The sequence below is a fragment of the Nicotiana tabacum genome, chromosome 10, assembly GCF_000715075.1.
Source record: "Nicotiana tabacum cultivar K326 chromosome 10, ASM71507v2, whole genome shotgun sequence".
NCBI lineage: Eukaryota > Viridiplantae > Streptophyta > Magnoliopsida > Solanales > Solanaceae > Nicotiana > Nicotiana tabacum.
In genome coordinates this window covers 134,523,513-134,595,601 of record NC_134089.1, presented here as the reverse complement: position 1 = coordinate 134,595,601, position 72,089 = coordinate 134,523,513, and the positions used below count along the sequence as shown (strand labels likewise).

General features: G+C 39.3%; 1 protein-coding gene and 1 non-coding gene across 3 annotated transcripts; both read left to right on the top strand.

Moving 5' to 3' along the window:
- Positions 1 to 46,217: 46,217 nt before the first annotated feature.
- On the top strand, positions 46,218 to 56,469 carry LOC107766145 (callose synthase 12-like). Of its 2 annotated transcripts, XR_012695762.1 has the most exons (3): positions 46,218 to 51,705; positions 54,373 to 54,444; positions 56,194 to 56,469. XR_012695762.1 is itself a non-coding variant. In XM_075223337.1 (2 exons), exon 1 carries the CDS (start codon positions 46,393 to 46,395, stop codon positions 51,697 to 51,699), a length of 5,307 nt encoding a protein of 1,768 aa, XP_075079438.1. In that variant the 5' UTR covers positions 46,237 to 46,392; the 3' UTR covers positions 51,700 to 51,705; positions 56,194 to 56,469. The 2 variants fall into 2 exon arrangements, 1 of the variants encoding a protein (XP_075079438.1); XM_075223337.1 differs by lacking the exon at positions 54,373 to 54,444 and having other exon boundaries at positions 46,237 to 51,705.
- On the top strand, positions 49,337 to 49,415 carry LOC142165553 (small nucleolar RNA J33). The gene has a single exon (XR_012696214.1). It is a non-coding gene; the product is annotated as a small nucleolar RNA J33 (small nucleolar RNA).
- Positions 56,470 to 72,089: the final 15,620 nt, after the last annotated feature.

Genomic DNA, 72,089 nt, shown 5'->3' with positions numbered 1-72,089 from the left:
AAAAGATTTAAACAAAAGAGTTATTGAATTCTAAGTTCATAGCTTGCCTAACTTCTACGAGTAGGTGTCATCACGACTCCCGAGGGTGGGAAATTCGGGTCGTGACAAGTTGGTATCAGAGCCCTAGGTTACATAGGTCTCACAATTCGTGGACAAGCTTAGTAGAGTCTGAGGGATCGGTACGGAGACGTCTATATTTATCCCCTAGAGGTTACTAAGTTAGAAAAACTTCATATTTGTCCTTTATTATCGTGTGGTTTTGCTTTTCAATACTAATTCCCTTTCTACTCTATTCTTTCGCAGATGGCGAGAACACGCGTTTCCTCATCTTCCACTCAGTAGCCCGAGCCCCCAGCAGCAGCTCCCACGAGGGTCAGAGGGAGAGGTCGAGGTTGTGCCAGAGGCTGAGGTAGGGGTAGAGCTCAGCCCGAGCAGCAGCACCAGTGGCAGAGCCTCAGGTTGACCTTGATGAGGAGGTTCCGGCCCCAGCAGTTCCGGTGGGCCCAACTCAGGTCCCAGAGGGGTTTATTGCTACCCTAGTTCTTCAGGATGTGTTAGTCCGACTAGTGGGCCTCATGGAGAGTGTCACCCGGGCAGGCTTGCATCCTGTAGCATCAGCTGTCTCTCAGGCTGGAGGAGGGGCCCAGACTCCTGCTACTCACACTCTGGAGCAGGTAGCTCCTCAGATTCAGACTCTAGCGGTTCAGCCAATTGGAGCAGTATAGCCGGGTGTGGTAGCTCAGACCGGTGATAGAGCAGTTATGTCGCCGATGCTTTATGGAGGCTGGATAGGTTCACCAAGCTCTTCACATCTACTTTCAGCGGTGCAACTACTGAGGATCCCCAGGATTATCTAGATAGTTGCCACGAGGTTCTCAGGAACATGGGTATTGTTGAGACCAATGGGGTCGATTTTGCTACATTTTGCTTGTTTGGATCTGCTAAGACTTGGTGGAGGGATTATTGCTAAGCTAGACCAGCCGGATCGCCAGCCTTGACCTAGGAGCAGTTCACACAGCTATTTCTGGAGAGGTTTTCTCCCCATTACTCAGAGAGAGGCCTATCGGAGGCAGTTTGAGCGCCTCTAGTAGGGTTCCATGACGGTTACCCAGTATGAGATCAGGTTCATCAGCTTAGCTCGCCATTCTCTTGTCATACTTCCTACCGAGAGAGAGCGGGTGAGGAGGTTTATCGATGGTCTTATTCAGCCGATTCGTCTTCAGATGGCTAGGAAGACTGGGAGTGAGATATCTTTCCAAGAGGCGGCCAATGTGGCCAGGAGAGTGGAGATGGTTCTATCACAAGGAGGTGGTCATGGGTCGGATAAGAGGCCCCGTCATTCAGGTAGATTCAGTGGTAGCTCGTCTGGAGGTAGAGATTCATATGGTAGAGGCCATCCTCCTAGGCCCTTTCAGTCAGCTTTTCAGGTTTCTCACGGCGCTTCAGGTAGTCGTGGTCTTCAAATATAGTATTCTGATCAGCAGTCCTTCAGTGCATCACCTGCGCCTATCAATGTACCACCGCTTCAGAGTTTCCAGAGTCGTCAACCCCAGCAGCCGAGGGCTTGTTTTACTTGTGGTGACACGAGGCACATTGCAAGGTATTTCCCTCGTGCACTAGGTAGCTCTCAGCATCAGAGTTCTCGTGCTATAGTTCAGGCACCAGGTGCCCCACAGGCCGCCCAGCCAGCTAGAGGTGGGGGTAAATGTGCTAGAGGTGGAGGTAGAGGTTCTAGAGGTGGAGCTCAGGCTGCAAGAGGTGGAGGCCAGCCAGCAGCAGGCCGTCCCAGAAAGGTAGTTCAAGGTGGTGGGGCCCAACCCCGATGTTATGCCCTTCCAGTCAGGCTCGAGGCTGAGGCTTCAGATGCAATCATTTAAGGTACGATTCTGGTTTGTGATAGAGATGCTTCAGTGTTATTTGATCCAGTGTCTACGTACTCATATGTGTCCTCTTATTTTGCACCATATCTGGTTATGCCTAGTGATTCTTTGAGTGATCTTGTTTATGTGTCTACGCCGGTGGGTGATTTTATTATGGTAGATCGAGTCCATCGTTCATGTATAGTTGTGATTGGGGGTCTTGAGACTCATGTAGATTTGTTGCTTCTGGACATGGTAGATTTCGATGTTATATTGGGAATGGACTGGCTATCACCTTACCACGCTATCTTGGACTGTCATGCCAAGACTATGACCTTAGCTTTACCGGGTTTGCCTCGTTTAGAGTGGAGAGGGACTCCTAGTCATTCTACCCGCAGTGTTGTCTCATATGTGAAGGCTCGACGTATGGTCAAGAAGGGGTGTTTGGGCTATTTGGCATATGATCGTGATTCTAGTGCAGAGGTCCCTTCCATTGATTCTGTACTCGTTGTTCGAGAGTTTCCTGATGTTTTTCCTTCAGACCTGCCAAGTATGCCACCCGATAGGGATATTGATTTTTGCATTGATTTGGCTCCAAACACTCAGCCCATTTCTATTTTGTCGTATCGTATGGCCCCGCCGGAGTTGAAAGAGTTGAAGGAGCAGTTGCAAAACTTGCTTTTTCATTAGACCTAGTGTTTCACCTTGGGGTGCGCTAGTGTTGTTTGTTAAGAAGAATGATGGGTCGATGAGAATGTGTATTGATTACCGGCAGTTGAACAAGGTTACAATCAAAAATAAGTATCCATTGTCAAGGATTGATGATTTGTTTGATCAGCTTCAAGGTGCCAAGGTATTTTCAAAGATTGACTTGACATATGGCTACCATTAGTTGAGGATTAGGGCATCTAATGTTCCTAAGATAGATTTCCGCACTCGGTACGGGCATTATGAGTTCTTGGTTATGTCATTCGGGTTGACAAATGCCCCAGCAGCTTTTATGGATTTGATTAATCAAGTGTTCAGGCCTTATTTGGATTTGTTCATGATAGTCTTTATTGATGATATTTGATATATTCCCGCAGTCGGTAGGAGCACGAGCAGCTTCTTAGAGTGGTTCTTCAGACCTTGAGGGAGAGTCAGTTATATGCTAAGTTCTCGAAGTGTGAGTTCTGGTTGAGTTCAGTTGCATTCCTGGGTCATGTTGTATCAGCACCAGGTATTCAGGTGGATCCGAAGAAGATTGAGGCAGTCAAGAACTGGCCCAGACCAGCATCAGCTATAGAGATTCAGAATTTCTTGGGATTGGCAGGCTACTACCGGCGGTTCGTAGAGGGGTTCTCATCTATCGCAGCCCCAATGACCAGGTTGACCCAGAAGGATGCCCAGTTCAGATGGTCGGACGAGTGTGAGGCAAGCTTGAAGCTCAAGAAAGCTCTAACTAAGGCACCGGTGTTGGTTTTACCCACAGGTTCAGGGCCTTATACAGTTTATTGTGATGCATCTCGTATTGGGCTTGGTGCAGTGTTGATGCAGGATGGTAAGGTCATAGCCTATGCTACGCGGTAGTTGAAGATTCTTGAGAAGAACTATCCGGTTCATGACCTATAGTTGGCAGCCATTGTTCACGCATTGAAGATTTGGAGGCATAATCCGTATAGCGTGGCATGTGAGGTGTTCACGAATCACAAGAGTCTTCAGTATTTGTTCCAGCAAAAAGAGTTGAATTTTAGGCAAAGCATGTGGCTGGAGTTGTTGAAAGATTATGATATCACTATCTTGTATCATTGTATCATCTGGGAAAGGCCAATGTGGTGGCCGATGCGTTGAGTAGGAAGTCAGCCAGTATGGGTAGTCTTGCTTATATTCCGGTCGGTGAGAGACCACTTGCTTTGGACGTTCAGGCCTTGGCCAATCAGTTTGTGAGGTTGGATATTTTTGAGCCTAGTCGTGTATTGTCCTGCACGGTCACTCGTTTTTCTTTATTGGAGCGTATCCGTGATCGGCAGTATGATGATCCCCATTTGTGTGTCCTTAGGGAGTGCAGCGCGGAGTGCCAAGCAGGTTACTTTAAATGATGATGGAGTTTTGAGATTACAGGGTCGAATGTGTGTGCCAAATGTGGATGGGCTTCGGGAGTTGATTTTAGAGGAGGCTCATAGCTCCTGGTACTCTATCCATCCGGGCGTCGCAAAGATGTATCAGGACTTGCGGCAGCATTGTTTGTGGCGTAGAATGAAGAAGGATATTGTTGCATATGTGGCTTGGTGTTTAAATTGTCAGCAGGTTAAGTATGAGTATCAGAGGCCTGGTGGTTTATTTCAGAGGATTGAGCTTTCCGAGTGGAAATGGTGGTTTATTTCATGGAATTTAATTATGACAGAGTATTGGTATTAATTAAACTGAGTAGAAGTTGAGTTAAGATTGGTTATAGCTGATTCTCCCTTGTCGGGATGTTTGTTTCAATATTGTTGTTCCCTTGCCGGGAAGTTATTATATTGCTTTGTTCCCCTGCGAGGATTTCTTTGTGATTTTGTATTGGCTTGAAATTGGAGCGAGTGGTACGCCTACCACAAGATATATTAAAATGGAAGTGGGTGGTACGCCTACCACAAGATATATTGAAATGAGAGCGGATGGTACACCTCCTACAAGATATATTGAAATGGGAGTGGGTGGTACGCCTACCACAAGATATAATGAAATGGGAGCGGGTGGTACGCCTACCACGAGAGTTAATGAAATGGGAGCGGGTGGTACGCCTACCACAAGATCTGAGAAAATGTGATCGGGTTGCACACCTGCAACAAGATGTAAATTGAAAATGAAAGTTGCCTTTACTTTCCTTATCCGAGTTAGAAGTTAAATTGTTGGTTTCCGTATTATTCTTCTGATATTCTGTTTTATCTGCTTTCCCCGAAGCATGTTTTCCCCTCCCCAGCTTTAATTGTTTATTTCCTTCTATTTTTCCGCCGTATATGTATAACTGCACAGGTTTATCAGGAGTCTGGTCCTAGCCTCGTCACTACCTCGTCGGGGTTAGGCCAAGCACTTACCAGCACATGAGGTCGGTTGTGCTGATACTATACTCTGCACTCTACGCAGATACAGGAGCAGCGCTTGATCAGCAACAGTAGAGGAGCCAGCCTTCAGTCCAGCGAGACACCGAGGTAGCCTTGCTGGCGTCCGCAAGCCCGGCGTCTCCTCTATCTTTTACTATGTTCTGCTATCTCTTGTATCCGAGAAAGACAGTATTTCCTTTCTTCAAACAGTTGTATGTAGTAAATCTTAGTAGTCCGTGGATGATGTGACACCAGTTTCTGGGTAGAGGCATGTGTAAGTTTTCGAGATATTTTGGTTTTATAATTGTTTAAGACTTCCTCTTAATTTTATATTCCGTTGTTATTTAAACGTTGATCATTTGTTAATTTGCAAGTTGTTAAAAAGATTTAAACAAAAGAGTTAATGAATTCTAAGTTCATGGCTTGCCTAGCTTCTATGAGTAGGCACCATTACGACTCCCGAGGGTGAGAAATTTGGGTCGTGACAAACGGTTTGAATACCTTACGTATCCGTCCAAAAGCCATTGGAATTTGGGATCTATCAATTTTATAAAAACACAAATCCCGTCATCAAATGGGGGAAACGACAATCACATCCTCTCCTTTTAAAGTGTGAATCTCTTAATTAGTTTTAAAGCAGAGTTACGAGTTAAGAGCGCCTTAAAACAAGGATTAAGACCTCTACTTTAATCATTTCAAATCACTTTTCGGAGGATCTTTTTTAATACCTTAAAACTCGTCTAAACTGTATACTCCCTTCGGTTCACAATAAGTGACCAATTTACTTTTTTATTTTGGTTCAAAATACGTGTTCAGTTATGTAATCAAGAAAGAATTAAATTTATTTTTACAAAATAACCCCTATGTACATATTTCTAAGAAGTTTTCTTACTCCTCACATTAAATGTTTAACTAGGGGTAGTTTAGTATAGTAGGTATTTTTGTATAGAATTTCGTATTTTCTTAATGGGCGTACTAAAAGCAAATTGGACACTTATTGTGAACTGGAGGGAGTAATTTTTGTCAGTTGCCTACTTAAGCTATCGCATGTCCTCGAAACCCCCCCCCCTGAATTATATTACCTTCATAATAAAACCTCCTCATCGCTTATGTGACATAATGTGTGTAATAAATTACCCAAGAGCATCTGAAGGCTAAAAACGTCATTGAAATGGCGTGTCTAACATCTAATTAGCCCTTCTTTTTTAAAGTTTACATTTCTTTTATTTTCTCCTCTTTTTATTTATATTTCACCTTCCTTCCTCATTCTTTTTTACCTTTATTCTGTATTTTGTTTTACCTTTTTTCTCCATTTCTTCATTTGAATCCATCTGAAGTTTCTTATGATTTTATTTCTTATCTTTCTCGTGTTATCCATCCTTCATTTCTTATCTAAATTTATTTGAAAGAAAAAACACCCTTTCAAGTATTTATAGAGCATGGGGTTTAATGTCTTTCAAGAAATTTGGGAATAAAGAAAATAGGACCTGTGTGTAGCTATATTCTTTAACAATTTAGGTATCTCCTTCCAACAATCTTCATAGTTTAAGTCTATCAAAACCCTAATTTTTTATACCGATTTAGGAGCAGAAACCCTAGTTTTTATCCCCATTTTTCTAATGGAAGCAAGAATAGACAAAGCAATCGAGGTTAGAACCAAGATTAATGGAGAAAATTGCTACCGAGAGATTAGTGTAGCAATTCACCGATGAGAGCAAACTCTCCGATGAGAGCAAGGACAAAATGAGTTTTTTACAATTGACCCACTAGTTTTAACCCTAGCCCCCTTTTTTGTTTACCATGTAATTTTTTATAATGATATAATAAAGAGTATTAAAATCTTAATTAACTCTATTTTTTAGATTAAAATAAATAAATATTCACGTAGATAGCCACGTGGTAGATTTAAAAAATAATTTAGAGATTGTATTATGCGCACTAGTAAGAATGCGACAAGGGAGTTTTATTAGGAAGGGGAACATAGTTCAAGGATTTTTCAGGAATAGATGATAGTTTAGGTATGTAACTTACAAAGATTGTATAGTCCACCCTAATTTTAGGGTATTAACTCTTTTTATAAAGTAGTAGTCGTAATATTCTTTCACCTCCTAATAAATCTTAGAAGATTATGGTATATTGATTATGATTTGTGAAGCATTATTATTCTTTTATATAAAAAGAAACAGTGAGGTGTCTGTCTCATGGTCATACATGTCTGGCATTTCATGTTAATTCTTGTAAAGAAAGAGCTTCTCATTTTAGCCGCAGTTCTCAGAAAATATGGGCCCACTCAAATTTTCCTTTCTCTCGAGAGAATCATAGCCCAATCCAAAATTTTCACACATAGCTCTTCAACTACATTTGCAGCCTTTTACCAATGCATTATAGTTATGTTTTTTCCTTCAATTTTATCGTGGCTATTGGCTTTAATAGCTTCTACCAAGTTTTTGACTTTGGTAGCAACGGGTGTTGCAATTTTGTTAGTATTAATTAATTTTTTTACTTGATTGATTAGTTATTATTATTCATGAATAACAAATTCACGAGATCCCATATTTATTATCCGTCAATAACAAATTCAAGAGACCACAATAATCTGACTATGTCAAAACACAATATCATTGTCTTCTTCCAAATAATTCTCATTTAATACATGAACTGAAATTGATTTGTATCTATACCTCTTTAATTTTTAGCAGGAAAAAAGATGTTTAGCCAACTTAAAATAAACGATGTACCAAATAGTTGGGGTCCAACATAGATCTTAGTTAATATTGCGAAAGATAAGTTATTTTAATTATATTCGAAGATTTTTAAAAATTTATAAAACAAAACTAACTTCTTTGAATCGCAGAGAAACTACCTTACCAATAAAATTAATTTGATTGAAAAGAGATTGTTTTCATATTTTCATATGAATGTATTCAAGTTGGTATAATCGAAGGGTATGTGACTGTATGTAAGTCGAACCCATTGTTTGGAAGGTGGATTTGTCCGGTGAATATAGAGTATAGTCCCTTCAATCAATAAATGCAACAGTAATATACAATCAGACATCTCTAAAACAACATCATCATGTAATAGTCATCCATTATAAATTCTTCTCCAATAAAATTAATTTGATTGAAAATGGATTAGGGAGAATATTACATGTAGAACTGCGATTCCACAATTTTACGTAAAACAACATATCGCAATTGAAGATAAAGGAATACAAAGGAAAATATCTGACCGTCAACTTCAAAAATAATATTTATGGGTCCTACATAAATACAGGCTATACAAACTACAAATGTAAAATAAATTTTTTGCAAGCCTTAAACGCTAATTTCTAAACCTCACATCCTAACTTGAAATATTTTAATATTACATCATAATTTTAGACGTAAATCTTTATGAACTATATAAGGCCAAATTTCAGAAACTATTTTTGGCACTATATGTAAGTTAAATTGATTGGATAATCATACAAGTATTATGAATTTTTAGGTCAAAAGTGGCCTTTGGCATGCACTTATATAATTCTACATCACAAGTACGCTAATTTACTTTAGTTAAATGATAAACTAAAGCAAAAATATGTATTAATAAACTACATGTTGATAATAGTAATAATAATAGTGTACATTGAAACATGTTTTACATATTCATTGAATTGATACAAAAAACTTATGCCATAAATTTGTTAAAAATACAATCAAGGTGTTAAGGCCAAAGGATCTGAGCAGTTATGCTACCAGTTGCTATAGTTAGTTATCCTAAAGATATTGATCGCAAATGCACATTCAATATTAAGTTATTAACGAACATAAAGTATCCCCACACTCATTATCTGTCATTTTTTCCTTTTTGCAAATAGGTGCGCACTTAATGTAAATATATAATTTTGAAAAATTTTCAATCATGCAATACTCCTTTAGTTTCATTTTTATAACGATTTGATTAGACATGAAGTTTAAACTTTCAACTTAACTTGTATATTTATGGAGTATTATAGAATATGGAAGAGACTATTATAAATTATAGCTGAAAAGCTTTTTTAATAGAATACATAACATAATCGTTTAAAATTCAGTATATATTAAGATATGATATTCTTAAAGTTGCGAAAGTAATATAAGATAAAATAATATAAATTATTTTAATTAAAAATCTTTGAAAATAATATCATATAAACTGAAACGAATAGAGTAGTTTAATCAAAGGGTATGTGACTGTATGTAAGTCGAACCCATTGTTTGGGAGGTGGATTTGTCCGGTGAATATAGAGTATGCCCCATCAATGAATAAATGCAACAGTAATTTACAATCAGACCTCTCTAAAACAACATCATCATATAACAGTCATTCATTATAAGTTCTTCTCCAATAAAATTAATTTGATTGAAAATGGATTGATGAGAATATTACATGTAAAATTGTGATGTGTCAAAGGAATTTGCATATAAGTTAGGGGAGCAAAGTATGTATTAGGCAAAAATTATGTTACCTTCTAATCTATATTTAAGTTAAATAAAATGAGGCAAAAATACAAACTAAATATTAGCAACATTTATGAGTTTGTGATAAGGTTTGATTATATTATTGAGAGCTTTCATTCTTAATGTTGTGTATAGAGAATGATCATTAATTAATGGGAATTCCATATATGCAACATATTAAATATGAATAAATATTATTTGAAGTTTCGGTCAGTTATCCGCTCGAATCTGAAGTAGTTTAATCTCTTTAATGCAACTTCAGAAATCAAATATGAAGTTCTTCTATCTTTCAAATACAACTTCAGAAATTCGATTCTAAAGTAGCTCAATCTATTGAATGCAACTTCATATTTCATTTTCGATTTTCAACAATCCAATACATAATTCAATGCCCAAATCTACCTTAAATGAGCTCAAATTTGAAACACAACTTTCAAAAATAACAAATCTCGATCATCAAATTGTCGAAGCAACAATAAATTTAACAAACCCGTTTTGCAGCTAAAAAAAAAAGAAGAAGAAGCTAAGTATAAAGAAGAAGAAAACAACATTAAAGAAGAAGAGAAAAAGGTATGTATCTGAAGTTATCTAAAACTTGGGTATCAATTAAACTTTTTCTAAAAAGTGGATATAAATTTAACGGGGGACGCAAAATTGAGCGCCACATAAAAAATTTGTGTTTGACTATGGTTGTTGGGCCCGGGCTAATCGTAACTAGTAATGTTAAAAGAAGAACTGAAGGATAAAGTTCAGCCATTAATTCTAGTAGATTAATTAGGCAGAATATTAATTATTTTATACTTTTATCTAGAATCAGGGGCGGCCCTTCCATAAACCAAGTAAAGCCATTGTTTTAGGCCTCATATTTGTGGGGGTCCCATTTTTTGTTACAGTTAATAGGCTATGTATAAGTTTAAAAGAAGGTTCTGTAAATTTCTTTCTTTAACAAATATAGAGAAGAAGGATTTGCAATTGCTATGATTTCTGCCAAGAAAATTGCACTTGAAATGAATATTGAACCCAAATTACGTAAGAAACGTGTGATATATAGGAAGTAATAATTTGATGAGAATGTCGATAATAAAATCTCAAAATCTTTCGAAGAATCCTTCGGAGTTGATTACTTTATACATAGTAGACAAGGCTATTTTTTCACTTCAAAATAGATTTGAACAATTCAAAGCACATGAAAATATTTTTGGTTTTTTATTTAGCAGTAAAAATTAAGATCATTAAATGATAAAAATTTGAAAAAATATTGCCTTAATCTTGAATGTTCCTTAAAGCATAATAATCAATTCGATATTGATGTGTCACGACCCGGATTTCCCTCGGGAGTCGTGATGGTGCCTACTCGTAGAAGCTAGGCAAGCCACAAAATTTAGAATATTCTTTACTTCTTTGTTTTAATCCTTTTAACATTTTGCTGTTAACAGGTGATAAACATTTAAATAATAGCGGAATATGAGATTAAGCGGAAGACTTAAACGAAATAAACCAAAATAATACGGAAATCAACATTTGCCTCTACCCAGAAACTGGTGTCACAACATTCACGGACTATCTATGATTACTACATACAAACGTTTGAAAGAAGGAACACTGTCTATCTCGGATACAATGATAACAAAACAAAATAGCTGATAGAAGAGACGCCGGGCCTACGAACGCATGCAGGACTACCTCGGAAACTCGGTGGAATAAAGGCTAGCTCCGAAGCTATTGCTGCTGACCCGATGTTGCTCTGGTATCTGCACATAAGTGCAGAGTGTAGCATCAATACAACCGACCCTATGTGTTGGTAAGTGCCTCGCCTAACCCCGGTGAGGTAGTGACGAGGCTAGGACCAGACTCCAGATAAACCTGTGCAATTATATGAGATACAGCGGAAAGTAAAATAGAAATAAACAAGTATGGATGGGAGGGGGAAACATGCTTCGGGGAATAGCAGGTAAAACAAAATATCAAGAGAACTATAAAGGAATCAAAATTCAACCGCTAACAAGAATAAGGAAAACAAAGGCAGATTTCACTTTTTTTTCACGTCTTGTTGTAGGCGTGCAACCCGATCCCATGTCCTGTATCTCGTGGCAGGCGTGCCACCTGCTCCCATTTCATTTATCTCGTGGTAGGAATACCACCCACTCCCATTTTATTTTATCTTGTGGTAGGCGTACTACCCGCTCCCATTTCATTATATCTTGTGGTAAGCGTATCACCCGCTCCCATTTCATTATATCTTGTGGTAGGCGTACCACCCGCTCCCATTTCATTATATCTTGTGGTAGGAAAGCTTCACATATGTTCGTTCTTGTGTGCGGTTTGTTCTCAATGCTAATTGAATTTCTACTTCGTTCTTTCGTAGATGGCGAGAACACGCACTTCCTCATCCACCACTCAGCAGCCCGAGCCCCTAGCAGCAGCTTCCACGAGAGGCAGAGGCCGAGGCCGTGCTAGAGGCCGAGATAGGGGCGAAGCTCAGCCCCGAGCAGCAGCACCAGTGACGGAGCCTCAGGTTGATTTTGATGAGGAGGTTCCGGCTCTAGCAGTTCCGGTGGGCCCAGCTCAGGTCCCAGAGGAGTTTATTGCTACCTCAGTTTTTCAAGATGCTCTGGTCCGATTAGTGGGCCTCATGGAGAGGGTCACCCGGGCAGGCTTGCTTCCTATTGCACCAGGCGTCTCTCAAGATGGACTAGGGGCCTAGACTCCTACTACTCGTACTCTAGAGCAGGTAGCTCCGTAGATTCAGAATCTAGCGGTTCATCCAGTTGGAGCAGTACAACCGGGTGTGGTCAGACCGATGATGAAGAAGCTATGTCTACTGATACTTTGTGGAGGCTGGATAGGTTCACCAAGCTCTTGACTTCTACTTTCAGCGGTGCATCTACTGAGGATCCCCTGGATTATATAGATAGCAACCACGAGGTTCTCAGGAACATGGGCATTGTTGAGACCAATGGGGTCGATTTTGCTACATTTCGCTTGTCTGGATCCGCCAAGACTTGGTGAAGGGATTATTGCTTAGCGAGACCAGCCGGATCGCCAGCCTTGACTAGGGAGCAATTTACAATGTTATTCCTAGAGAAGTTTCTCTCCGTTACTCATAGAGAGGCCTATCGGAGGCAGTTTGAGCACCTCCAGCAGGGTTCCATGACGGTTACCCAGTATGAGACCAGGTTTATCGATTTGGCTCGCCATTCTCTCATCATACTCTCCACCGAGAGAGAGAGAGGGTGAGGAGGTTTATTGACGATCTTATTCAGCTGATTCGTCTTCAGATAGCTAAAGAGGCTGGGAGTGACATTACTTTTCAGGAGGCGGCCAATGTGGCCTGTAGAGTTGAGATAGTTCTATCATAGGGAGGTGGTCATAGGTCAGATAAGAGGCCCCGTCATTCAGGCCGATTTAGTGGTACCTCATCCGGAGGTCAAGATTCGTAGAGGCCATCCTCCTAGGCCTTTTCAGTCAACGCTCTAGGTTTCTCATGGTACTTTAGGTAGTCGTGGTCTCCAGATACAATATCCCGATCAGCAGTCCGACAGTGCACCACCTGCTCCTATCAGTGCACCACCGCTTCAGATTTTCTAGGGTCGTCAGCCCCAGCAGGCGAGGGCTTGTTTTACTTGTGGCGACACGAGACACATTGCTAGGTATTGCCTTCGAGCTTCGAGCAGTTCTCCGCATCAGGGTTCCCGTGCTATGGTTCAGGCACCAGGTGTCCCACAGGCCGCCTAGCCAGCTAGAGGTAGGGGTAGAGGTGCTAGAGGTAGAGCTCAGGCCGCTAGAGGTGGAGGCCAGCCAGCTGCAGGCCATCCTAGAGATGTAGTTCAGGGTGGTAGGGCCAGCCCGGTGTTATGCTCTCCCGGCCAGGCCCGAGGCTGAGGCTTCAGATGTAGTTATTACAGGTATGGTTCTTGTTTGTGATAGAGATGCTTCAGTGTTTTTTGATCCAGGGTCTACATACTCGTATGTGTCATCTTATTTTGCACCGTATCTGATCATGCCTAGTGATTCATTGAGTGTTCCTATTTATGTGTCTACACCGGTGGGTGATTCTATTATAGTTGATCAAGTCCATCATTCTTGTATTATGGTGATTGGGGGTCTTAAGACTCGTGTAGATTTATTGCTTTTAGACATGGTCGATTTCGTTATTATATTGGGGATGGACTGGTTATCACCTTACCATGCTATCTTGGACTATCATGCCAAGACTGTGACCTTAGCCTTACCAGTTTTGCCTCGTTTTGAGTGGAAAAGGGCTCCTGGTCATTCTACCCGTAGTGTTATCTCTTATGTGAAGTCTCGGCGTATGGTCGAGAAGGGGTGTTTGGCCTATTTGGCATATGTTCGTGATTCTAGTGTTGAGGTTCCCTCTATTTATTCTGTGCCTGTTGTTCATAATTTTCTGTAGGTATTCCCTTCAGACTTGCCGGGTATGCCACCCGCCGTATCGTATGGCCCCGCCTAAGTTGAAAGAGTTGAAGAAGCAGTTGCAAGGCTTGCTTGAGAAGGATTTCATTAGACCCAGTGTTTGGCCTAAGGGTGCGCCAGTGTTGTTTGTTAAGAAGAAGGATGGGTAGATGAGAATATGTATTGATTACAGGCAGTTGAACAAGGTTACAATCAAGAATAAGTATCCATTGCCAAGGATCGATGATTTGTTTGATCAGCTTCATGGTGCCAAGGTGTTTTCAAATATTGATTTGAGATTTGGCTACCATCAGTTAAGGATTAGGGCATCCGATGTCCCTAAGACATCTTTCCGCACTCGGTACGGGCATTATGAGTTCCTGGTCATGTCATTTGGGTTGACCAATGCCCCAGCAGCTTTTATGGACTTGATGAACCGAGTGTTTAGGCCTTATTTGGACTCATTCGTGATAGTCTTCATTGATGATATTTTGATAAATTCCCGCAGCCGGGAGGAGCATGAGCAGCATCTTAGGGTGGTTCTTCAGACCTTGAGGGATAGTCAGTTATATGCTAAGTTCTCGAAGTGTGAGTTCTGGTTGAGTTCAGTTGCATTTCTGGGTCATATTGTATCAGTATAGGGTATTCAGGTTGATCCGAAGAAGATTGAGGCAGTCAAGAACCAGCCTAGACCAGCATCAGCTACAGAGATTCGGAGTTTCTTGGGATTGGCAGGCTACTATTGTCGGTTCGTGGAGGGGTTTTCATCTATCGCAACCCTGATGACCAGGTTGACCCAGAAGGGTGCCCAAATCAGATGGTCAGACGAGTGTGAGGCGAGCTTTTAGAAGCTCAAGACAGCTCTGACTACGGCACCGGTGTTGGTTTTGCCCATAGGTTCAAGGCCTTATACAATTTATTGTGATGCATCTCGTATTGGGCTTGGTGTAGTGTTGATGCAGGATGGCAAGGTCATTGCCTATGCTTCGCGATAGTTGAAAATTTATGAGAAGAACTATCCAGTTCATGATTTAGAGTTGACAGTCATTGTTTACGCATTGAAGATTTGGAGGCATTATCTGTATGGTGTGGCATGTGAGGTGTTCACGAATCACAAGAGTCTTCAGTATTTGTTCAAGCAAAAGGAGTTGAATTTGAGGCAGAGGAGGTGGTTGGAGTTGTTGAAGGATTATGATATCACTATCTTATATCATCCGGGAAAGGCTAATGTGGTGGCCCATGCTTTGAGTAGAAAGTCAGTCAGTATGGGAAGTCTCGCTTATATTCCGGTCGGTGAGAGACCATTTGCTTTGGATATTCAGGCTTTGGCCAATCGGTTTGTGAGGTTGGATATCTTTGAGCCTAGTCAAGTATTAGCTTGTACGGTCACTCGTTCTTCCTTATTGGAGCGTATCCGTGATCGGCAGTATGATAATCCCCATTTGTGTGTCCTTAGGGAGTGCAGCACGGAGTGCCAAGCAGGTTACTTTAAATGATGATGGAGTTTTGAGATTGCAGGGTCGAGTGTGTGTGCCAAATGTGGATGGGCTCAGAGAGTTGATTTTAGAGGAGGCCCATAGCTCCCGGTACTCTATTCATCCTGGCGCCGCGAAGATGTATCAGGATTTGCGGCAGCATTATTGGTGGTGGAGAATGAAGAAGGATATCGTTGCATATTTAGCTCGGTGTTTGAATTGTCAGCAGGTTAAGTATGAGCATCAGAGGCCTGGTGGTTTATTTCAGTGGATTGAGCTTTCCCAGTGGAAGTGGGAGCAGATCACTATGGATTTCGTTGTTGGATTCCCGCAGACTCAGAGGAAGTTCGACGTAGTATGGGTCATTGTTGATAGGTTGACCAAGTCAGCGTATTTCATTCCTCTGGCAGTCTCCTATTCATCGAGAGGTTAGCTGAGATCTACATTCGGGGGATTGTTCGTCTTCATGGTGTGCCTGTGTCTATCATTTCGGACCGAGGTACGCAATTTACCTCGCGTTTTTGGAGAGCAGTTCAGCGAGAGTTGGGCACTCAGGTTAAGTTGAGTACAATATTTCATCCTCAAATGGACGGGCAGTCAGAGCGAACTATTCAGATTTTGGAGGATATGCTCCGAGCTTGTGTCATTGACTTTGGAGGCTCATGGGATCAGTTTTTGCCTTTAGCAGAGTTTTCTTACAATAACAGTTACCAGTCGAGTATCCAAATTGCTCCTTATGAGGCTTTATATGATAGGCGGTGTCGATCTCCAGTTGGATGGTTTGAGCTGGGAGAGGCTCGATTATTAGGTACGGATCTGGTCCAGGAGGCTTTGGACAAGGTCAGGATTATTCATGATAGGCTTCGTACAGCTCAGTCCAGGCAGAAGAGTTATGCAGACCGCAAGGTTCGAGATGTGGCTTTTATGGTTGGAGAGCGGGTATTGCTCCAAGTGTCGCCTATGAAGGGCGTGATGAGATTTGGGAAGAAGGCCAAGCTTAGCCCTAGGTTCATCGGTCCGTTTGAGATTCTTGTTCGAGTGAGAGAGGTGGCTTATAGACTTGCATTGCCACCGAGCTTATCAGCCGTGCATCCAGTGTTTCATGTGTCCATGCTCCGGAAATATCATGGCGATCCATCCCACGTGTTAGATTTCAGCACTATCCAGTTGAACAAGGACTTGTCTTATGAGGAGGAGCCGGTAGTAATTCTAGAGCGGCAGGTTCGTCAGTTGAGGTCGAAGAGTTTTCTTTTTGTTCGTGTTCTGTGGAGACGTCAGCCTCCTAAGGCATCGACCTGGGAGTCTGAGTCCGATATGCGGAGCAGTTATCCCATTTTTTCCCCGACTCAGGTACTTCCTTCTTCTGTCCGTTCGAGGACGAACGGTTGTTTTAGAGGTTGGGTCATCACTTGTTTTAAAACGAAACTTTCGTGTTCTGAGGCCTTGAAAACCTCATTTAGAGTCACCTCGATTTGTGTGTGCAGTCCGGCGCGTAGCCGGAAAGCTTAAATATGATAATCTGTGAAAAATGATAAGTTTTGATTATAAAATGAGCTAATTTGACTTCGGTCAACGTTTTGGGTAAATAGACCCGAACCCGTGATTTGACGGTCCCGGAGGGTCCGTAGGAAAATATGGGACTTGGGCGTATGCCCGGAATCGAATTCCGAGGTCCCAAGCCCGAGGAATGAATTTTTAAAGGAAATTGTTTTCTGGAATTATTTAAAGAAATTTGAAATGAAATTTGATTAGAACATGATGGTATCGGGCCCGTATTTTGGTTCCAGTGCCCGGTACAGGTCTTATATATGATTTAAGACAGTGTTCCTTCTTTCAAACGTTTGTATGTAGTAATCATAGATAGCCCGTGAATGTTGTGACACCAGTTTCTGGGTAGAGGCATATGTTGATTTCCGTATTATTTTGGTTTATTTCGTTTAAGTCTTCCGCTTAATCTCATATTCCGCTATTATTTAAATGTTTATCACATGTTAACAGCAAGATGTTAAAAGGATTAAAACAAAGAAGTAAAGAATTTTCTAAATTTCGTGGTTTGCCTAGCTTCTACGAGTAGGCGCCATCACGACTCCCGAGGGTGGGAAATCCGGATCGTGACATGATGGTTTAGATTTATTTTCGGAATTAAAAGTATTAAGAAAAATAGTACAATTAGAAGATAACAGTTTAATTGATACACTCGATCAAATAAAAAGATTTGATTTTTTTTTCCAATGCCTATATTGCTTATGGAATAATGTTAATAACTCTTGTTACCATCGCTTCAACGAAAAAAAATTCAAAATTAAAATTGATAAAATCTTTCCTAAGATCAATAATGTCTCAAGAAAGGCTAAATGAATTAGCTATATTGTCAATTAAGAAAGACTTATTAGGAGTTATTGTTTATAAAAGAAATTATTAATAACTTTGTATATAATAAACGCTAGAAAAATAGACTTCAAATAAATAAAAAGAAATTTTTTTAAAAAAGAAAAAAGGTAAGGCCCCTCATAAAATTTGGTTTTAAGCCACAAAACTCGTTGGGCCGCCCCTTCTAGAACGATATTTAGCAGTTCCTATGTTTTATATATAGTACATGGCAGCTTAAAACAAAACAAAAATTACATATTTTAATAACCTGCAACTGTAACTACTGCTTCCATAGCGATTTTGCCCAAAGGAAAACCTTATTTAAATATCACTTGTGATTTGCCAGTGAAATGCCCCTGACTTCCGGCTTAATCCGTAACTTCGTTCTCGTCAATTGTCTTTTTGTCAACTAAAAAATAATATAACTCTAATAACTAGTAGTCCAAATGCATTTTCCTTTAAATTAATTAGTCATTTATTAGTGGAAAAGTGTATATGATAGAAATTGAGGCTACCCGATTTCGTAGGCTCGAGGGTTACTTCAAGAGCGATATCGAAATAGATCAGGAGTGAGCCCGATGGAAGGCTTCGAAGATCGAAGTGTCCGATGATCATCGACGCCGAATGTGACCGGCCTCGAGATAATGCCATTATGAGTTTGTTACAGAAGGACAAGACTCCCACCATGTCCCCATGATCATGACATAAATTCCGAAATTTATTCGTACGACCTAGTACGAATCCGTACTAGGTGGTTAGACAGTTGTCCTAATTAGATTCCTTACTGTAAATAGAAATGTATTTTATTTAGGGTTTCCCTATTATATAAAGGGGGCCCAATCATTTGTGCAGATCATCCAATCATTGGCAAAGAATATACTATCTTACTTTTTCACTCATTGTTCTTGAGAATTGTCCTTTAGTTTTATTCTTGTTTTACTGTTCTTGCCTCATTGTTCTTAACCCATCTCGAGGTTACTGGGCTCGAGGTCGATACTGCTTGAGCAACACTGGTTTGATCCATTTATTTCTTTTATTTATACTCTATACTCCTTAAATATTAATTGGTATTGAATTAAATTATGTATCTTTAAAACCACAAACCAAGTTTAATTGTTACTCGTATTTTCGAGGTAAACAAAAAATAAAAATATATACATAATGAATCTGATTGTGCACACTTTGTCATTGTGATACACAAATTAGTTTTAAAACACTGATTATTAAATCGTAACATAAATCTTGTTGTTAGAGTTGGCCTAGTGGTTGAAGAGAAGTAATTACTAAAGGCGTACGTAGGTGGAGTTAGTTCGAATTTATAATTAACAAATCAAATCAACAAATCAAATCAGTTGTATCAGATTTTTAAATCTATAAACCAAACCAATAATGTCCGGGTTTTCAATTTCGGTTTTTCTCGGATTTTTCGGGTTTTCGGGTTTTTTTCCCAGTAAAGCCTTCATAGCACAAAATATGCAACTTGTGCTCCAAATATTTCTTTAATCCTAGTAAGATACAATTATAATGTATTTATCAAGAAAATAATACAATGATATGAGAGAATTCATAGCATTATACTAAAATATTCAATCACAAAGATAATAAAATTGCATAAATCAAATATTTCTAATTAATAATCCACATTAAAAATTAACATAATCTAAAAATACTATATATAGGCCATGATAAAATAAATATAGCTAATAAGTACTATCAGTTACATAACTAAGCACTAAAGAAAAAGATAAACTAAGTGATGCATTTTCGTTATAAACTAATGCAAAATTAAAATATAGATATCCAACGCTATCGTCATTCCTAGTGTTGAATTAAATTTCTTTTGTTAGCATTAGTATTTATTTGAACTTTATTTGGGCTACTATATTTATGGGTTATAAAATTTATTTACCATTCAAGAATGTTAAGTCCAAACTTGAAATAATACGTTAAAAGATAAAGTTGTGAAAAAATTAAAAAATATTTATAAATTACATTACAATAAATATTTATATGTATAAAATATTTTTAAAAATTATATAAATGTACTATCGGGGTGGTTTATTTTGGTTTGACTTTTTTTAGTTAAAATCAAACCAAATCAATTGTGGTCGGGTTTTTTCCAATACTAAACCAAATCTAACGAAACCACAATCAGATTATTTTTCCGGTTTGACTCGAATTATCGATTTGGTGCGATTTATCGGTTTTCTCTGTACACCCCTAATAATTACAGTTTTGAGAATCAGGTTTTGATCATGTTTAATTATAGAAGACACCATGTGAAGTCTTTTAATTTGATGAACAAAACTACTTGATAAGCCTGTTGAGATTAGGTTGTTTACCCGTAAATCGATATAATTGATTTTTTTGCGTGATTTATGCACAAGCGAACTAAATTGATCCAAAATAATAAATAAATTAAATTAAAAACAAGACTTAGCGTTAAAATCAAAGGAAATGACAAGCCTGGCTCCGGGAGCTATGCTTCCGAGGACAACAGTAAGAGCAACATCAGACAAAAAGTAAAGTTGTACTCATTATTTATCTTGAGAATAAAGTATAACATAAGTTTTGCCAGAGATTTCGTGTGTTACAATGATTGTTGAAGCCACTATTTATAGCTATACCTAGAGAATAAGATTGTAGGATCAAACCCCTCTTAAATGGCAATAAAGGGGGTCATTGATGAAGGTGTAACGGCAGGCTATGAATGTCAAAATTCTCTGCAACAACTGCCTATTTAACGTTAAGGAATATTCATCATTAAATGTCATCTGGTGACAAACATTCATTTTGCTCCCGTTGATTACACTCCCTTCGGGATCTATCCGACACCAATTACAGCTGATAGTTCTTACCTCTTGTCACGACCTCAAAATCGACCCGGTCGTGATGGCGTCTATCGTGAAATTAGGCCAGTCGACATATTTCTAAAATAGTTCAATATTTCATTTAAAGCTTAAATAATACCATTTTCAACTGAAATTCCATGAAGATGTAAAGTCAAAGCCAAAATAAAAGCGAAAAATAAAACGCTCAAACTCGGGTGTCACTAAGTCATGAGCAATACTACATCTGTTTCGAAACATAACTAGACCAAAATAGTCTAAAAATATTCAAAATATACTAGAGGGTAGATAAAGAAGGAGAAAGGCGGGACTGCGAACGTCAGGCAGCTACCTCGCTATCTCCGATGAAATCCGCGTCTGCAATAGTCAACAACCGCTATCGTGGCCTGAGATATCTGGATCTGTACACAAGGTGTAGGGGGTAACGTGAGTACACCAACTCAGTAAGTAACAAGTCCAAACTATGGACTGACAGGTAGTGACGAACTAAACCTCAACAGGTAACACAATTAAACTGCAAAGTAAAGTAGGCATGCTTGCAGTTCAAGTATTGAGCTCAACAGTAAGTAAGTACAAATCTGAACAGTGTGAAGTATAAAGCTCAGCAAATCTCTACGTACCAATGCATAGAAAGCATGAAAATGTACCATATACCTCCACTCTCAAGTGCCCAACCACTCAGTATTGTATATGTCCATCCATCCCGGAATATATACACATCACTGACAACAGTTACCCCACTGACAACAATCACCCAGTACCGAGGAAGGCCATTCCATCCCTATGGAGAAAATTCATATCTAGGTATAAGTACTTCGGACAAGATCCATGTCCAGAGAAGATTCATTCCTCAATAATATCAACTGCGCTCACTAGGGTGTGTAGACTCTGGAGGGGCTCCTTTTAGCCCAAGCGCATATAACAAGCCAACGAAGGCATAATTAATATTCCGCTGCGGCTTGTAGCCCGATCCCATATTGTCACTCATAATTAGGCTCTCGGCCTCACTCAGTCATCACTCTCCAGTCTTACACACAGAGGCTCACAATGCCATAATACTAGCCCAAAACAATGATATGATGTGCCAAATGATAACAACCGAGACTGAGACATAATAGGATATGCATGAACAAGACTGACTACAGAGTATCAATGAAACTAATGTTATGACAGCAAGAAACGACCACTCGGGTCTCAACAGTATCTGCATGAAGCCCTAATATGGTGATTAGCATGATTTACAGCTCACTAACTTAATCACATAATCACAACACATATATCACCAAGTAAGAGTCACTAAGCGGTGCCATGGAATGATCCAGGTGTCACACCTCCTTTGTCCGGCACCCGCAAGGGCGCAGAGGGAGTTTTTCCAATTAAAGGACAATCGAAACGAGATTTATTTATTTATTTCAGAGTCGCCACTTGGGAGATTTAGGGTGTCCCAAGTCACCAATTTAATCTCGAATCGAGGAAAAGAATGACTCTGTTAACAATCCGCGAACCAGAAATCCGGATAAGGAATTCTGTTAACCTGGGAGAAGGTGTTAGGCATTCCCAAGTTCCGTGGTTCTAGCACGGTCGCTCCACTATCATATTTGGCTTAAATATCTGGTTTTATACGATTATAAACTTATGTGCAAATTTTAACTTTTAGCCACTTTTATTATTATTAATTTTTTTTTTAAAGAATGTGAACATCGTTTAAAACATGTCTTTGGATTGCGTCACATGAAATGCACCCGCAATCCGGAACACATTTTATTCAATGTTTTGGGATTTGGATTTGGGTCGCATGAAATGCACACCCGAGTTTAAGAAGGTAAGATTATTAAAATGCGTGCCTAAAACGAGTAGCGCGTTGTTATTTTGGAAAAAAACCGTGAATTTCACTAAGCGGCCGATCCCGAGTTCTAAGTAATTAATACATACATTTGTGAGGGCCCCACAATCTATACATTTTACTAGGCGAGGCTCATCGCATTTTTTTTAATGGACAATCCTAAAATGACTACATTTTTCTATTAAAATTAGTCTCTAAAATAAAGAAAGAAAATCCTAATTAATTAGGAGCTTTCAAAAAATTAAGAAAACGTAACATACTAATTGCTAGATTAAGACAAATATTAATGGAAAGGAATTTTACTAAAAAAAAAATTCGAAATTATAAATAAAATAAGAAATTCTACAACTAATATTCAAAAGAAATCAAATATAGCTAGATTGAAGCTCGTATTGTTATATAAAAAAAACTATTGGAATTAATTATTCACAACCATTTGAAACTAGATTTAACCATAATTACTAAAGCTTATTAGAAAGTTTATTAAACTTAAACATTATCTAGTCTTGTTTGAACTCAAATCACGCCTTAAATAAATTTGGCTACCCGTTCACGATTAACCTACTGTTGACAATATTAAAACCTTCATAGCTAGTGAATTAACACGTTTTGCCAAGCCGATTCACTAAAGACCAACTTATGTAATTTTCCTCTTATTCCAATTATTAAACAGTAATACATGAAATAGCCTAAATACAATCAGTAAAAGAAACGAAGAAAAAGCGAAATTAAAATTTCAAAGTTCCATTCTTCATATGTATTCATGCTTTCACATTTTTCAGCTTACAATATCGACAAGGTTACAGCCATGTACCTGGTATTGAATACAAGAGAAGAGGAAAATGAGAATCAGCAGCAGTAGTAACAATACAGTACAACATCAACAGTCCAGCAACACAGGAATAGACCAGTAACAGAGTTTGCAAACCGGTGGAGTAGTAACCCAAGAAAGAAGCTTCAAGCTTCGATGAAACAATAACAATTAATGTTGATTTCAAACAATGAAGGAAAGTAGAAGATTTTTTTTCCAGTTTTGTTCTCTCTCTCCCTCCGTTCTTCTTCCTTATCCTCAAGATTAAAAGTCTGTTCTTATCTCCTCTTTAGTTCTGAAATTTTTATCTCCCCGTAATTCTTCCTCCCCTAATTGTCAAATGAGTCCTCTTTTATATCCAAAGCAAGACTCCTCCCTCCTTCTTTTTACCTAATTCCTTTTTACTTTTTAAACTATTATTACTACCCCTTTTACCTCTTTTACTTTTTAACCCAATATTCTTTTACTATGTGCACCTTTTAACTTTTATTATTACCTACACTATTTCTAATTTTTACTTTAGTAAAAGTAGTCAGCATGGGCCCCCCATGTTCCCTCTTTTTGAATGGTCAAAAGAAGACGTCATTATTAACCTTTTTCTTTTTGCTTTTATCATTATGTCTTGTCCCCCACCATAATTAAATAATATGCAATTGGTTAATTCCCGTTTTACCCCTAAAACTACTGTTACTGCCCTGATTCAAAATCTGTTCAAACTTCAAAATTATCTAAGAACTTAAAATTAAATTACCAGCTATAACCAATCCTTAATCCAGTTCAATCAACAAATTCAAACTTAAACGATGAACAACAAAGCAACAATCGGAATTATTTTGACTGAATGATATTTTTAACAACACATATATTTTCAGATTCAACAACAATAACAAACAAATATATTCAAATCATTGAGCTCAAATTCAAATTAAACTTAAACAAAATAAATAAACAGATTCAAATCACTAAACTCAAATGATCAATTGATCTTCAAATTAAATCCAACAAAATTACAACAAAGATACATGATTCAAACTAAATCAAAAAATTAGAAAAACAAAACATAATCTCACATTAAATCACTGGATTAACATGAACTTCAAACAAAAATGAACATGAATTATCATGTCTCAATTAAACAACAAACATGTCAGATTCAAACGATTTAAACTAATACGCTTCTATATTAAAACTAAATCCTTTTAAATTAATAAAACAAACTAAAGAAATAATTAATTGAACTCAACTTAAATCTAACAATATTATAATTAAACTAACAATTTCTACCTAAAAATAAACAAGAAAAATGAATGAAATAAATTGAAGAAAGATAAAAAAAATGATAAACACGAAATTAATATCAAACATATCTGATTTCAAATCTGAAAAATATCAAACAAATTACGGACAGAAACGTAACTTAAACCAACTAACCAGATCGGAACGACGATGAACTTGAACGAAAACAAATCTGCCCGAAAACAATTATCGCACCAAAATAATTCGACGATGAAGACGACCATGAACGGACCATCGAAGAAGATGGTCATTTGTGTCGTTTGAAAAACGAAGTAGAAGGCAGCATCAGGTGAAGAAACAAGAACGCAGCAGCAGCAATCCACAACTGGAAAAAGCAGCCATGGCAGCAGCGACGCGAAGGAGAAGAAGAAGAAACGAGCAGCAGTGAAGGAGGAGAAGCAGCAATGGCCAGTAGTGAAGGAGGAGAAGTAGCAGCGGCCAGCAGTGAAGGAGGAGAAGCAGCAGCGGCCAGCAGTGAAGAAGGAGAAGCAGCAGCGGCCAGTAGTGAAGGAGGAGAAGCAGCAGCCGAGCAGACATGAAGGAGAAGAAGCAGCAACGGGCAGCAGCCATGGATGTCGTTGGTTGTTTGGATGGTTACGACGTGAGGATGAGGGGGAAAGCAGCCATGGCTGCTCGTGTTGGGGTCGATGGGACGATGGAGAATGACGTGCGTATGTGTGTGTGTGTGTGTTGAGGGTGAGGCGTCATTGGACTGGGTGATGGTGGTTGTGTTGAAGGTGGTGGAGGCATGAGGGGGGCAGCCATGGTAGCTGGGGCTTGGAGGGGTGTGGTCTTGGAGAAGAAGAGAAAGAGAGGGGGGGCGGGTAGTGTAGGTTTAGTTTTAGGGTTTGTCTTTTTTTTTCAAGAATGAAAAATAGAAAGGGTGGGGTGAGGTTTTGGGTTAAGGACTGGGTCGACCCGGTTTGAAATGGACCGGGTCGTAGGGGAAGGTTGGGTATATTTGGGCTTGGGGTTCAAAATTGAAGAAGAGGCCCAATTCCGATTTTCTTTGTATTTTTTTTTCTTTTCTTTTACTTCCTAATTAATAAAACTAAAATTCTAAACTAAGTTATAAAGTAAATTAACTTATCAAAAATACTAATTAACTTCAGATAGCAATTATCGCACATTTAAATAGCAATTAACGATAAAATCGCAAAATTTAGACGTTAAATGCTAAAAATGCAACGTACATTATTTTTACGATTTTTTCTTTCTTGTAAAAAGCCTTAATTACTTCTAATTGTGGAATTAAATCCTAAGTGGAAATGCGACATATTTTGTATTTTTTTTATTAATTTAACAAATAAACATGCACAGACAAAAATACAAATAATTATCCAAAAATGCCACGAAAATTCAAAAAGTGCACACAAAGGAAAATTATTTTATTTTGAATTTTTTGGGAGTAAATCTCATATAGGGCAAAAATCATGTGCTCACACCAGGCCGCAATTCTCACGGTGCATGCTCACACGCCCGTCACTTGGCATTTGTGTCACCTCAATATTAATCATAGAACACATAGTTCGGGGTTTCGAACCCTCAGAACCAAGTTTGGAAGCGTTACTTAATGAGTTGGTATACTCACGTTACCCCCTGCACCTTGTATGTAGATCCAGGTATCTCAGGCGACGGTAGTGGCTGTAGATTGTTCCAAACACGAATTTCATCGGAGATAGCGAGGTAGCTGCCTGACGTTCACAATCCCGCATTTCTCCTTCTTTATCTACCCTCTAGTATATTTTGGATATTTTCAGACTATTTTGGTCTAGTTATGTTTCAAAATAGATGTAGTATTGCTCATGACTTAGTGACACTCGAGGTCGGGTGTTTTATTTTTCGCTTTTATTTTGGTTTTGACTTTACATCTTTTATGGAATTTCAGTTGAAAATGTTATTATTTAAGCTTTAAATGAAATGTTGAACTATTTTGGAAATGTGTCGGCTGACCTAGTTTCACGATAGGCGCCATCACGACCGGGTTGATTTTGGGGTTGTGACAAGTTGGTATCAAAGCCTAGGTTAAATAGGTCTCACGGGTCATAAGCAGGTTTAGTAGAGTCTCGCAGATCGGTACAGAGACGTCTGTACTTATCTTCGGGAGGCTGTAGAACCTTTAGGAAAAACTTCACATTCTTAAATTCTTGTCGTGTGAATCTGTTGATTCTGGTAACTAAGCTTCTGTTATTTTATTCTCTCACAGATGGTAAGGACACGTGCTACTAGTCAGGACAGACGACTACCAGTACCATCAGTTGGGCCATTAGAGGCCGAGGTCGCGGTCGAGGCCATGGTAGGGGCAGGGGTGTAGCCCGCACAACAACTAGGGCAGCACCTGCAGATCCACCAGCCACCTCGATTCATGATCAGATTCTAGTGGGGGATGCTCCAGTAGGACCAGCTCAGGCACCGACTGTGCCTATTGTTATTTTGGGTCTTCAGGAGACCTTGGCTCAGATCTTGACTATGTACACTAGTCTTTCTCAGGCGGTCGCAGTTTCTACTACATCAGTAACTTCTTAGGCCAGGTAGGTGTTCAGACTCCCGCCGATCGTACACCCGAACAGGTTGTTCAGGGACTGCAGACATCGGAGGTACTACCAGCCCAGTCGGTTGTACCTTCTAAGGATTATGTAGTACTAGTTATGCCTGATGATGAGCAACGTCGATTGGAGAGATTTGGTAGACTTCAGCCTCTAACTTTTAGTGGTGCAGAGGGCGATGATGCCTAGGGTTTCTTGGATAAGTGTCAGAGGATGCTACGTACAACGGGTATTCTGGAGACTATTGGGGTCTCATTTAATACCTTTTAATTTTCTGGAGCTGCCTTCACTTGGTGGGAGGCTTATGAGAGGCGTAAGGCTGTTGGTGCAGTGCCCCTTACCTGTCATCAGTTCTCCATTCTCTTCCTAGAGAAGTATGTACCGCATTCCTGCAGAGAGGAGATGCGCAGGCAGTTCGAGCAGTTGCATCAGAAGGATATGACTGTGACATAGTATGATATGAGATTCTATGAGTTGGCCTGTCATGCTATCTGGCTAGTTCCCACAGATAGGGAAAGGATTAGGAGGTTCGTTGATGGCCTCACTTATCAGCTACGGATTTTTCTGACCAGATAGAGGGTATCTGGAGCTTCTTTTGAGGAGGTGGTTGACATTGCCAGAGAGATAGAGTCAGTTCGCCGCTAGGAGCGAGTTGAGAGGGAGGCCAAGATCCCTTGGGGATCTAGTAGTTTTGGTGGTGTTCCTTATGGAGGTCAGTTTCAGCACGGTAGAGGCCATCCATTCAGACATACTCAGTCTGCTCGTTCGGGCCACTGTGGTGAATCATCTGGCCATAGTTCTCACAGTTCACATCAGGGTCACTTATCTCTCAGTGCCCTCCCAGCTTAGAGTTTGACTCATGCACTATCAGTTTAGAGTTCATCTATGCCTAGTTCTTCGAGTGGGTATCCTAGTGCTCGGGGCTCCCTTCAGTCCCCACCGCCATTTGCTAGGAGAAGTTGCTTCGAGTGTGGAGATCTGAGTCATATCAAGAGATTCTGTCCCTGTCTTACGAGAGGTTCATCCCAGCAGGGGAGTCAGCCTTCGGCTTCAGCACCAGTTACTTCCCCACCCGCTCAGCCAGCTCGAGGTGGAGGTCAGTCAGCTAGGGCTCGCCCTAGAGGGGGAGACCGGTCAGGTGGTGGTCAGGCCCATTTTTATGCACTCCCAGCCAGACCAGATGCTATTTCTTCAGATGTTGTGATTACAGGTATTGTCTCAGTCTTCCATAGAGATGCCTCTGTATTATTTGTCCCAGGTTCCACTTTTTCATATGTGTCATTATATTTTGCTCATTATTTGGATACGCCCTGTGAGTCTCTTGTTTCACCTGTTCGTGTATCTACTCTGGTGGGCGATACTGTTATTGTGGACCACGTATATTGGTCTTGTGTGGTGACTATTGGGGGTTTGGATACTCGAATGGACCTTCTATTACTTTGTATGGTAGATTTTGATGTGATATTGGACATGGATTGGTTATCTCTATGTCGTGCTATTTTAACTATCATGGTAAGACAGTGACGTTGTCCATGCCGGGTGTGCCACGGATTGAGTGGCGAGGTTCGACGGATTATGTTCCCAGTAGGGTGATTTCATTTTTGAAGGCCTAGTGGATGGTTGGGAAGTGTTGTCTTTCTTACTTGGCCTTTGTGAGGGATGTCAGTACAGAGACTCCTAGTATCGATTCAGTTCTAGTAGTGATGGACTTTTCGGATGTGTTTCATGCAGACTTGCCGGGCATGCTATCGGACAGGGATATTAACATTAGTATTGATTTGGTGTCGGGCACTCAGCCCATTTCCATTCCACTATATTGTATGGCAGCGGCGAAGTTGAAGGAGTTAAAAGAGCAGCTTCAGGAACTCCTTGATAAGGGGTTTATTCAGCCGAGTGTGTCATTGTGGGGTGCGCCTATCCTATTTGTGAAGAATAATGATGGTATTATGAGGATGTGCATTGATTACATGCAGTTGAACAAAGTCACCATCAAGAACAAGTATCATTTTCCTCGTATTGATGATTTATTTAACCAATTTTAGGAAGCGAGAATGTTCTCCAAGATTGATCTCCGGTCAAGGTATCACTAGTTGAAGATCAGGGACTCGGATATTCTTAAGACAGCTTTCAGGACCCGATATGTTCATTATGAGTTCCTTGTGATGTCTTTTGGGCTGACCAATACCCCAACAACGTTCATGCATTTGATGAACAACGTGTTTCGGCCTTATCTTGACTCGTTTGTTATTGTATTCATTGATGATATTCTGGTATACTCGTGTAGTCAGGATGAGCACGCTGAGCATTTGAGAGTTGTATTGCAGCGGTTGAGGGTGGATAAGCTTTATGCAAAGTTCTCTAAGTGTGAGTTTTGGCTTAGTTTAGTGGCTTTCTTGGGGCACGTGGTCTCCAGTTGGGGTATTCAAGTTGATCCAAAAAAGATAGAGGCGGTTCAGAGTTGGCCCAGACTGTCCTCAGCCATAGAGATTCACAGCTTTCTTGGCTTGGCGGGTTATTACCGTTGGTTCGTTTAGGGATTTTCATATATAGCATCACCCTTGACCAAATTGACTCAAAAGGGTGCTCCTTTTATATTGTCGGATGAGTGTGAGGTGAGCTTTCAGAAGCTCAAAATTGCCCTGACCACAAACCAGTGTTAGTTTTGCCATCAGCTTCAGGTTCTTATACAGTATATTGTGATGCTTCTCAAGTTAGTATTGGGTGTGTGTTGATGTAGGATGGTAGAGTGATTGCTTATGCTTCTCGGCAGTTGAAGCCTCATGAGAAGAACTACCTTGTTCATGATTTGGAGTTGGCTGCCATTATTCACGCATTGAAGAGTTGGAGGTATTATCTCTATAGCGTGTCTTGTGAGGTGTTTACTAATCATCGTAGCCTCCAACACTTGTTCAAACAGAAAGATCTCAATTTGAGGTAGCGGAGATGGTTGGAGCTGCTAAAGGACTATAATATTACTATCTTGTACCATCCGGGAAATGCCAATGTAGTGGTCGATGCTTTGAGTTGGAAGGCAGTGATATGGGTAGTTTGACATATATTCCTGTTGGGAAGAGGCCTCTTACGGTTGATGTTCAGGCTTTGGCCAATCAGTTTGTGAGGTTAGATATTTCGGAGACCAGTCAGATCTTAACTTATGTGGTTTCTCGGTCTTCCTTGTATGATCATATCAGAGAGCGCCAGTATAATGATCCTTATTTGCTTGTCCTCAAGGACAAGGTTCAGTACGACGATGCCAGAGATATGACTATTGGTGATGACAGAGTATTGAGGATGCGGGGTCGGATATATGTGCCCAATGTGGATGGGCTTCGAGAGTTGATTCTGGAGGAGGTCCACAGCTCGCGGTATTCCATCCATCCGAGTGCCGCAAAGTGTATCATGATCTGAGACAACATTACTGGTGGAGAAGAATGAAGAAAGATATAATGGGATTTGTAGCTCGGTGCCTCAGTTGTCAGCAGGTGAAATATGAGCATCAGAGACCAGGTGGCTTACTTCAGCAGATAAATATTCCAGAGTGGAAGTGGGAGCAAATCGCCATTGATTTTGTAGTTGGACTCCCACGGACTTTGAGGAAGTTCGATGCTATTTGGATGATTGTGGATTGGCTGATCAAGTCCGCGCACTTCATTCATGTATGTACTATCTATTCGTCAGAGCGATTAGCTGAGATTTATATCTGAGAGATTGTTCGCTTGCATGGTGTCCCAGTTTCCATCATTTTAGATAGAGGTACTCAGTTCACATCGCAGTTTAAAGAGCCGTACAACGAGAGTTGGGTACTCAGGTTGAGTTGGCATAACTTTTCACTCTCAAATAGACGGCCAGCCCAAGAACACTATTCAGATATTGGAGGACATGTTGTGCGCTTGTGTCATTGATTTTGGGGGTTCATGGGACCAGTTTCTACTGCTCGCGGAGTTTTCTTACAACAACAGTTATCAATCGAGTATTCAGATGGCTCCATATGAGGCTTTATATGGGAGACGGTGTAGATCTCCAGTAGGTTGGTTTGAGCCGGACGAGGCTAGACTTTTGGGTACAGACTTGGTACAGGATGCTTTGGACAAGGTAAAAGTGATTCAGGAGCGGCTTCATATGGCGCAGTCAAGACAAAAGAGTTATGCTGACAAGAAGGTTCGAGATGTGTCTTATATAGTTGGGGAGAAGGTTCTAGTGAATGTTTCACCGATGAATGGTGTTATGAGATTTGGGAAGAAGGGAAAATTGAGCCCTAAGTTCATTGGGCCTTTTGAGGTGCTTCGAAGGATTGGGGAGGTGGCTTATGAGCTTGCCTTTCCACCTCTTGTCGAGCGTGCATCCGATATTTCATATTTCTATGCTCCGGAGGTATATTGGCAACCCGTCTCATGTTTTGGATTTTAGCATGGTTTAGTTAGACGGTGATTTGACTTATGATGTGGAGTCATTGGCTATTTTGGAGTAACAGGTCCGAAAGTTGAGGTCAAAGTATATAGCATCAGTGAAAGTGCAATGGAGAGGTCGGCACGTGAAAGAGGCTACTTGGGAGACCAAGCGTGAGATGTGGAGCAGATATCCATACATGTTTGAGGCTTCAGGTATGTTTCTAGACTCGTTCGAGGATGAACGTTTATTTAAAAGGGGGAGGATGTAACGACTCGTTCGCCTGTTTCATGAGTTACAGCCGCATTTCCCCCATTTCTGCTTCCTTATGTGTTGTTCAGTTGTATTTCAGCGTATCGTGTTGGTTGGTTCGGGTTCGGAGTGGTTTTGAAGTGACATGAGACACTTAGTCTCTAATTTAGGAGCTTAAGTTGAAAAAGTCAATCGGATATTGACTTATGTGTAGAAGGTCTCGAATGTGAATTCTGATGGGCCGAATAACTCTGTTAGATGATTTTGGACTTAGGAGCGTGTTCAGAAAGTAATTTAGAGGTCCGTGGTAGAATTAGGCTTGAATTGGTGAAATTAAAAATTTGGAGTTTTTGGTCGGCAGTGGAAATCTTGATATCGAGGTCGAAATGGAATTTCAGAAATTGGAGTAGGTCTGTAGTGTCATTTGTGATGTGTGTGCAAAATTTCAGGCCATTCAGAGGTGATTTGGTATGTTTCGGTGTTGTTTGCAGAATTTGGAAGTTTAGAGGTTCTTAGGCTTGAATCCGAGGGTATTTTGGTGTTTTGATGTCGTTTTGGGTGTTCCGAAGGGTCGACTAAGTTTGAATGATGATATGTGACTTATTGGTATCCTTGGTGGAGGTCCTGAGGCCTCGGATGTGATTCGGATGGTTGACGGATTGGTTTTTCAAATTTGAGAGTTAATGAAATTGCTGGTGTGTTTCAACTGTCATAACCGCACCTGCGGGGTGGGGACCACGGGAGAGGGAACGCAGAAGCATAGGAGAAGCCTCAGAAGCGGCCATAGCTGAGAGGACAAGAGTAGCAGATGCGAATAGGGTACCGCACCTACGAGACTGCATGTGCAAGAGGTTGACCACAGAAGCGGATTCTGGGATTCAAGTGAGAACCGCACTTGCAGGTGCGGCGTCGCAGATGTGACAAGAGGACTGCAGATGCAGAAGTTGATAGATTTTAAATATTCTTGCCTTATGTTTTGATGATCTAACAAACTTAATATTAAGAACGAGATAGGGAACCTGACCTACTTAGACTACTGCAAGCTTTAACGGATTCCAGCTAAAGGTGAACTACTACAGCTTCAGGAGCTAAGAACCCATACAAGGACCTGATACTCTTGTGATTTTCTCATAGCAGTACAAAGTCAATTGGACACAGCTGGAAATGAAGTACCTGATGGCACTGTTTCTGCCGCACTGCACTGTCTCCAGCGCCTACTCATTTTCTAACCAAATAAAGTACTCACATTATTTCAAGTGATGTGATCAAGATATACCTACAATGAGTTTTATACAAAACATCACTTGAAGGTTTCTGTTTTTTATTCAAGCTTCTTGCAAAAATAGAGAAATCAATCCTTACAAGCTTGAAGAACAAGGTTGAACGCAACTACGGACCAGTTCCTAAAAGATAGCTTGTTGTTGTCCTAGTTGAATTGTAACCTTGTTGTTGTACTTATTGTATCTCCTAAACTGCTTACCTAGAAGCGTTTGATTAGGAATCCTCTTGTAAATCCGTAAACTCATTGAGTTTATGTTGTGACTAGGGATAGTCATAAGTTCAATCTTTGTAATTGTAGAGTTACAAAGTGGCTTGTGGTGAGAGCATCACAAGTTAGAAAAAGCCTTTGTAACTAGGAAGTCACAAATTGGCTTGTGGTAAGAGTACCATAAGTTAGTTGAGTAAATCCTTTGCAATAGGATTCATTGCAAAATGGCTTGTAATAGGTTCTTTACAAGTTAGTGAAGTTAAAAGCCTAAAGGTGTAGGTCGTGGTTTTTTGATCCGCTTGTGTGGGATTTTTCCACGTAAAAATACTCTGCCTTATTTACGTACTGTTTTATTAGCATTATCAGTAGAATCTTGTAGAGGACCAGGTACTCTACGGTTTGGTGGACTCATACAAACTAACAATTTGTATCAGAGCAGGTTTCTCCTATCAGGATAACACATAGGAAGGATCCTCATGACGGCTCCACCAAATTTTGAAGAAGGTCAATCCATATACCGACCCCTAAGTTTAATGGATAATGCTATTGGTGGTGGAAAGCTAGAATGCACGATTTTATCATGGCTGAGGATTGTGAGCTATGAGATATCATTTGCTATGGTCCTTATGTTCCAACCAAGGTACTAGAGGAATTTCAATTTTTAATGGAAAAAACCAGCAAAGAGTACACTGAAGCAGACAAGAAAGCTGTGGAGAAGAATTTTTGTGCCAATAAAATTCTAGTATGTGGAATGGGACCTAAAGAGTACAATAGAATCTCCACCTGCGACACTGCCAAGGAGATATGGGAAGCTTTGCAAATAGCTCATGAGGGAACTACACAAGTAAAACAGTTTGAAGATGAACCTGATACTAGTGATAGTTCCATAATGGTAGTTGAAGGCAAAGATATTGGATATGACCCAACTTTTGCTTTGATAGCTCAATCAGATGATGATGAAGACAATGACAACAAAGAGGTAAATTTCAGGGATGTTCAAAGAAATCTGAAATCCTATTCTCCAAAAAAATTCATGTCTTTAGCTGATGTATTAATCACTGCCTTTCATAGTCTTGTGAAAGATAGGGATTCTTTGATCTTAGAATTAGGAGAATCTAAACAAACTAGAGTTGACTTAGTGGCTGTAGTTACTGACCATAAGAAAACCATTGAAATCCTCAGAAAAGAAAAGAGTGATTTGTTGGCAGAAATTGCAGATTAAAGGGAAACAATAGTGAAACCATGGACTAAGTCAAAACCTGAAAGTTCTGAAAAGGGAAAGGAGATAGCAAGTGAGGAACACATTAGACTTGAAAATGAGGTGAAAGCTATGAGATTTAGGATGTGTGCTGAAATTGAGAAAAACGAGCTTCTCCAAACTAATATGGAAAGAGTAAAGAATGATCTTGAAAAGTCCCTAAAGTGGACCTGGTCCTCAGAAGCTACCACTGCTTTGCTTACTAATGATTGTGAAAAAAGGCAGGGAGCAGGGTTCCAAAGGGAGAAAACTCCTCACAACCCTCACAGTAAGTACGTTACTATCTCTGATAACTAGCCTCGTACCCGATGTGGGAACACTGGGCGCTTCAAGGAAGGTGTCCAGGCCAAGAATCAATCATTTCAGAAAGACAAAGTGTTTGTTGAAACAGTAACTACAAAAGATGGACCAGGTTCCACTCACAAAATGCACATTATCTGCATGGACTAAGAGAACTCTTATTCATCCTCTTGCTTACTACAAGGGACCCAAACTTGTTTGGGTTCCTAAAACTAACTCCTAAACTCTTGTGCAGGGAATAGTGAAAGGAAGCGGTCAATAATGGTTTATGGATAGTGGGTGTTCAAAACACATGACTGGGAACACCACAGACTTTCTTTCACTAAAAGCTCTGCAAAGAGAGAGTGTATCCTTTGGCAATGGTAAAAAAAGGGTACATTCTTGGAGTTGGAAAAGTTTGGAAGTCACTCACTCATTCTATTGAAAATGTGTACTATGTCAATGGGCTTAAGTACAGTTTCCTGAGTGTTTCTCAAATCTGTGATAAAGGAAACAAGGTGGAATTCTTGCCCAAAATATGTACAGTCATTGACCTTGTGACAGGTGAAATAGTTCTGGTGGCCAAAAGATACAAGAACATCTATGTTGTTGATTTTGAATCTTTACAGAGTGGTGATCTAAGTTGTCTGAAAGCTGTTGATGATGATGTTGAACTATGATACAGAAGACTAGGCCATGCAAGCTTTTCCCTTCTGAACAAACTAATTCAGAAGGACCTGCTCCAGGGTCTGCCTATGTCATAATTCAAGATGCAAAAAGTTTGTGATGCCTGTGCTAAAGGAAAACATGTGAAATCTTCTTTTAAGTTTAAAAGAGATGTAAGCACCTCAAAGCCACTAGAGCTTCTACATATGGATCTGTGTGGACCTATGAGAGTGTAAAGCAGAGAAGGGAAAAGATACATTTTTATAATCGTGGATGACTATTGCAGATTCACATGGACTCGATTTCTCAGAACAAAAGACGAAACTATTGAAGTGTTTGTGGCCTTTGTGAAGAAAACCTAGGTGAAGATGGAGTCTAGAGTTGTATGCATTAAATCAGATCATGGGACAGAATTTGACAATGTCAAATTTGATGAATTCTGTAGTGAAAATTGCATCACTCACAACTTCTCAGCTCCCAGAACTCCCCAGCAAAATGGAGTAGTAGAAAGGAAGAATAGAACTCTGGAAGAAATGGCAAGAACAATGCTGATTGACAATGGAATTGCAAAGAACTTCTAGGCTGAAGCTGTCAACACTGCCTGCTTCTTAGTGAACAGGTTCATGATCATATCACTTCTGAACAAAACCCCGTATGAATTGTTGAATAGAAGAAAACCCAAGCTGACTCATCTAAGAACATTTGGATGCAAATGCTATGTTCTGAACAATAGAAAGGATCAACTTGGTAAATTCGATGCCATGAGTGACGAAGGAATATTTCTGGGCTACTTCTCAAAGCAAGACTTACAAGATATATAACAAGCGGACTTAATGTGTTGAGGAAAGTGTCCATGTTATTTTTGATGAATCTTATCCATCATTTGAGAAGAGTGCTGAGGAAGATCAAGATGGAGAACCCTCACTAGTTCCTGGTGAAGTCATTACCATGACAAACGGAAAGGCAGATATGATGAGTCAAGTAAAGGAGCCAAATGAAGACAACGCTTCCTCATCATCAACAGAACCAAGCACTTCAATTACAACCACTGAAGCTGAAGAAAGAGTGGTTGATGCAGTTCAGGGAACTCTACTAGCACCTGAGAGAAGGATAGAGGAAAATCAGCCAAACATACCTTCCTCTTCTCAGAATGAACCTCAGGCGTCCAACTAGAGACACCAAATCTCTCATCCAATAGATAACATTATCACTCCTCTAGATTCCGGAGTACAAACCAAGCCAAGTGCCAGAAATTCATTTGCCCTTTTCAGCCTTTCTCTCCCAGATAGAACCCAAAAATATCAAGGAAGCCTTGAAAGATGCAAATTGGATTACAGCCATGCAAGACAAGCTGCATCAGTTTGAGAGAAACAATGTGTGGCACCTGGTACCTAGACCCCCAGATAGAACCATTATAGGAACCAAGTGGGTATTCAGAAATAAGCTCGATGAACATGAAATTACCACAAGGAACAAGGCCAGACTAGTGGTCTAAGGCTACAATCAGGAGGAAGGGATTGACTATGATGAAACGTTTGCCCCAGTGGCTCGCAGGGAAGCTATTAGATTTTTAAACGCTTTTTCATCTCATATGGAATTCACCTTGTTCCAAATGGATGTAAAGAGTGCATTTTTGAATGAACTCCTTAAGGAAGAGGTCTATGTGAAGCAACCCCCAAGGTTTGAATGTCATGAGCACCCTGAATATGTGTTTAAACTGGACAAAGCTCTGTACAGGCTAAAGCAGGCTCCTCGAGCTTGGTATGAAAGACTATCAAAGTTCCTCTTGGAAAATGGTTTTAAGAGAGGGAAAATTGACTAGGTTTATGTTGACGATATCATTTTTGGAGCAACAACTAACTCTCTATGTGTAGAATTTGCAAAACTCATGGGAAGTGAATTTGAAATGAGCATGATGGGGGAACTAAACTTCTTCTTGGGACTTCAAGTAAAACAGTCCCTAAAGGGTATATCCATTTGTCAGCAAAAATACATCAGGGAGCTCTTGAAGAGGTTTGACATGGAAGCATCAAAGGTGATAGACACTCTCATTGTAACTACCACTCGACTGGACATGGATGAAACTGGACCTCCTGTGAATCAAACCATGTATAGAGGTATTATTGGGTCTCTCCTCTATCTCACTGCCAGTCGACCTGATATTGTTTTCAGCGTGGGGATATATGCAAAGTTTAAATCAAATTCCAAGGAATCTCACTTGAAGGATGCCAAAAGAATACTGAGATATCTCAAAGGAACACAGGACCTGGTGTTGTATTATCCATCAAGTGACAGTTTTAATCTGATTGGATATGCTGATGCAGACTATGCAGGTTATCTTGTGGTCAGGAAAACACTTATGGAATGACTCACTTCTTAGGTTCATGGCTTATCTCTTGGGGTACAAGGAAGCAAAATTTAGTGTCTATTTCAATAGCTGAAGCTGAATATGTAGCTGCAGCATCCTGTTGTGCTCGGCTTCTATGGATCAAGCAGCAATTGGAGGACTTTGGGGTACTCATTGAGAGTGTGCCCCTTCTATGTGACAACACCAGTGCACTCAACTTAGCCAAGAATCCAGTTCAACACAAAAGGACAAAACATATTGATGTGAGGCATCATTTTCTGAGAGAAAATGTGATATGTATGAAGTTCTGCAGCACAGAAGATCAAATTGCAGACATTTTCACCAAGGCGCTAAGTAAGGAATAGTTTGAAAGAAACAGAGTGAAGCTGGGGCTGTTGAAGCCAAATTGAGAACCTGATTCCTCTTTAGCTAGCTTTTACCCTTAAAACATAACTGGCTTAAAGTGTTTTCTGGCCATGTCTAACTCACTTCAATACCGTTGCAGGTAAACATGCATGATGATCATAGAGGCGATAGATGCAGTGCATGAATGATAAAAGAGGATTGATTCTTTTCAAAAATAAATAAATCAAGAACCTAGTTCTTGTACCAAATGTTAGTAGTTCTGTGCATCCTTTAATACATGTCTTAAAAAAGGGTACAAAATACAACTACCATGTCATCAACTTTTCAGATCCTGCTGCCACGTCTCTTCATTTCAAAACGTTTCATCTCCCTCTGAAACATTGCAATTCTCCACACCCAACCGCCATTTCAGAACCGGTGCCTATTCCTCTCTCTTCATAATTATCCTCTCCTTTTAAAAACCCTCTCTTATGCTCTTCTTAACCATAAGTCTTACACTAGAATCACCCAAAAAAGGAGGATCGTCACACCACTTCTTTCAATGGCTGAGACGACTTCTGATTTCCTTGCCTTAGTTGTAACTACCACTGATCAATTTATGGAACCTTCTGTTCTAGCTGAGCCTTCCTCGCCCCCTATTACTCATGCTGCTACAGTCACACCTTCCCTAGTTTCCCAATCTTTTCCCAATTCAAAAACCCTTGAAACTACTGCTCTGTTCTCCCCATCGTCTGATGTTCCCACCAATCAAACCCTAAATGGAGAACAAGGTCAAAATCTTGAGGTCACAAAGGGTTCTGCCATTGTTGCCACCGATTCCATAGTTGTGGAAGCACCGGTTGAGGAAGAGAAAAATGTTGTAACCGTGTTTGTGGTATCCGCTGATGGTGTATTGCATGAGATTACATCTCAAAAAAATGAGACACAAAGTGTGGAGGAAGAAGGGGCCATTTTAGCTGTTAAAGGGGATGCAGTAGCAGATACTACTAGGGCATCACATGAGGAACATGATCCCTCTCCGGAGGACCCAGGTCAGGGCTCTCATCCCCAGGACAGTGTTATTCCTGCATTCGATGTTGTGCACCTGGAAATTCAAGCACCTAAAATGAGATCCAGTGATGAAGAAGACCTAGATAATGTGGCTCTTGATGCATTCATAAGTAAGAGGATGGTTATGTCCACCCCTGAGTCTTAAATCAAATGACCTACTGCCAGGCTTCAAGTTAAAGTGGCCTACGATTCTGCTCTTCAAAAGAGCAAGAAGAGTAGTAAGAAGTAAAGAAGAAAGTTAGTGAAAGATGGTGTACTTGTAAGTGATGAGGCGATCCCTATAGTCGAGGTGGAAGAGGGAACCCCTAGAGGAACCTGGTTCACTTGTTAGGCAGTCTTCGAAAAAGATAAAGCCTATTTCAATAGAGAAAGGGTCAACATCTAGGTCTAGGATAAAAGAAGTAGTGAGTGATTTTTCCATGTCTGATGAGGATGTCCTAGTCAAATCCAAGGGAAAAGGCAAAGTCAGTGGAGAGAAGTCCGGGAAACGCAAGTCTGAATCTTTTGAAGAACCTGGTTCTATGAAGAAAATAAGTGAAGACAGCCTTGGCTCTGAGCGCCTGAGGCATCAAAAAGTTCTGCTAGGTCAAAAGTTTGATCCAGCAATCTCAGAGATGGCTAGAATGCGCCAAATTCTGGAAATGGTCGAGTTTCAATGCTGAGTGCATCTATTTCAAATTGATGCACCTAAGGTGTATGAGGAGGAGGTACAAAGTTTCTTTGCTAGCCTCTTTCCAGTTGATATTGACCATGTTTGTGCTTTGGTCAATGGGATGGACATCGTCTTTGATGTAAAATTGCTTGGAGAGATCTTAAAAGTTCCTACAGTTGGTGTGTCCAATGTAAGAGATATGTATCAATATAACTTCAGAAATGCAGTGGTAAAAGACAATGCTAACCAGAAAGGGGACCAGATCCATAAGAAAGCACTACTCCCTATTTACCAGCTACTGTATGAATTGGTTAACGAAGTTCTATTGCCTCGAGCTGAAAGGAGGTCAGTGACTTCTAAGTCTGACATATTCCTAATGGAGCAACTGGACGGTTTTACTCATGTGAGTCTGTCTGCTATCATGATTGAATACATGCAAAAAGTTGCCACCTTCAAAGACGGTAATCATGGCCTTCCCTATGGATTCTTGCTTACTCCAGTGTTCAAATTCTTTAAAATCCCACTGGGGACCGACAAAGTGGGGACTCGAAAGAGACTTTCTCACAGACGACTTTGGAAGAGTGCGAGTATGTGGAAAATTATGGGGGGGGGGTAGGAAGTACATCAACCGTTTCACAGCTTATCAATGCCCAGAATAGTGCAGTTGAGGAAATTTGTCGGTTGAAGGCCAGAAATGCTATCCTGGAAGGCCAGCAAGCCCGAGGGGTTCCGATGTCGAACGATGAAGTGGCTCGTTTGACACAGGAGAATGCTGATCTCAGGGCGCAAGTAGAGAACCTGAAAGCAGAATTTCTCAATGAGCAAAAGTCGGCAAACGGCCGAATAAACCTCGTTCTCCAAACACTTGCTACAGCTACCAAGCCTTTTACTCCTAGTGCCCCCTAAGTACCCCTTCAGTGACCAGTTCCAAGATATGTTTGTTATGTTTTTCTTTCTTTTGATGGTTTGGCGGATGTTTTTCTTTTCTCTTTTTGTGTGGTTGGGATGAAACACTACTGCTCCCGTTAACAAGTCCAATGTTACCTCTCGTTTTTTCAAAGCAGAGGCATATTAAACCTTTATTAATATCAATCCTCATTTTATTATGTCTGTACTCTCTTTCTGTGTTCTATTCTCTATCATGATTGTGTGCACTTATGTGGCATGCGTTAGCGTAGCTGGACTTCTTAGTGCTGTTATTTTTTTAATGATACCAAAAGGGGGAAAAATTATTACGATAAGGCATAGTCTCAGGGGGAACTCTGTGTTCCTATGGTACTTAAACTGGTTCTTACTGCTCTAACTCCACTTTATAAATGTTAAGTTTGTCATCATCAAAAAGGGGGAAATTGATAGATTTTAAATATTCTTGCCTTATGTTTTGATGATCTTACAAACTTACTGTTAAAAACCAGATAAGGAACCTCACCTACTTGGACTACTGCAAGCTTTAACGGATTCCAGCTAAAGGTGAACTGCTACAGCTTTAGGAGCTAGGAACCCACACAAGGACCTGATACTCTTGTAGTTTCCTCATAGAAGTACAAAGTCAATTGGACACAACTGGAAATGAAGTACCTGATGGCACTGTTTCTGCCGCACTGCACTGTCTCCAGCGCCTACTCATTTTCTAACCAAATAAAGTACTCACATTATTTCAAGTGATGTGATCAAGATATACCTACAATGAGTTTTATACAAAACATCACTTGAAGGTTTCTGTTTTTTATTCAAGCTTCTTGCAAAAATAGAGAAATCAATCCTTACAAGCTTGAAGAACAAGGTTGAACGCAACTACGGACCAGTTCCTAAAAGATAGCTTGTTGTTGTCCTAGTTGAATTGTAACCTTGTTGTTGTACTTATTGTATCTCCTAAACTGCTTACCTAGAAGCGTTTGATTAGGAATCCTCTTGTAAATCCGTAAACTCATTGAGTTTATGTTGTGACTAGGGATAGTCATAAGTTCAATCTTTGTAATTGTAGAGTTACAAAGTGGCTTGTGGTGAGAGCATCACAAGTTAGAAAAAGCCTTTGTAACTAGGAAGTCACAAATTGGCTTGTGGTAAGAGTACCATAAGTTAGTTGAGTAAATCCTTTGCAATAGGAGTCATTGCAAAATGGCTTGTAATAGGTTCTTTACAAGTTAGTGAAGTTAAAAGCCTACAGGTGTAGGTCGTGGTTTTTTGATCCGCTTGTGTGAGATTTTTCCACGTAAAAATACTCTGCCTTATTTACGTACTGTTTTATTAGCATTCTTAGTAGAATCTTGTAGAGGACCAGGTACTCTACGGTTTGGTGGACTCATACAAACTAACAGAAGTGCTGGGCAGAAGGTATATAAGGCCCCTTCGCGAATTTCTGCCATGTCTTCACCATTTTTGGACAAGCTTGGAGCTTAGGGCTGTGATTTCAAGAGGGAATCGAGGATTATCGGTTGAGTATGCTACTTAAGCTTTATTACTTGTGGTTATGATCATTTTTTTCATTGTTTAATCATGTTAGTGAAACATTTGGGAAGAAATTTGGAGGATTCGAGCTTGAAATTGGAGATTTGAGGGACCATTTGAGGTCCGATTTTGATGATTTTGGCCCCACCCCACAGGTGCGGTTATGCCAGCTGAAGCACACCAGCAATTTCATCAACTCTCAAACTTCAAAAACCAATCCGTCAACTATTCGAATCACATCCGAGGCCCTCAGGACCTCCACCAAGGATACCAATAAGTCACATATCATCATTCAAATTTAGTCGACCCTTCGGAACACCCAAAACGACATCAAAACACCCTCGGATTCAAGCCTAAGAACCCCTAAACGTCCAAATTCCGCAAACAATGCCGAAACATACCAAATCACCTCAGAATGACCTAAAATTTTGCAAACACGTCACAAATGACACTACGGACCTACTCCAATTTCCGAAATTCCATTCCGACCCCGATATCAAGATTTTCACTGCCAGCCGAAAACTCCAAATTTTCAATTTCGCCAAGTCAAGCCTAATTCTACCACGGGCTTCCAAATTACATTCCGAACACGCTTCTAAGTCCAAAATCACCTAACAGAGTTATTCGACCCATCAGAATTTACATCCGAGACCTTCTACACATAAGTCAACATCCGGTTGAATTTTCCAACTTAAGCTCCTAAATTAGAGACTAAGTGTCTCATTTCACTCCATAACCACTCCGAACCCGAACCAACCAACACGATACGCTGAAATACAGTTGAACAACACATAATGAAGCAGAAATAGGGAAAACAGGGCTGTAACTCATGAAACGACCGGGCGGGTCGGTACATCTCCGGTCTCGATTCTTACGCGATTCATCTTCTATCTGTCTTCGGTTCCACGTGTCACGCAATTATTCCTTCATTTAATATAAATTAATTTTACCCTATATAGAGGTATCAAGTGTTCGTGGAATAGTTACACACACAAATTAACTAGGACACAACTGTAATATGTTGGGAAAAAAAACAATTGTAATAAAAGGTAGCTTAGTACATAAAACATCCCGTATTCCTTCAGAGTTGAGGGAGTCATACCTCAGGGTGTGTGATGTAAATAGTTATTTTAGTGCAAGTATTAGTGATTGCTTCTACGACTCGAACCTATAACCTATAAATCGCATAAAGACAACTTTACCGTTGCTGCAAAGCTCCCGTTTAGGACACAATTGGATAAAACAATAAAAAATAATAATAATATAGTATAATAAATCTGTATTAGTCAGAACCTCATATGCTATGTCCATTGATAAAGACGTCAACATAAATTCGTGCATGTTATCCAAAGTTACGCGTTTTAATGTGTAGTAATTGCTTGAACGATGACTTTTATAATGCAAAATAAGATAATTCCATAACTGTGCATAAAGGTATATGAAAATGAATTACCATATGATTCCATTTCATGATCTCATACAAGGGACCATCTAAAATTAGGAGGATGGTATTAATTATGGGCAGTTTCTTAGCAGCACCGGAATTTAAGAAGGCTAGCATGCCTTTAATTAGTAAATATACTAAATAAAAATGCCACTTTTTCTATTTTAACTTTATTAGCTTCTTGTAATAATTACTCATATATAATTGTCATAGAAAAATATGAGTTTTTATGATTTTATTATGCCATTTTTATTTAATTTTCACCTGATTTAGTAAAAATTTTATTATTAATGATCCATTTATCTTTTGGATAGGATACTTCCGGTATTCTTCCATCAATACGAATTGACAATTTAATATTAGTTGACGTTAAAGAAATTATAGAAATTACTCACTTGTCAAGGAGAAACTAATAAACATCAACATGGCAAATTGGCAATTGTTTCCGAGAAGAAACGCTAGCATGAATGGGAAATTACGAATATTTAATGATCATTCAGATTGACTATATTGGCTGTCTCATGTTCACATCCTATAATGGCACCAAATCTGTCCCGATTTCAAGTAAAATATGGCTAAACTATTGGCTTTTCAAACTTGAAACTCGACAAGTTTGAAAGCGAACCTAAGGCTGTCCAACGGGACGGGCCGTCCCGAGTCCCGTCCCGTCCCGTCCCGCCCCGCCCCAAGTTAAACGGGATGAGCCAATGTTAAACGGGACACGGGATGAGAAGGGACGACCATTTCGTCCCATTTGTCCCGTCCCGCGTCCCGCCAATTTTTTTTCTTCTTCAATGCTAGCCGAAGTTTATTTAATTTCTACTCTACTTAACCCATCTTTAAAACTAAGAAGTGCAATGGAGCTCATGGAATATCAATCAACATTGTAATATAGGAGCTACTTAGCACTGGGAGCGATGACGACATGGAGCTCATGGAACATCAATCAACATTGTCAATTCCAATAGAATGTCCGAGAGATATTATTGATAAGTTACAAAGAAGCTATATAGGAGCTTACAAATATTAGTATGATAATTTGTAATTGTCTACTAAGAGGCCTAGTTCAAACAGAACCCTTCCTAGAAGGTGGATGCGTAGATTATGCGCTCTTCAAAAGAATTATATTTGTATTTGAGATTTGAAAGTTCCATTAATAAAATAAAAGGCTCTAAGCGTTGATTTTTTTTTTTTTATGAATTGTCTTAGTTACTTAATAGTTAATACTTTGAAATTATATTAAATAAATTATACCTCTATTATAAATTTACAATTACTAGAATATTTTATTACAAGTCTTTTGTTTTAATATTTTATAATTCTTTACTTAGTTTTCTAATTTTTGTTTTAACATAATAACATTTAAGTTTATTAAATAAGTCAAAAATTTAGCCGTTGCAAACTTTAAAAACATAGTAATTTTCAAAAAAACTAGACCTTTTTTTTTTATCAAAAAAATACACTTAAGGCCCAGAACCCGTCCCGTCCCATCCCGTTTGTTAGCGGGACGAGATGGGACGACTGTTTCATCCCGTTTCGTCCTGTCCCGTTTGTTAGCGGGACGGGATGGGACAGCCGTTTCGTCCCGTCCCGTTAATTTCGTCTCGTCCCGTCTCATCCCGTTGGACAGCCATAAGCGAACCCTTTGTTTGCAATTGCATCTACTTGCAATTATAGCTTCTCTGCACAAGCTTCAAAAATCAGTTTATTTTTAAAATTATTTTTTCAACTTTTTTTCTTTTTTCCAAAGATGCCTTTTCAAAAGTAATTTTGGTGAAAAGCAATTTGTATTTGACTAATTAATTTAAAAAATAACTATTGAGCAACAATTAATGTTTGACCAAACTTTTAAAAAGTTTTTCTAAATATATCTTTCTTAAAAGTATTTTTCAAAAAAGTCTTTGCCAAAAAACTATTTTTTTTGCTTATACTCAAAAATATTTTTTCCTAAAAATTTTGGTCAAACATCTTAATTTTAGAAAAAAAAAATACTTTTTGCAAGAAGAAAAAAAGCTTGGCCAACAGGCTATTAGATGTTTCTCAAATAAAAATTCTTGTTTTTCATTATTCATAGAAATATATGTATTACTCCTTCTCTAAGGGAGGAGATTTATATTATTAGCAAAATATAGATATACCATACAAGTAGCAAATGCTAGATTATTAGTAGTACCTTTAGAAAATTAAAAGCAAACAGGGAGAGGTCCCATTATCCATTATTTTCAGTATCTTTCAATCTTAATAAAAAATGATTTTTGCCTTTCTAATATTCCATGAATGACTAAAAGCAAAAGTTGAAATTCAATTATTCAATTTTCCCTTTCCTTTAATGTTCTTTTCCTTTTAGAAAGAGTTCAATTTCTGTGGGCTCTGAGACATTTACAAACTGTTTCACAAGTCTTCACCCTTAAGAAAAAACAACATTAGCTAACAAAGAATTGTACAATCTTCGCTGCACCTGGTACAATTTAAGGATTAAGATTAGTACTCCCCGTATTTCTTTTACTCGTTCCAATCTTGATATTTGAGCTGGCATGGACCGTTAAAACTTAAAAGACTTTTTGCTGCGCCTGCGAGTACTAAAACTAGACTTAGATTCAAAATATTTTAAGAAATCATAACCCCACGCGCAGTGCCACGCGCCACTTTCCATTCCTGGGCTCGTTCCTTTTCCAGCTTCTTCCCCAAAACCCCCCGCTTCTCATACCCCAAAAAATAGAGATTTTTCTTAGATCTCTGCGAATGCGACAATGAGCCACCGGCAGCGTTCACCGCCGGCGGCGAGACAAGTCACTATAGATGAAGAACCTTACAACATCATCCCAATCCATAACCTCTTAGCTGACCATCCTTCTCTCCGTTTCCCCGAAGTACGCGCCGCCGCCGCTGCTTTACGTTCCGTCGGCGACCTACGTAGACCTGCATTCAGGCCTTGGAAACCTCACTATGACCTCCTTGACTGGCTCGCCCTTTTCTTCGGCTTTCAGGAATCTAACGTTCGTAACCAGCGGGAACACATTGTGCTTCACCTCGCTAATGCTCAGATGCGTCTCTCTCCGCCGCCTGACAACATTGACTCACTTGACCCCGCCGTCCTCCGTCGATTCCGCCGTCAACTCCTTAAAAATTACTCCTCCTGGTGCTCTTTCCTCGGTCTCAAATCCAACGTTTGGCTTTCCGACCGCCACAATTCCTCCGACCACCGCCGTGAGTTGCTTTATGTCTCACTTTACCTTCTTATCTGGGGTGAGTCTGCAAATCTGCGTTTTGTTCCTGAATGTTTGAGTTATATTTTTCATAACATGGCGATGGAACTGAATAAGATATTGGAGGATTATATCGATGAGATGACTGGTAGGCCGTTTTTGCCTTCAATTTCTGGTGAGAATGCTTTTCTGGATCGGATTGTTAAGCCAATTTACGATACGATTAAAGCTGAGGTTGAGAATAGTCGGAATGGTACTGCCCCACACTCTGCGTGGCGGAACTATGATGATATTAATGAGTATTTCTGGAGTAAGAGGTGTTTTGACAAGTTGAAGTGGCCTATTGATACTGGGAGTACATTCTTTGTGACTACTAACAAGGGCAAGAAGGTGGGAAAGACGGGGTTTGTGGAGCAGAGATCATTTTTGAATTTGTATAGGAGCTTTGATAAATTATGGATCATGCTAGCATTGTTCTTGCAGGCTGCGATCATTGTAGCTTGGGAGCAGAGGGGGTATCCGTGGCAGGCGTTGGAGAGGAGGGAGGTTCAGGTGAGGGTGTTAACAGTATTCTTCACGTGGAGTGGGATGAGGCTTTTGCAGTCACTGCTTGATGCAGGAATGCAATATAGTATTGTTTCGAGGGAGACCCCATGGCATGGGGTGAGAATGGTGTTGAAGATCGTGGTTGCTGCAGGGTGGATTGTGGTTTTTGGGGTATTCTATGGGAGGATTTGGACACAGAGGAATAATGATGGGGATTGGACCAGCGCGGCTAACAAGAGGGTGGTGAATTTTCTTGAGGTTGCTTTTGTTTTTGTTGCTCCAGAACTGTTAGCTTTGGCACTCTTTATTCTGCCATGGGTCAGGAATTTTCTTGAGAACATGAACTGGAGGATATTTTACCTGTTATCATGGTGGTTCCAGAGTCGGACATTTGTGGGTCGTGGGCTTAGGGAAGGCCTTGTTGACAACATAAAGTATTCCCTCTTTTGGGTGGTAGTGCTTGCGACCAAGTTTTCCTTCAGTTACTTCCTACAGATCAAACCTATGATTGTTCCAACAAAAGCACTGTTGCGCCTCAGGGATGTGAAGTACGAATGGCATGAGTTCTTTAACAACAGCAACAGGTTCTCAGTAGGATTGCTTTGGCTTCCGGTTGTCCTGATTTATCTTATGGATATTCAGATATGGTACTCAATCTACTCTTCATTTGTTGGGGCAGCGGTTGGATTGTTTGATCACTTGGGCGAGATTCGGAACATGCCACAGTTAAGGTTGAGATTCCAATTTTTTGCAAGTGCAATTCAGTTTAATCTGATGCCAGAGGAACAGTTGCTGAATGCCCAAGGGACTCTAAAGAGCAAGATCAAGGACGCCATCCTCCGTTTGAAACTCAGATATGGTTTTGGTCGACCATTCAAGAAGCTTGAATCAAACCAGGTAGAGGCTAACAAATTTGCCTTGATTTGGAATGAGATAATTGCAACTTTCAGAGAAGAAGATATTCTGAATGACCGTGAGGTTGAGTTGTTGGAGCTGCCACAGAACACGTGGAATGTTAGAGTGGTTCGTTGGCCATGTTTGCTTCTCTGCAATGAGGTGCTGCTTGCACTCAGCCAGGCAAAGGAGCTGGTGGATGCTCCTGATAGGTGGCTCTGGCATAAGATCAGCAAGTATGAGTACAGGCGGTGTGCTGTTATTGAGGCTTATGACTGTACAAGGCATTTGCTGCTGGAAATTGTCAAATTGAACAGCGAGGAGCATTCCATCATAACAACCTTCTTTCAGCAGATTGATCAGTGGATTCAGCTGGAAAAGTTCACAAAATACTACAATCTGACTGCTCTGCCCCAGATCCGCGGAAAGTTGATTGCGCTTCTAGATCTCATACTCAAGCCAAAAAAGGATGTTGACAAGATTGTGAATGTTCTCCAGGCCTTATATGAGGTTGCCACTCGGGATTTTCTGAAAGAGAAGATGACTGGAGATCAGCTGAGAGAGGAAGGTCTGGCTCTTCAGGCCTCTGCGACTAGATTGCTTTTTGAGAATATAGTTTCATTGCCAGATCCTGAAAATGAGACTTTTTATCGGCAGGCTCGCCGCTTGAACACTATCCTAACATCTCGGGACTCTATGAGTAATATCCCGAGAAATCTTGAGGCGAGACGTCGACTTGCCTTCTTTAGCAATTCTCTATTTATGAACATGCCGCACGCTCCCCAAGTTGAGAAGATGATGGCTTTCAGTGTTTTGACGCCTTACTACAATGAAGAAGTACTGTACAATAAGGAACAACTTAGAACTGAGAATGAAGATGGGATTTCTACATTATATTACTTGCAGACTATTTATGCCGATGAGTGGGAAAATTTCTTGCAGCGAATGCGTAGAGAAGGAATGGTTGATGAGAGGAAAGAGTTATGGACAACGAAGCTGAGAGACCTTCGTCTTTGGGCATCGCACAGAGGGCAGACTCTTTCTCGCACAGTTAGGGGGATGATGTACTATTATCGAGCCCTCAAAATGCTGGCCTTTCTGGATTCTGCATCTGAGATGGATATCAGAGAAGGGTCAGTGGAGCTTGGTTCTATGAGGCATGATGGTGGCATTGATAGTTTAAGCTCTGAAAGGTCTTCGTCTTCAAGGAGGTTGAGCAGAGCTGACAGTTCAGTGAGTATGTTGTTTAAAGGCCATGAGTATGGGACCGCTTTGATGAAATTCACATACGTTGTTGCTTGCCAGATATATGGTACTCAGAAGGCCAAAAAGGATCCGCACGCGGAGGAAATTTTGTATCTGATGAAAAATAATGAAGCCCTTCGTGTAGCATATGTTGATGAGGTTCCCACAGGAAGGGATGAGAAGGATTATTATTCTGTGCTTGTGAAGTATGATCAAAAGCTTGAAAGGGAAGTTGAGATCTATCGAGTTAAATTGCCTGGCCCCTTGAAGCTTGGAGAGGGAAAACCAGAAAATCAGAATCATGCCTTTATCTTTACCCGTGGTGATGCAGTTCAGACTATTGACATGAACCAAGATAACTACTTTGAGGAGGCACTGAAAATGAGGAACTTGTTGGAAGAATTCAAACGCTACTACGGTATTCGCAAGCCTTCAATTCTTGGAGTTCGGGAACATATATTTACTGGTTCTGTGTCATCCCTTGCTTGGTTCATGTCAGCTCAGGAAATGAGTTTTGTAACCCTGGGACAGCGTGTATTGGCCAACCCCCTGAAAATCCGAATGCATTATGGACATCCAGATGTCTTCGACAGGTTTTGGTTTCTAACAAGGGGAGGAATAAGCAAGGCATCCAGAGTGATCAACATCAGCGAGGACATTTTTGCTGGCTTCAACTGCACACTGCGAGGTGGCAATGTCACCCACCATGAGTACATTCAAGTTGGCAAAGGAAGAGATGTTGGGTTGAACCAAATATCTATGTTTGAAGCCAAGGTTGCCAGTGGCAATGGTGAACAAGTTCTTAGCAGAGATGTCTATAGGTTGGGTCATAGGCTGGATTTCTTCAGAATGCTCTCTTTCTTTTATACAACTGTAGGATTTTTCTTCAATACAATGATGATTGTCCTCACTGTATATGCATTCTTATGGGGACGACTTTACCTTGCACTTAGTGGGGTTGAGGATTCTGTTGCTGCAGATACCACCGACAACAACAAAGCACTTGGTGCCATACTGAACCAGCAATTCATCATCCAGTTGGGTCTTTTCACTGCGTTACCAATGATAGTGGAGAATTCTCTTGAGCACGGTTTTCTTACATCTATCTGGGAGTTTCTAACAATGATGCTTCAACTTTCATCTGTATTTTACACATTCTCGATGGGAACTCGTGCTCATTACTTTGGTCGTACTATTCTTCATGGTGGTGCAAAGTACCGGGCCACTGGGCGTGGTTTTGTGGTGCAGCACAAGAGTTTTGCTGAGAATTATCGGTTATATGCTCGTAGCCATTTTGTAAAGGCAATTGAACTTGGTCTGATACTTACAGTGTATGCTTCATACAGCCCTGTTGCCAAAGGAACTTTTACATATATAGCACTGACCATCTCGAGTTGGTTCCTGGTGCTGTCATGGATCGTGGGGCCCTTTGTGTTTAATCCTTCTGGGTTTGATTGGTTAAAGACAGTGTATGATTTTGATGATTTCATGAATTGGGTATGGTACCGTGGTAGTGTTTTTGCAAAGGCAGAACAGAGCTGGGAAAAATGGTGGGACGAAGAACAGGATCATTTAAGAACGACAGGTTTGTGGGGAAAGATACTGGAAATTATCCTAGACCTTCGCTTCTTCTTTTTCCAGTATGGCATTGTATATCAGCTAGGTATTGCTGCTGGAAACAAAAGCATTGCTGTTTACTTGCTTTCATGGATTTATGTGGTGGTGGCTCTTGGCTTTTTTAATATTACAGCTTATGCTCGGGATAAATATGCTGCAAGGGAGCACATATACTTTCGACTTGTGCAGCTCCTTGTTGTAGTCTTTTTCATAGTCGTAATTGTTGCTCTGCTGCAGTTCACAGCTTTTAGATTTAGTGATCTCTTCATCAGCCTATTGGCTTTCATTCCTACTGGTTGGGGTTTCATTTCAGTTGCCCAAGTGTTACGTCCCTTTCTGCAAAACACTATGATATGGGGAACTATTGTGTCTATGGCGCGGCTATATGAGATAATGTTCGGGATTATTGTCATGGTACCCGTGGCAGTACTTTCTTGGTTGCCTGGTTTCCAGCCAATGCAAACAAGGATCCTATTCAATGACGCATTTAGTAGAGGTCTGCGGATATTCCAGATTGTGACTGGAAAAAAGCCTAAGAGTGACTTGTGATTTGAGGTAAATTTTCTAACCTTTAGGCGTGCAGAAAAACGTTTTAAGTTTTATATCCTGCTGCAATCAATGTGTTTTCTGTATTTTTAGCATATACATGTTTTGCTGTGCAACACCACTTTTTGTTCATCATTCGTAGAGTGCCTCACACAGTTGCTACTAAAAAGAGATTGTTTCTACTGCCATTAACAATTTTCTGAATAATGATTCTATCACGTGTACTTTCTCTTTGTTTATCTGACTTCCTATTTTTTATGCATACAGCTTGCTTGCCCAGTTGTGTGGCATTTAATTAGTCATTGAATTCTTTCATTTTATTTTCCTTTTTGCCTTTCTTTTGTTGGGGGTGCGGGGAGGGGGGTAGTCAACATTAATATTCGTGAATTCATATTGAACCTGCAACTGGTTATACTTATGTACGAGGGACTTTACAGAAATGTTAATGCAGCATGTTTCATGCTGCATGTATTAGTTTGCCATTAAGCTAGTATTTTACCCAGCTCCATCCGTCTGTCTTGTTTTGATTTTATCTCGTTTTGAGCCAATTATGGATGAAAAGCTTCAAAACTCTAAGAGTCCTGGTTAACTTGGTTCTGCTAGGAGCTGTATTCTTCTTTCATAAGACTCTCCGCATAGATTGCTGGTTTTCACATCTAAAAATGATGATGTTTACTATTCATAGTCTGCATATCCTGTTGTGGACTAATATTATATACACAAGCTTTAGTTTGGTATCTAGTTTCGATTTGTGTTTTCTCTGACATGTTTCTCAAAAAAAGACTACTCATATATATGTATTATGTACCGGAGCTAAGGTTCTTAAAGTCTGGATTTTGATTTGGATTGGTGAAGAGTTTGGAAGATAAATGACAATATTCTCAAGTTGCAGTCATACTGACAGAGGCGGATCTAGGATTTCTAACTATGGGTGCATCACTGAAAAAGCAACGAAAAAGAAAGTACTATATGGGAGCCGATCCATGTTCCTTTTGATAAATAACTCAATATTCAACCAGGTGTATCATTCAACTTTTTAGAGTATGGGGGCCAACAGATAATAGTAGATTAATTTTACGAAATATACACATAAAATACCTAATTTGGCGGAAAGACCATGGGTTCACGTGCACCGTAAAAACGGCCTAAATCCGCCAGAGTCTACGCATGGCAATCTTCTTAAGTTGGCCAACATGCCACTGTTTCTGACCACTACACAATTATTCCCCTTAAATAGAAACTCTTTTGTCTGTATAGATCAACTCTTGACTAGTGTCAGAACCCTATATATGAAAATATACACCTTATTTCTCACTTTTCATAGCAAGAATATTGACAGCTTTGACTCTGAACGCTATCATGTTTTAGAAGGATGCTCCTATCGAGTTAACATAACTCTTGTGGGCATTAATCGTGTAGTGCTAGTTTCTAAAAGCCCATTTATACAGGGGCGGCTCAACATATTCGGTGGCCTAAAGCAAAAATTAAAAAGGAGGCCTTAAATTTTTATTTAAAAAATACTTCATATATATAATTTTATTTGAAGTTTATTTTTTTAGCTTTTTGAGATGCAAAATCATTAAATATTTAGTCAATTCGTTTAATCTTTCTTGAGAAATTATTGATATTAGATAAGATTTTATCAATTTTAATTTTGAAAAGCGTCTTTCAACTGAAGCAGTTGTTACAAGAACTGTTAATATTATTCTATAAACAATATAGACATTTGAAAAAGAACCAACTCTTTTTAACTGATTAACTATATCTATTAAGTATTATTTTTTTACTTCTACTATTTTCTTAGCACTTTTAATTCATAAAATAAATCTAAACCATTAATATAATACAAGTAATAAAAGCTAAAGCAATATAACTTGTTTTAGATGTTGATAATTCACTACTTCAATTTGCTTGTTGCACTTCGGGAATAAACAAAAAAGAATATATGCAATACTTTGTTCGACGCACTTCAGGCTTTGATTTTTTACAAAAATAATAGTAATTTTCTTTGAAGAATGGAGAAAAGGAGTAAAGTAAACTTTGTATCCTGAGAAAGAAAATGAACAAAGCAGAAGTTGTATATATCCTACTGACTAAGTTAAATATAACCCAAAATAAAGTCTACATTCACACACGTAATATAAAGGTATTGATTTCATTACCTAATTTACCTTATAATTCGCGCAATTTATATTAACCACAAATTTTCTTTTCTTTTTTATCAAAATTTTCTATTTTAATCTAATAATTTCCAATAAAAAAGTACCTATAAACACAGTCCCTAATACTAATAATTATTGGAAAATGGGGCCCCTCAAATTTTTGGGGCCTAAAGCACTTGCCTTAATGGCTTGTGCATTGAGCCGGCACTGCATTTATATGTACAACTTATTTAGCTATATACTTATTCCATGGAAACTAGTTATCTTCTGGCTATCTATAGCTCCTAAAAAGGTCTTATTCCAACAACAACCAACAATACCCAGTCCCAAACGGCTATATGAATCCTCACTTACCACATTACTCCATCTAAATTTTTTCATGCCAATTGTATGCAAATTAAAAAAATATCATTGTTTTTGTTGCCTGTCCTGGAATTTGCGTTTTTGAGCTTTCCTCAATTTGCTGGAGCTTATTTCTTGTGTAACTAGAATTCTCTTCCTTCGTCACTTTCAGGACTCAATGGAACATTTTGTATAAGTGATCCATGTACTTCATTGTCCAATATACATCTAACAACTAAGCGCGGTATGGAAACCTTCTCAACTCTTCAATTTTTTTGATGAAGCCTTCTCAACTCTTCAATTTGAATTTAAATTATGGTTCAGTTTGGTTTTCTGTGAGTTATTCAATTGCTTGTTCAATTTATCAACTATCTTGTTTAGAGCCGAATCATGAGGTCATGAATATCTGTTGCTTTTAACATTAAATATGAAGCCGACCTTTAAAAAGATGAATATAGATAACTTTGGGAGTTACTTATGAGAAAGATAGCATTAGAAGTTACTCATAAATAGAGAGCATTAGATTCACTTTCCGGTGAGCGTTTTCAACCATCTTCGGCATGGAGTTAAACTATGGTTAATTCTGATTTCTCGTAAGCTGAATTATGCGTAAATCTGTCTTTTAGCATTAAATCTGAAGCTGACCCGTAAGTATAGATACTAAGATAAAATTAAAAGCTGCCTGTCGAATCTTGAAATATTTGGCTGCTCTTATTATTGCAAATTTTTTACTTGTTTTCCCCGTTTAATAAAACTGGTCTACTAACTTAAATGCGCAGAATAGTTTACTACATTCAAGTCCATCTCAGAAGTGTTTTCACTTTGTCTTTATCCACTTTAAGATAATATAGCATATCTAATTAGTGAGGCATCAGGACTGCAATTAGAATCGCCCCAAGGGCTTTGGTTCTAGGGGTAAGAGCGTGGCATGATGTGTGGGTTTTGCGCATGTCACGGGTTCGAACCCAGACTAAAGCCTTGTAGTTGAGAAGGGTAGAGGGGTGAGCCCATTATCCACCTAGCTTCGAACAGTGCGCCACTGTTCATCGGGGATTTCGGAGTTTAAAAAAAGACTACAATTAGTATCGGTATTACGGAATATTTCCTTTCCTGCCTGGATGGTATGTTTCCTTCCCTTTACTAGTCGGAAACCCAAAATTTTACTAGTAAAGCACAAGGGGACTAGATTCGAGTAAATAGTACTCAGACGTACCAACTATTGGCTCATTTTTGTAAAATCTTACAGTTATAGTAGGGGAGAGGATCAATCTTATCAGTTGATTTTAGGCTGACAGGTTTTTTAATGGTCTTTGGCCCTTTAACGGCATTTAAAATGTAAAAGTTTTGCTACTCTAGTACAACTTCATGCTATGTGTTCCACTGGGCCACAAATCCTTGCAACCTGGTGTGCTTTTGGTAAGGCTTTTTTGGTACCTGTGCTATCAGCATGCAAAATTTGTACATGACACACATGTATTGTTGCTTACACGCTGTAGCGAGGGGTAACCTTTTCTTGCACATGCCGAATACATATTGTAACCGGGTATTAAGAAAAGTGGACCTTAGACTTTACTAAACTCCATAAGTTAGCTCATGAAGCGAGAATTGTCCAAACCAAGAGACTACAACTCATACCCTAAACTTAACACCCCTCCATGCCAGAACTGGACATTTGGAGTGTTGATAACATAATATTGGTCCCTACATTGGGTAACTCAACATCAGAGATAACAAGGGATACTGCAGGTTCTGTCTCCTTAATAAAATAAAAATTGGACTTTGGATCTACCTCAACCCCAAAAGCTAACTCATGAGTTGAGAATTGTCCAAGATCAGATATAAGGAGACTGCACCCCATACCCACAACTTGGGTACTCTAACAACGAGTGCGGAGTTGTCGTTTGCTTATTTTGTTTCTCTTTTCATGCTAACCTACTACAGATTGACCTTGATTTTGCCGAAGATACTTAAAATAATTGCTTTGCTTTTGCAGGGATGAACATTAGTGTGAAGTAGTAGATACAGTACAGAGTTTGAGAGGCTAGGAGGTTCGATATTTTTTTTCCTGTAGAGCTTGTAGTGTGAATTATACTGTGTACTTGGATTGCTATTAGTTTGGTTGAAGCAGCAGCCAGAGTTTTTATTAAAGGTTCATCTTTTGTAATTGTTGTAATCATATGTTTCGTCTGTAGTAGTGCACAGATGAAGAGCATTATCTCTTATTTTAGAATCCCGCAAAATTCATATAGTACAGATCTTTGAGTTTCTATTGTGAGCAACGTGTAGTGTAGTAGCAATTACTTCCGTATTAAGTGCATTTTTCAAAGGTGTTTGAAATATTAGATTCATTTATAGTTCTAATATAGAAGCTATAGCCATTACTCCGTTTTATACCTTATGTCTGCTCTTTTTACTTGCCGTAATTAATAATGAATTTCAGTTCTCTTCCCGTGGGACTTCTTTTTTCGTGTGTATTAATCATTGCACCCTGTGGCAAAGGAAACTTGTGATGGCTGATTTTTGTACATGGCCAAAAGTGTTGTCATTATCAGTCATAACCATGCCACATGGTCAATGGCCACTGGCAATTCAAAAAATTGAAAAAAAATAAAAGGAATATCGTCACGATATAAATTATACAGTGTTGTGCAAATCATTATTCATAAATTTGGACTATTGTATCGGCCGCTTGTTATCTTTTATATAAGCCGGTGCATAATTTGGTAAATATCGAATTACCGTATCGAAATTGAAAATTTTGGTGTTTGGTATTCAATATTTTGATATTTGGTTTAAGTTTTTAAAAAATATTTGTATTAGGTATGGTATTCGGTATTCAAAAATAATATACCGAAATACCAATACCATATCGAAATATATACTAAGTTACACAATACACATATTATTGATTATAAAATAAATATTCAAGTTTTACTTTCCGTTATTTTTATAGTTCTCTTTAACCTTTACCACCTTTTTTTCCCATGATACTTGCCTTTCCACCTTTTCTTTGGTTGGCTACTTACATTTCAATCTTTCTCCCTGTCTAGGTTTAGCATTTTTGGTGTCCATCCTTTTTTCCATTATATATTTTTACTTTCGTATTTGTGCGTACCTTAAAAATATTACAGTCTATGACTTTATGCATTAGTCAATATTCGAGCCAAACAAACCAAAGTTACCATATTGAAAGGAGAAAAGCCGAACCATACCGAATTTAATTAGGTATGGTATTAGTATTGCATTTCAAGAAACCGAATACCGAAAATACCGAACCGAATATCTAAATATTGTACCGTACAGACTAACGAACACCGCTACTTCTACATGCACATATATTGAGAAAACTCTGTTCATTAAAAGTTTAGGCAGATGAAAATGAATTAATTTCTGCAACTGAAATAAATAAATACATATCAATTATGAATTGACTCAACTTGCGCAAGTGTTGTGACCTTTCATTTGGCCAGATGCTAAAAATTTCATTAAGTCCACGGCCAATTCTTTATGATTTCATTTTCTTCACAGGTGTCTCCACGTTAGGGGACCTTTTGTCTCGTTGGTACTTTGAACAGTTCGACAAATCTCTTTATCTGACTTTTTTCCTAGGTAGGACAGCTGGTGTCCTTTTCAATTTCAAGTTTGTACAAATATGTGGCCTTATCGGAGATGAAAATATCCAATATCTACAGATAATGCAGGTGTCCTTTTCAACTTCACTAGTGAATCCGCCAAGTAGATTAAAAGCAACATTAAACACAATAGAATGGTGAATAATGTGGTTCTTTTAAACTCAAACTACACAAATAGGTGATAAAAGAAAAATTATATTTTTATATATAGCGCCATAATACCTGGCGCTATACATTAACAGTAACGGCACCGTTAATATATAGCGTCAGGTATTGTGGCGCTATACTGTAAAATCTGACACGCTCAGGTATAGTGGCGATATACATAGATATTTTATATCCCCTCCGTCTTCCATGTCGATTCATCCTCCATTTTTTAAACCCCCATCTCTTCTTGGTCCCCCACCCCAGACCCCGTTTTTGCCATTTTTTTTTAAAAAAAAAAATTTGGGTCCCCCCGACACATAAAACTCGAAGAACGTAGGTCCCACATTCGAGTAGAGCTTCGTGTTATTGTTGATTCACACTTCCGGAGTAAAAATTTCAATCTTTTTGCTTTCCCAAAATTCTAAATCGAGATATTTCGATTTGTTTTAAGTTGAAACATTTATAATAATGCATATTATTTGATTTGTATGTGTTCTATTCGGTTTGTGTTTTTTTTCGAAACTAGCATGTTAAATTTATCCGAATTTAATATTAGTATTTTCTAAAAAAATATAAATTAGTAAAATAAATTTGTCTGTTAATATCCTGATTTATATATGTGTTTTCATGCCGTTTTGTATTTTATTTGCAATTAAATTGATTTGTTGTTTATGGTTAGTTTAGATTATTTTTTATCGTAGTAAAATCCAGACCTTTTTAGCGTAGTAAAACGTAGTCCCTTTTAGCGTAGTAAAATTTAGAGCCTTATAGCGTAGTAATGTGTAGTATTTTAGCTTAGAATTCCTTTTGTTTAAGTATCTTATACTGGTTGTTGAAAATGCAAACTTTGTACAATTAAGTTAATAATTGTATAAAAATCCATATATATATATATATATATATATATATATATATATATATATATATATACACACACACACACACACACACACACACACACACACACACACACACACACACACACACACACACACACACACACACACACACACACACACACACACACACACACACACACACACACACATATATATATATATATATATATATATATATATATATATATATATATATATATATATATATAATTTGTACAATTAAGTTATTAAAAAATATGAATTTAAATTATAATAAAAACACATAATTATTAATGATAGTTTGGTGTCACTGGTCCTCAAAATATCGAGCCCTGAACCCATATATATAATTTGTACAATTAAGTTATTAAAAAATTTGAATTTACAGTTGACGACATGGACGCGACTATATATATATATATATAATTTATACAATTAAGTTATTAAAAATATGAATTTAAATTATAATAAAAACACATAATTATATATATATATATATATATATATATAATTTGTACAATTAAGTTATTAAAAATATGAATTTAAATTATAATAAAAACACATAATTATATATATAATTTGTACAATTAAGTTATTAAAAAATATGAATTTAAATTATAATAAAAACACATAATTATTAATGATAGTTTGGTGTCACTGGTCCTCAAAATATCGAGCCCTGAACCCATATATATATATATATATATATATATATATATATATATATAATTGTATTAACACACATAATTAGTAATTTGTACAATTAAGTTATTAAAAAATATGAATTTAAATTATAATAAAAACACATAATTATTAATGATAGTTTGGTGTCACTGGTCCTCAAAATATCGAGCCCTGAACCCATATATATATATATATATATAAACATGGACGCGACTATACATCTATATATAATTTATACAATTAAGTTATTAAAATATATGAATTTACAGTTGACAACATGGACGCGACTATACATCCCGACCCTCGGACGTTGGATCTATTAGCCATACAGCCTCAGCATAGATCCGAGTATATATGGGACGGACAGTTGCTTACGCACACTTTCCGGGCTAGGAGAGTGGATCTATTGTGGGAGTTTTTAAGTCCTCCCCGCGTTCTACATCCCCGCGTGGTCCATTACCTGGAGGAGATGGGATTATATAGGATTATTAGGATTGGCCGGATACAGCTCGACTATGCTTTGATCACGGCCTTGATTGAGCGGTGGCGACCGGAGATGCACACTTTCCATTTGCCCATCGGCGAGGCCACCATCACACTCCAGGACGCTGAGATTTTATATGGCATGTCCGTTGATAGCTTGCCAGTTTTACTGCCTACGACCATAAGATATTATTCGCCGCAGACATATTGGGATATGCTGCACATGCTCACGGGTTTCATGCCGGAGGACGAGGCGGTAACGTCTGGTTCCAGTCGTATACAGTTGGTCCCCATTAGAGACCACCTGGTGCAGATCTACCATACCATCACCGATGAGTCAGCGGAGGTAGATGTACAGCGATATACGAGGCTGTTGTTGCTCCTTCTATTTGGGGGGGTCTTGTTCCCGAACACTTCGGGGAACCTAGTGAGCCTCCATTTTCTGCATCATATTGCCCGGTTCGAGGATACAACTTTGTATAGCTGGGGTGGTGCTGTCATCTCATATTTGTACAGGCAGATGTGTCGGGCTTGCATCGGCACACAGAGACCTTGGTGGCTTTCTGCCGCTTCTACAGGTGACAACATATTCAAATAATATATCCATTAGTTACAATTCTACCTAGTTATAGTTAATCTTATACTTTACGTCAACTTTGTATGTTAGGTTTGGGTCTGGGAGCGATTTCTGCAGTTTCAGCCACCTCTACCACAGCTACCGGCTAATGTAGAAATTTCGCAACTCCCTCTAGCCTGTAGGTGGGTTATGCGTCGTACTCTTGCACGAGAGTATGATGCCCATCATAATCTCCCCCTCTGCGGGGATATGTTGGATCTGCTGGAAGACGCACATGTGAATATCTAACTAAACTTACTTGTTATAGATTAACTTAGTGTTGTACATACTAACGGTTTGTGTTCTTATTTGATAGTTCATCTGGACGCCGTACAACGATGAGGTGATAGGTACCCTGCCAGCGTATTACACGTTCGGCCGACATATTTGGGGGGCTTCTGTCCCGCTCATATGCCTCGATATTGTCGACCACCATGCCTCCAAGCGGGTATTTCGTTAGTTTGGCCTGCCGCAACCTATATCAACTCCGCCTGCATGGCATGCTTTACATTATGAGAGGGATGATCAGTCCAGGGCGGACGACACATTTATGGTATGGCTTAATGAGCAGTTGTATACTTGGGACAGGCGAGGGGACTTGACCCCACCTCCGCAGCACTTTCCTATTCAACGTTATATGGCATGGTACCATACTGTTTCCCGACTTTTTATCGGGAACCCAGTTCATCAGGCACACGGTCGGTACTGTGAGCACGTAATTTTTGCCCTACGAGAACTACTCCCAAAAATTCAAAATAAAATAGTTTTGTGTTGTTTGTGATTTATTTGTAATTGCCTGTGCACGTTTGTTTTTACTTTAATTTAATTAAGAAAAAATATAAAATATGTGTTGCATGTGTAGTTAGGGTTCAATTTCACAATTAGGAATTGATTAAACAATATTCGTTTTACGAAAAATGAAAAATCGAAAAATAACGTACTTCGCATTTTAAGTGTTTAATGTCAAAGTGTGTGATTATATTTGTATTTAATCTTGTGTGATAATTATTATTAAGGGTTAATTAGTATTTTTGAGTTAATTTTGGCTTTACAATTTATTTGACAAATTTTTGGTAATTAGGAACTAAAAGAAAATAGAAGAAAAAAAAAGAAACAAGAGAAGAAAATCGGACTGGGCCAATTTTAAAAGAAAGTTCAGGACCAGTCCAAATACCCTTTTACCCGGTCCAATCCAACCAGTCTTGGAGACGGGTGGAATGACGCCGTTCGGGCATGAAGAATCTGGGCCGTTGATCTCACTCGATCGAACGGTCCAGTCTATCTCCAGATATATCCAAACGACGTCGTATATAGCCAATAGATCCAGGCCATTCATTTCATTTTATCCAACGCCTCAGAACAATCCCCACAACCCGACCCATTTGCCCCCGGATCGACCCAGTCCCCCAACGAAACCAAACGACACCGTTTCCTATAGGGGGATTGATCCAAGCCATTGATCTCACTTGATCGAACGGCTTGGATCAAATCCCCACCCCACTATATATTCCCAAACCATACCCCGCCCTCCCAAACCAAGCCCCCCTCTCATTCTCTCCCAAGCCTCATCTCTTTCAGAGATGAGGAACCCTAATAGCCTCCACCCCATCCCTTCACCGCAAACCCGGCGGCGCCGGCTCCGATGGCCATGAAAATAACACCCCTGAACCTCCTAACCACCCTCAACACGATTTCATACTCCATTAACCTTGAATCATACTATAGCTTCTCGAATCTTCGATCGAAGACCCCCTTCCCAAACCCTAGCTTGTCCACTTAAATCCAAAATCAAACCCAATAATCCCCTTGACCTCCTCGTCGCTAATCCCTAACCAGATTGGCTCGAATCCAAGTAAAACTCGTCGAATGACAGATCTAGGGTTCGACAGTTCGAGACTGTTTTGAAGCTGTCAGGGTCGAACGGGTTATGGTTAGTATTATAAGCCTATTTCTGATGAAATAGACGTATAATACTAACTGGAACTTAAGTTCGAAAGGGCATATTGGTGAGATCCGAGAAAAGAACAGTGAGTTCTTCTTAGCTTCTTCTTTTCCTTTTTTATGTGTTTGTTTGTCTGTGAAATTAGTCGCTTCTTTAGGTTTTCAGTTTAAGTTAATCCAGTATATATTCTGCTTCTTTTTCTGATTCTGGTTAGATTAAATATTCCAATGTTTGTTTGAGTAGTTCAATCAATTCTTCGTTTGCCTAAATTAGGTTCGTTGTAATTCGTCTTTTGTCCGTTATTTTCTCTCTTCTCCATCAGACCTTTTTCTTGGTCCAGTTTATGTTCTGTCGATTAATAACATAGGTTATAAATAGTTTCGTCGATTAATTCGTTCTTGTTTGTAGACCAGTAAGTTCGTCAAATGGTTTAATGTCACGTGTTGTGTGTGCTGATCTGTAGACACTTAGCTTCATGGCTCAGTGTCATTATACTAACAGTGATCCAGCATTTTGGATAGGTTTAACTTAGAATTGTGTTAGCTTAATCCCCATATCAAGTTTCAGCTTCAATGATGATGTTGGGTTCTGTGTGATGTTAATATGATTTTGATTCAAATTCAGTCCCTTTGTTCCAATTAGAATTCAGCTTTAGTTTTTCAGTTGTTAGTTAATTGATTAAGTTTGAATTGGTTATAGCTGATGTATTTATTGGTTTAGAGTCAGTTTATTTGTTTTCAGTCATTAATTAAGGATTAGTTTAGGCTAATCAGTGGTTAGGTTTCTTATTTAAGAATTGGTTATAGCTGATGTGGTCACAGGGGTTTGAGATAGAATAGTTGTTCCGGGCATCACAGGGGTAATTTGGGGTGTCAAAATTTGGAAAATGCTTTAGTTTGAATGGCTGTCAGTAAGGTACTAATGGATCATTAAACTATTGTATTTGTTTAAGAGTAGTGGGGAACAAGATGTAAATAAAGGAAAAAGGGGCTGGAAAGTAAAAAGAGGGGAATAATAATAAAAAAGCTAAAAGGGTTCACATGGGGAAGAATATTAGAAAGCTGGAAAGCAAAAGGAACTTAGGGGGTAATAATAAAAGATCCTTCTTACAGCTGTAAAAAGGGGAGGAGGGCTGAAAAGGTTTGAAAGTTTTTGGGTTTAAATATAGAGGTTAGTAGAGACATTAAAGGGGGGCGAAAGAAAAAAGAGTTCAGTATTTTTGAGAGTAAAAGAACTAAAGAAATTTGCTTCCCTTTACTGTTGAAAAATCAGTATTTGTTTCTGTTACTGTTTCAGTGATAGCAGTCGGTACCTGCTGTTTGGTATTTGCAGTGGCTGTTTGCTGTTCTGTTGTATTGTATTGCTACTACTGCTGCTGATCCTCTTCTTCCTCTTCTTGTATTGTCAATACCAGGTACACATTTGTATATCCTTGGCTATTGGAATGAAATGAAGCATGATCCGAGTCTCTGTGCTGCCTGATTGTTGATAGCTACTGCCTAGTCGTTATTTCTGATGGTTTTGAGTTGTATTGGATAGGGATTTGTTTAGTTAGAATTATCTTCAGTTAATGTAAACTGTTGCCTGAAAATTGAACTGATAAACCTTACGCCTAGGTTGTTCATGTTGTTGTTAGTTGAATGTTAGTGTATTTATATTCCTGTGCGTGATGGAAACAGTGAACTATTAGTTGGATATTTGCCCTTTAGCCATGCTATAGTATAATCTCAATTGACATAGTTTATTTTTTGAAAAACAGAATTGAAGTAGAATAGGGAAGTAGATTTAGAGTACTGGAAATATATGATGAATGTTAGAGCTTGAGTTGTTAGTTGTCAACTTAATTTCTCATGTATATCAATCCGAATCAACTTCAATTTACTGCAGTTTACTTCAGTCTACCATACACGCCTAAGTTTGCATTTAGTAGAATTGAACAACTTGAATGGAATTCAATTGAACAGTATCTTCTCGTTTGGTATAACCGCTGAAATTGCTAAGTTGTTGGAGCAAATAATAAAAGCTGGGCCATTATACGCATGTAATTAATTATGACTTTTCTTTATCTTTAGAGACAAAAATAAATAGAGAATCATAGTCGCTTTAGGATATCCTTAAAATGGACGAGACGAGCCTCGCCAAATAAAAACGCAAATTGCGGGGCCCTCAATAGAGAGTTATTTTAATTGCTTAAATTTCGAGACAGGCCGTTTAGCGAATTTCACAGCCTTCTCAAAATAATAATGCGTTAGCATCTTTAGGCGGGTTTTTAATAATATCTCCCTAAACTCGGGTGCACATTTATGTGACCCAAATCCAAATCTCAACGAAGTTAGAACGTGTCAAAAACTGCGGGTACATTTATGTGACACAGTTCGAGATGCATTTTCACGACGTTACAATTCTCTTTTAGAATAATAAATAATAAAAGCGGTTAAAAGTTGAAATTTGCACATAGGTTCATAATTGTTAAAATCAGATAATTTAAGCCAGATATAGCAGTTGAGCGACCGTGCTAGAACCACGGAACTCGGGAATGCCTAACATCTTCTCCTGGGTTAACAGAATTCCTTATCCGGATTTCTGGTTTGCAAACTGTAATACAGAGTCATTCTTTTCCTCGATTCGAGATTATATCGGTGACTTGGGACACCACAAATCTCCCAAGTGGCGACTCTGATCCTTTAATAATAAATCCCGTTTTGATTGTCCTTTAATTGGAAAAACTCCTCTGCGCCCCTGCGTGCGCGGGTGAAAAAGGATGTGTGACAGTTCTGGCGACTCTGCTGGGGAACGAACCTAGAATATCTGGTTCAGGGTTCGAGAATTTGAGCTTGGAATAATTGTTATAATTGGCTTTGTTTATTATCTGATTTTTACATGTTTGGGCCTAATGTGCTAAATGTTGCTTTTACCGCTTTGATATTGTCTGAACTGTATATAAACTGTGCCGAAACCCTTCTCTTCTTACCTCCGGGGATGTGCTTGCTGGTTGAGACTCCCTATTCTGTTAGTGTCATACCTTGGAATAAGAAAGAGGTCGGACAAGTTACAAAGCCGGACGATCTCGCGGGTCCCCGGTACGTAGCCCCCTCCTCGACTCAAGTTGTCCGCTCGGGTACACAGTCTAGAACAAATACCCAGGTTATGAACCTAGAATAACTCAGCTTCATGCCGGATCCCTAGTAGGAACGTTTGTTTGCATCATGTGCATTTGACTTTGGAGGCTCAACACAGGGGTTGGGTCTGTCTAGGACAGGTGTACCAAAACGACAAAAGACCATCCTGATGCATCCAACTTGCTACCTGTGCATTTGTTTGCTTCGGACTTGCATGCTGACCGGCTTTTGAATACTTTGAGGAAAGAGAGATAGAGGTAGTTAATTGCCTGTTTTGAAAAAAAATAAAAAAAATCAATGTCCAAATAGCGTTGAAACTCTATCGAATTTTTGAGAAAATGAAAAAAAAAGGTAAGGGGGTTTTGTTTATGAAAAATGGTTTTATTTGCCATTGAAAAGAGTCTTGTTTTCAAAAGAAGTTTGTTTTATCTACCCGAACTACGCCGATTTGATTCTCACAGGGTGCGGGATACGTAGGCAACCCTCATCGGGTCCAACCTCCCCTTTACAAAAATGTCAAAATTTTAATTTTCGTCATAAATAAGTCAGGTGACGCCGTTTTCGTCAAAATAGCCGAATGTTCCCAAAAAGGACGCCGGAAGGTTGACTTTGCATAAACAGCCACTTGTAGTCATTTTTTGGATTTTTTGACCGGTTGACTCACCCAGCCTCAAAATCTTCGTTCCCGAAGTGCTGAAAGGCCGTGTTCGGAACCAGATCTTTCTTTCTGTGAAAAATTAAAAATAGCCAATTGGTTGAGTCAAATAAATTTTACTTTTTTGCTTAATCACCTTAATAAATGTGCAGGATGAGCACGATGCAAAATGAACCTTTTTCAATAATGACTAAAATCCCTTTCAAGTTGCGGCTATGGTGGGATGATTTAGGTGGTGAAGGGCAAGATGAGGTCAAGAAGTATCTAAAAGGTCTTACGGGTTTATTGGAAATCCAGCCTCGGGGGGATATCATAAGAGCTTTGGTCACCTGCTGGGACCCGACACATAATGTCTTCCACTTCTCCGATTTTGAACTCACCCCTACTTTGGAGGAAATAGTCGGGTACATAGGAAATGCTGAAGTTCCGTTGAGGCAAAAATACCTGGTTGCTCCAAGAGCTGTCACTGTGCATCAATTTTTAGATTCGTTAAAGATACCTAGGACGGTTCATAACCCAGATTTGGCCGCAGGTTTTTGCAATCCGCGCTTCATATACGACAGATATGGTCATGTCGGAGGATTCAACAACTCGGGTAACAAGTTGTGCAGCAAAAGTAACCGTCAGAAATGGGACGAGCATAGACGAGTGGCTTTTATGATAACCTTTTTGGGCCTTTTGGTATTTCCAAGGAAAGAAGGAAACATTGATCTGAAAATAGTCGGGGTCGTTAGTACCTTGCTCATTCAAGATGAAAGCACTCTTGCGCCTATGATAGTATCTGATATCTTTCGAGCTCTCACAGCCTGCAAAGCCAGAGGGAACTTTTTCGAGGGGTGTAACTTGTTGCTACAAATATGGATGACTGAGCATCTCTGCCACCGTTCCCAGCTTTTGAGTTATGGTTCCTCGAAGAAAACTTGCATAGAAGAGTTCAACACAAGAATCAAGGGGGTCAGTCTACCCGAGGGGGTTACGGCGTGGACATCATTCTTTCGGACCCTCACCGCCAGCCAAATACAATGGACACTAGGATGGTTTCCCGTTGACGAGGTCATCCATATGCCGGCAGCTAGGACCTACTTTCTATTGATGGGGCTTAAGAGAATTCAGCCTTATGCGCCATATCGGGTTTTGAGACAACTCGAGAGATGCCAAAAGGTGCCACATGAGAAAGATCTTAGTGCTCAAGTAATTGAGATCAGCCCTGACAGACCATTCCCTGAAGCAAGAGTCCGTCAGATCTGGAGTGAATGACAATATTTAAAAGCAGATACTTGCGTGCAGGATCAGGCCAAAGGCGAAGTGGCGCCAGGATACCTTGCTTGGTACATGAGAGAACTTGAGCATGAAAGGCCGGCTAAAAGACCCCATCTCTAGGAATTCGTCAAGGCGTCGCAAGAACAATGGGATTGGTTGGCTAAAGAGCACGAGTACAGGGTTATAATAGGCAAGTTGGAGAAGCAAGTTATAGATTTGAAATTTAAGAAAGATTTGCATATCGTTGTAGATGAGGGAGAAAAGAGAAAACTAGCTCGGGAAAACGAGGTCCTCAAAGCTCAAATCCAAGAAATGAAAATAGCTACCAGAAACCCAAAGAGAAGCCGGGCTGATGAAAGGCTCATAAACGGTCTGAAGAAGAAAGTCCTCGAGTATCAAGAAGACCTGGAAAAATCTAAAGCTGGTCTAGCAAGAATCCAGGTGAAACGGATAAAGAAGGCAGAAGAGCGAGCACGGTCTATGCAACAAATGAAGAGGGACCACGAAAGGAACATCGCTATAATGAGAGAAAAAATATCCACTCTCAAAGAGCGGATCTTCAGACAAGCCCGAGATGCCAGAGCAGATAGGAAGCGCTACTGTGATCTAATGGCCCGAATGGAGAAACAGATGAATGAGTTTCAGGATCAACTCCTTTACAACGCTCGCGATGTAAGCACGTGATTTTTGCCCTATGTGAGAAATATTCCCAAAAATTCAAAATAAAACAATTTTCCTTTTGTGTGCAATTTTGAGAATTTCGTGGTATTTTTGGATAATTATTTGTATTTGTCCGTGCATGTTTATTTGTTAAATTAATAAAAAAATACAAAAATATGTCGCATTTGCATTTAGGATTTAATTCTACAATTAGGAGCAATTAAGTTTGTTTTACAAGAACAAAAAATCATAAAAATAATGTACGTTGCATTTTTAGCATTTAATGTCCAAATTGTGTGATTTTATCGTAATTGCTATTTAATTGTGTGTTAATTGTTATTGAGAGTTAATTTGCACTTTTATAAATTAATTTAGTTCTATAGGATAATTTAGAATTTTTAGAATTTAGTTTTAGTTTAAGAAAAAATAAAAGAAGAAAAAAAGAAGCATTGGAAATAAGAAGAAAATCGGATTGGGCCACCTTTTAATTTAAATCAATCAGGCCCAAACCAAATAACCCCCACCGGGTCGACCCGACCCAGTCCGCCCCATAACCCAAACTAATCCCAACCCCCCCATTTTCATTTTTTCATTTTTCCCTACCCTAAAACCCTAAAAAAAGCCACCCGCCCCCTGCTGCATTGTCTTCTTCGCAACACCCCATCCCCCTCGTCCCAAACTCCCATGGCTGCCCCTTCCCCTTTACGTCTAACAGCCTCCCCATCGTCCTCCATCACAAGCTCCTATGGCTGCTGCTTCTTCTGCTTCGTCTTCAACACCAGCCCACGACGAACTACCATAAACGACCTCACCTCCCATGGCTGCCCTTCTGCATATTCTTCGACCCTCTCTCACGCTGCTGCTTCGACGTACAGCAACAACCAAGCAACCACAGCTGCTGTGTCTTTTTCTTCATCAGTCCGGCGACCAACACCTGAAGCCATCGATCCTGTGAGCTGTGAGCACGTCCGTCGATCTCCAGCTAGCAGCCCTCCAATCACCGGAAAAACCATCACCAAACTAGCAGCCCTCACGTTCGTCGATCTCCAGCTCCAGCTTCCATGTCCATGGCTGCCTTCTCCTTCATCCAGTCGCGATCTCCATCTTCGCATGACCCCCTACGGACTGCCCAGCACCGCCACTGTTGCGTTCCTGCTCGTCGAGCAACCCAGCTCAATCATCCGTCGCCCAGCCACGCCGGAAACGACTGACCGTTCGGTCATTTTCAGTGGTGTTCGTGGTCATCTTCATCGTCCAACTTCATCGCCTGAAATCAACCGGAAATATACAAAAAATTTCCGGGCAGATTCGAGTTATTTTGGTTTCAAAGTTTCCGGGTAGATTTGTTTCCGTTCGAGTTCGTCGTTGTTCCGATCCGGTTAGCTGGTTTAAGTTTCATTTCTGTCCGTATTTTGTTTGATATTCTCGGATCTGAAATCAGTATATGTTTGATTCTTTTCTTGTTCGTTGTTTATCATTTCTTGATTATTTCTTCAGTTTGTTTTTATTCATTTGTTCTTGTTTAGTTTTAATATAGAAGTGTGTTAGTTTAATCACTTAAATCCTTTATCTTGGTTGTAATGTTGTTAGATTTAATTTGAAGTTCAATTGATTATTGAGTTTAGTGATTTAAATCTACTTGTTTGTTATGTTCAATTTGTTACTGTTGTTGAATCTGAAAGTATGTTTGTTGTTAAAATTGTTGTTCAGTCAAAATGATTTCAGTTGTTTCTTTATTGTTCATCATATGGTTTGGTTCCCTGAATCCTTAGTCTTTATTTTGATGATATTTGACATAATCTGAGTTTCTAGCTTAAATTTGTTGATGAAATTTGATTAGGAATTGGTTATAGCTGCTGTATTTTTGGTTAATTGATTTGGTGAATTAGTTATATCTGATGGGGGTAGAATGGTAATTTCAGAGGGGTATTTTTGGAATTGAAAATTTGAACAATTATTTATTTTGAGTGCTCTGTCCACTAAGCACTAATAATATTAAAATAAGGTATTAAAATAATATAGTGGGGGACAAGACATATGTTAGTGGGGAATAATACATTTGTTTAATAAAAATGGGGGACAAAACATTAAGTAGTGGGATTCAAAAGGGGGATGAGGGGAAGATGGTGAGATTTAATTTAAGTGCTTCAAGTTTGGCTATAAAAAAGAAGAGCTTGACACAAGTTAGGGGGGATTTTCTGAACATTAATAGAGAATTGAGGATTTTTCGGAACAGAAAAAACATTCTGGAAATCTAAAGAGAGAGTAGTATACACCCGATATACACTCTGAATACACTGGATATACAGAGTCAGAATTTAAGGGTTAAACATTAACTGGTCTTTCAACCTAAAAAAAGGGTTCACTTTGTTTCTGCACGTTGATTGCTGTTGGTATTTCTGGACTTTCGTTTGGTTTGTTCCTTGAGTTTGGTTGGTTATTTGTTATTGTTTCATTGGGGTGTTGCTGGAATTCTGCTGGTTTCATTAAACACTGTTACTGGGCTGTTCTGTTTCCGTTACTGTTGCTGTTGTTGTGTTGTTGCTACTGCTCCTGCTGATCCTTTTCTTCCTTTTCCTTGTGGTCCCTTTCCACTGGTTATTGTAAGCTGGAACATAAAGCATGAATACAAATAAAGAGTTGAAGTTTTAATTTGATTTAGTTTTGTTACTGATTGTACTTAGGACATTCTATACACTACTGTTTTTTTTGTAAAAAAATTTCTGCCATCTCTGTATAACTGGACAGTGTTATAATAATGTAGTCAATAATGTCCCGTTGTTTTAGTTTGGTTATTAGGTAGTATAGGTTCAAATGCATGTTAAATAAAATCAGGCCAGTAGACTGTTTTAATATCATGGCAATCTAGCTCCAACAATCAATTGTTTGAATTTAGGATTAAAACTATACTTTTAAGTTACTTCATTCCAATTAATTGCTCTTTCTAAAACTTGCATGTAACTTGCTTAGTTAGATACTATCATCTTATATCTCTGTAAGTGCAAAAATTGTGAACATGTGTAGAAATAATAAACTAAGGCCCAATATTGGAATAAGACGACCCAAGTCACGTTTAATACTACATGCGGTGAACCTGGGCCCACGTTGGCCAACGGGCTGTCCATATTGTGTTTACATTCTGATTTAACAAATTGCGTTCGGAACCCCACTATAACAACTCGTAAGCATGTAAATAAATTAGGACCTTCTCTTTCATTTTTAGAGACAAATTTAATAGAAAAAATGTAGGCACTTTAGGATTATCCTTTTAAAATAAACGAGGTGAACATCGCCCAATAAAACGCACAAGTTGCGGGGCCCTCAATAATTGGTTAATAATTGTATAGACTTTGGGATCGGCCGTTTAGCAAATTTCATGGCCTTACCCAAAATAATGATACGCTAGTCGCTTTAGGCGCGCCTTTAACAATTTACTTTCTTAAAAAACTCGGGTGCACATTTATGTGACCCAAATCCAAATCTCAACAGAGTCGAAATATGTCGATAACCACGGGTACATTGATGTGACGTGGTTCGAGATACGTTTTTCACAATGTTGTAATTCTCTGTTAAAATAATAATAATAATAAAAGCGGTAAAGAGTTTAAAGTTTGCACATAAGTTCATAATTGTATAAAATCAGATAATTAAGCTAAATAGTTGAGCGACCGTGCTAGAACCACGGAACTCGGGAATGCTTAACACCTTCTCCCGGGTTAACAGAATTCCTTATCCGGATTTCTGGTGTGCAGACTGTTAAACAGAGTCATTCTTTTCCTCGATTCGGGATTCAACCGGTGACTTGGGATACCA

Coding starts and splice junctions, on each gene's coding strand:
- LOC107766145 (XM_075223337.1), top strand. CDS start 46,393: ATGAGCCACCGGCAGCGTTCACCGCCGGCGGCGAGACAAGTCACTATA.